At 40.3% G+C, this 72,089-nt stretch overlaps 1 protein-coding gene across 2 annotated transcripts; it reads left to right on the forward strand.

Annotated features, from left to right (window-relative positions):
* The first annotated feature begins 5,848 nt into the window (after positions 1–5,848).
* On the forward strand, positions 5,849–44,848 carry NLRP14 (NLR family pyrin domain containing 14). 2 transcript variants are annotated; one of them, XM_058688098.1, is made up of 11 exons: positions 5,849–6,159; positions 6,931–7,002; positions 10,707–12,300; positions 15,923–16,093; positions 18,524–18,691; positions 28,648–28,818; positions 29,212–29,382; positions 31,171–31,341; positions 33,249–33,419; positions 42,993–43,163; positions 44,332–44,848. In XM_058688098.1, exons 1-11 carry the CDS (start codon positions 5,868–5,870, stop codon positions 44,465–44,467), a joined length of 3,288 nt encoding a protein of 1,095 aa, XP_058544081.1. In that variant the 5' UTR covers positions 5,849–5,867; the 3' UTR covers positions 44,468–44,848. The 2 variants fall into 2 exon arrangements, with proteins under 2 accessions (XP_058544081.1, XP_058544080.1); XM_058688097.1 differs by lacking the exons at positions 28,648–28,818; positions 29,212–29,382 and having other exon boundaries at positions 44,332–44,847.
* Positions 44,849–72,089: the final 27,241 nt, after the last annotated feature.

Genomic DNA, 72,089 nt, shown 5'->3' on the forward strand with positions numbered 1-72,089 from the left:
GCAGCTTAGTGAGTCATCCATGCAGACCCATAGGAAGCCAAGGAAAAGAACTTACCAGAATCCAAACACCTCGAGGGCATGTCCCTGATCACCAACACCTCCCTAACTGAAGAGGTAGTGTTAGATCTACTTTTATAGGTAGTTACCTCCTTACCCCAGCCCATGTAAAAAGTATGGTTTTAACACCTATGCGTGCAACCATAAACAGTATAGTGTTTTTTTTTTTTTTTTAAGTTTTGATTTTCTATAAATGGAATTACATGGTACTTAATCTTTCTGGGACTGGCTTCATTCACTGATGATATTTGTGAGATTCATCCTAGTGACAGGGAGCTGCATATCATATGTGTTCATTGCTGTATAGGATTTCATGGTATGAATTTACCACAGTTTATTTATTGGTTCTATAGATGGGCTCCTGGATCTTTCTAGTACTTGGGAATTACAATCAATGCTGCTGTGGCTATTCTTAAATATCTCTTAGTGTTTGTGCACCCATGTTTCTGTTGGGTGTATTCTGAGGACAGTAATTATAGGCCATAGGGGATGCAGATCTCCAATTAAAAAAATATAACCATTTTATTTAGAAATAGTTTTAGATTTACAGAAAGAGTTCTTACATACTCCTCACCCAATTTCCCCTATTTTATTTTATTTTTTTAATTTTTTTTTTTTTTTTAACATTTATTTATTTTTGAGACAGAGAGAGACAGAGCATGAACGGGGGAGGGGCAGAGAGAGAGGGAGACACAGAATCAGAAGCAGGCTCCAGGCTCTGGGCCATCAGCCCAGAGCCTGATGCGGGGCTCGAACTCACGGACCGCAAGATCGTGACCTGAGCTGAAGTCGGACGCTCAACCGACTGAGCCACCCAGGCGCCCCTAATTTCCCCTATTTTAATGTCTTGTGTTACTATTGTGTATTTGAAACCACTAAGGCAATCAATGAAGACTATCAACTAAGTCACACTGAATTCAGATTTCACTACTGTTTCACAGTACTTTTTCTGTTCTTGGGTCTTTTCCAGGATATTGTATTACATATGGTCATCTTGTCTCCTTTGGTCTGTGACAGTTTCTAAGTCTCCCCCCGCCCCCCCAGTGCCCTTTTTTTTTTTTTTTTTTTTTGATAACCTTGACAGTTTTGAGAACTACCGATCAGGTATTTTGTAACATGTCATTTTGGGTTTGTCCGATGTTTGCCTCATGTGTAGACTGGGATTTGGGGTTTAGGGGAGGAATATGACAGTGGTGATGTACCATTTTCCTCACATCATTATCAGTGGTACATACTATTAACAATGACCTATGACTGATTATATTAACCTTGATCACCAGGCTGAGACAGTGTTGATCAGGTTTCCCCACTTAGCAAATCACTAAGCATAGTCCACACTCCTGGGTAGGAGGGGAATGGGGTTAAGATCTACTTCCTGGAGGAGGGAATATCTACATAAAATATTAAATTTTGAATTCTTTAAGAGATTTGTCTCTTTCCCTTCATTCATTCATTCATTCATTCATGGATAGCCATATTGACTCCTGGATATTTGCTTTCTGCTTTGGGTTATAATAATATAGTATGTTATTTTGGCCAGTGGGAGCTCTTTCCAGTTGGCTTCTATGTCCTTTTGATCTACTCCATCCTTTTTTCCTTTCTGGCACTATGAGCTCTAGGCTTCTTTTATATATTCCCAGCCCCAACCCTAGAACCTGCAGTTTCTTCAAGGAGCCCTGATTCCTTTTATTGGAGAACAGTATTAGAACCAAGATCTGAGTCTGGGTGCATAGCTACAATTTTAATAGTTCATGTCAACAGTTCTGAAGTGGTTTTACTGATTTACACTCCAACTCTATTTGCTGAATTTCCTATAAAGTTTTTGCTGTTGGGGTGCCTGGGTGGTTCAATTGGTTAAGCACGGGACTCGATTTTGGCTCAGGTCATGATCTCACAATCATGAGACTGAGCCCCGTGTCTGGCTCTGCACTTGGCGTGAAGCCTGCTTGAGATTCTCTCTCTCCCTCTCTCTCTGACCCTCTCCCGCTTGCACTCTCACTCTCTTTTTTGTTTTTTCATTTGCCATTTGTATTTGAATTCTTATGGACAAGAGGTTTTAATTTCAACATAGTTAACTATATCTCCTAATATTCATGCTGGTTTGCAATCATTTCCCTTATTGTGCCCAAGCTGGTAAGTCCCCCTTCTCCTAAGCTATAATGAATATTCTCTATTTTTCCTCCTCTGGTCTGAAGTATTAATGGCTTACTGATTTACTCTAGATTAGTTCTGTGAGGATGCTAATTAATCGTTTCTGAATGGTTTACCAGTTGTCCTAATCTGCACTGGAATGCTTCCCTTTTCAGTTATAGTATTCCTTCTATTATACATTAAAATCTTTTGAGATTGTCTTTTCCTGAGTTATCTACTCTGCTTCTGATTTGTTTATTATGGTAGCATCATAGAGAAGGACTGATTGAGTTACATCCTCAGCAGTAGAGGGTAAGGCTTTGGAAATGGTTTCAGCTGGGGGCAGTTTGCTGCCCTGACGACCTTTGGCAATGTCTGAAGACACTTTGTCACAACTATGGGAGATTGAAGGTTCTAATAACATCTAGAGTCCTGCAGTGCTGCTAAACATTATATAGTGCACCTAAGTGTCACTCAATGAAGAATTTTCTAGCCAACAATGTTAGTAGTGGTGAGATTGAGAAACTCCATTCCTTATGGCAATTCCATAAGGGCAACCAAGAAAGAAAATCAGGCCAGAGTATATGAAAAGGGTGGGAATATCCTATTTTCTAGATGAAGTGTCACTTCCCCCAGACCTTCTCATCTCTACCCTTTCTAGAAAAGAATCCCTCCTTCCTTTGTGTTCTAGAGTCCTATTAGAGCTCAGAAGATTGCCATTACATATTTAGAGGTTCCTCTTCCTGTAGCCCAGTGTTCAGCACAGGATCCAGTATCACAGAATATGGCCACACAGATTGCATTTAACCCTGAATCCCCCATGCCTAGAAAAATAGAGTGAAATTAAAAGGAAGGGGTACCTAGTAGAAGGAGAATGACCTTTGTAGTTTGATTGGCTACTTGTCAACTCTTTAACCTGGGAAAGTTTCTTAATTTCTGAATCCTTGATTCTATAAAATGTGGATAAAAACCAAACCTTCAGGACTATTTTTAAGACCAAAGAACATTTTCATAACCTATACACGATAGATCCTCAATAAATGTCATTGTTAACATGTGAGGAATGAATATTTTGAACAAACAGGCTTTAAATATAAAGAGCAAAAATTTATATCAATAAATTTGCAAATTGAAATCCTCTTAGACCATGGATTCCCATTTTAGTTCAGGACATGTTGGAATTTATGAATGCCTTCACACAAGAGGAGCAACACCAGACAGCATCTGTTTTCCAAACAAAGGAAGACCACAAAACAAGGAAAAAGAACAATTCCTTCAAGAACAGCATAAAACCTTTGGGAAGGAGGCCAAAGTGTATGGTACTTTCTGTCAGAATTGCACATATCTTGTAGGAGTATAAATCCAATAAGATTCAGAACCATCTAGATCTTGGCTCACAGAGACACCTGGAAAGGCAAGAGGAAAAAAAAGTATCAGATTGTGAAAGTTAAGGGGAAAGAGAATACCAAGAAGGTTCTTATTATATGTATGGCACCCTGTAAGTTAGGTGCACGCAGTAACTTCTAATCTTTGCAGAGGTAGGTACTGTCATTTTTCTTCTAGATATGAAAGTTGAATCCAAAAATACCTGTTGGGTTTTGTAGCAAGATGGTAATTGGTAGGAGTTATCTCAGTGGAATTCTGGTGGCAAAAGTGAGATCACAGTGGATGGAGGAGGAATGATAGGTAAAGTATAGAAGACTCTGAAGAAGCTTGAGCGTTAAGATGAAGGGGATGTGGAGTAAAGGGAACATTTGTGTAAGGCTAGACTTGGGCATGTTTAAATGTTAGTGAGAAGAGCTGAGAGGTCAGGGAGACGTTAAGACAGGAGATCACTAATGAATTAAGTCCTTTAACAATTAGAAGCTGATGAGGTTCAGATCACTGGTGGAGCCAAGAGCTTTACAAAAGGAGAAAGAGCCCCTTTGTTACAAAAAGAAAAAGATTGGCCCAGGCACAGTGAAATCTGGAAATTTCTAGGCAGGACCCTAGGGTGTGTTCTGTGCCTCATTTCCCCTCCCCTACCATAGCTTTTCTGTCTTGGAGAAATCTCATTTATCCTTTGAAGTTTCCTCAGATTTACTCCTTTTTTTTTTTTTTTTTTTTTTTTTTTTTTGCTTCTTTAAAAAAAATTATTGTTGGAAACTGTTTTGGTACCATCCTAATCTGTAAACTAGAATATTCTCTGCAGTGCAGACACACACACACACACACACACACACACAAAAGGCGAGATCCTAAAACAACTGATGGCTCCCTCATTACTGTAGGATAAAGTCCTGATTTACTATGTAATTTTGAGGCAATTCAATTTTTGCTTAAGAAGTAAAATCCCCTTCTCCATTTTCCCCTATCCTTCTTTTCCAGGCCCATTAGCAAGAATAGGGGTAGGTATTATGGAAGACGGGAAAGATCTAGGTTTTCTGAATTTCTAGGCAATTCTGTCTGTACCACTTACTAGTTCTGACTCTCTAGCCAACTGCTGAAAAGGAGATAAGGCACTTGGAGACCTGGGTTAAGCGATTACCTGCAGGTGCCTGTGCTGAATAAAAAACTGAATAAGGCTCTTAAGTGGCTGATAAATAAGAGGAAAACCGGGCTCAGAAGAGGAGGATTTGATAGTTTTTGAAGAGCTGTCCTAGTGGGAGTGAAAGCATGAAATTGCTCAGTTACCTGGAAGGTATTAGGAGAGAGACTGGGTTATAGGAGCCTGCGGTTTAAGTGTGAGTAGTCTTTGCTGATAAATGCCAGAGTGGAATATGGTCATGGGAGTTGAGGTATGGGAAATGAGTGCTCTCACTGTTTTGGGTGGGCTTTAACTTGGAACACACCCAGAGTATGTGTGGTGTTGGGGAGTGGGTGGGAACAGACCCTCATTGGCTGTGTATGGATGTGTGACCAGAGATAACATGACCAGAAGAGGGAGGTGGTGGCATATCTCAACTGTATGAGCTTCAGGAATAATGATGCATTGCTGGGGTGCAATAACAGTGTTTCAGGGGCTGAGATCTATGTCGGGTGTTGGTGGGGGAGAGAAGGGATGAGGAGAGTTGCCAGTACTTAGTAGGAGCCTGTTCTGTGCCAGGTGATATATGAACTCTACCTCATTTAATCCATACCATGCTTCTCTGAGGGTGATTCTGATCTTCTCACTTTGCAGGAGAGTAAACTGAGGCTCAGAGAGATGAATTGCCTTTATTTATTTTTTTAACATTTATTCATTTTTGAGAGACAGAGCACATAAGCAGGGGAGGGGCAGAGGGGGAGGGAGACACAGAATCGGAAGCAGGCTCCAGGCTCTGAGCTGTCAGCACAGAGCCCGACATGGGGCTCGAACTCATGAACTGGGTGAGAGATCATGACCTGAGCTGAAATCAGACGCTTAACTGACTGAGCCACCCAGGTGCCTCTATTAACAGCTCATAGGTGGTGGGACTGGGAGTAACTCTGGGAAGGTGGAAGAAACATACAGTTGTCTGTGTTAAAGGCATGTTTTTATGACAGCAAATGTGTTCCAAGAGGCACTATGTCAGTACTGAGCCTAATACACCGGGCTTCAATACATTTGTTGAATTTGTATTTTTATAGGCATTTTGTTTTTCTAATCTTTTCCATCAGTCCTGTTTATTCACATTCTTTTGTTTCCCCCACTGAAGCCTGAGTATTGATCTGTGGACAAGATGACAGATGGGTCATTGTCTTCCTTCTTTCCTGATTTTGGGCTGCTCTTGTATTTGGAGGAGCTAAACAAAGAGGAATTGAATAAATTCAAGTTACTTCTAAAGAATGAGACCATGGAATCCGGGTGCTGCCACATACCCTGGGCTGAGGTGAAGAAGGCCAAGCGAGAGGACTTGGCTAATTTGATGAACAAATATTATCCGGGGGAACAAGCCTGGGATGTGGCTCTCAAAATCTTTGGCAAGATGAACCTGAAGGATCTGTATGAGAGAGCAAGAGCAGAGATCAACTGTGAGTGATGCTGGGGACCTATCTGGGGGTGGGAGAAGGATGTGCTTCCTGAGGCCCATTGGGATGATTCTATGAAAGGGACTTGGGGATTGAACCATTGTTGGGTCATTTGAGAAACACTGAAGGGGCAGGAGCATTTTGAGTATTGTTACTCAGCCTGGCTCCTTAATTGGGGGTAATTCATCCATCTTGTACCAATTATGATGATTAAAGGAACTGAGTGATAATAATTGTCCCATCTGGTGTTCCTGTGCCTGAACTGCTGCAGATAGTCCTAGGTTGCACTAAATTTTAAGTAATTTCAAATATGATTTAAGATCTTTGCTAACATAGGAGGAATGGGCAAAATTTTGTTAAGGGGCATAAGCCAAGCCAATATTTCTGGTCATTCCTAAGTATGAAATATTATAGACGTCAAAACTTCCTTACTCGTATGCTTTACAAGGCTTTACAGCTACAAAGTGTGTATTCATTATTTTCTAGGAACCTCACCATATCCCTGCGAGGTCAGTGTAGACCAGGCTTAGGCTAGACCACTTGCCCTAACTACAGGATGGAGGGCCTCGCAAGAGGTCTCTGCTACAGTGGTGCTGACACATCACTTCTCCCCCGGCTAAGCTGGTGGAGTCGAGGCTCTGTTGGCTCTGCTTTTCTTAAGCCCAGATGTCCTAGAATTGGACCACTGAGGGCCATTCTGGCCCCTGTTATGGCTGTCAGTAAAGCTTTCCTTGTTTTTGGTGAATCTCACAATCCTGTTGGAACCTGTTGCAGGGACAGCCCATTCCCTGGGACCAGAGGATGCCAGGACACAAGAGGAACAAGATGAGCAGGAGGCAGTGCAGGGTGAGCAGATGTTTGGGTTTTTGTTTTGTTGTCAGATTTGGGAGGAGGTTGAGTGTTTGAAATGTGATGGGGGGTTATGCCCCAGGAGACAGTTGTTCACCTCTTCTTAACTTCTAGTATACTACCTGTTGATGGTTATTCAAAAAGAGTCAACAAAACTGGCTCTCTGGCTGAGGTCAGAATCTGGGCCGTGTTAATTCAGGTCCTCAGTGAGCATAGTATTTGGAAACGCCCAGTCAGAAGTTCACAGTCTGATGAAGAAAGGTATATTCGCGTCTCATTTACAAGTTAGAGAGTCCCTGAGTTTGGCAGGGACTATTCGGCTTATCACATCTACTTCCTTCCTTTAGAAACGATGCTGTAATTGAGTTCCAAGAGTGGTGACCAGCTAGTCCGTATAGCATGTAGTTTCTAGAACCAGGTCTTCTTAGTCTTCGTTCAATACCATTTCCATCCCCCCTGCTTAGCTTTAAATTCCATGTAGTTGAATTCTAGTTTGTGTAAATGGAATTACAGTAGAAAGAAACTTGATCAAGTAAGAAATCATTCTTAACCCAGCTATGCTGCTTTCTGATGGGCCACGTTATTATTCTTTTTTTTTTTTTTTTTTAATGTTTATTTGAGAGAGAGCAAGCAGGGGGACTGCAGAGAGAGGCAGAGAGAGAATCCCAAGCAGTCTCGATGCTGCCCAATGTGGGGCGCAAACCCATGAACCATGAGATCATGACCTGAGCTGAAACCAAGAATTGGATGTTTAACCAACTGAGCCACCCAGGTGCTCCTGGGCCACATTACTTCACTCAAGAAGTAATTGATACCTGCTTTATTCCAAGCACTAATAAATAAAAAATGCTTCCTGTGTTAAGTGATCTTGAAGATAACTTTTTGCTTTGAGCTTAATTTCTGATTCAGTGTAAGGAAGTTTATTCTTATGGTATTTATTACTGGCCATAAATTTAGGAAATTAGGATTCCTTCTCGTAGAAATTAACTGTTAGAAAATTTGGAAGATAGATAAAAGTACCATGAAGAAAGTAAGTCATCCTCATAGGTGCACCTGGATGGCTCAGTCAGTTCAGTGTCCAACTTTGGCTCAGGTCATGATCTCGTGGTTTGTGGGTTTGAGCCCCACATTGGGCTCGCTGCTATCAGCATAGAGCCCTCTTTGGATCCTCTGTCCCCCTCTCTCTCTGCCCATCCCCCACTCACACTTTGTCTCTCAAAAATAAATAAACATTAAAAATTAAGAACGAATCATCCTCATAATCCCAATTTTCTTTTAAGTGTTACTCTTTTTATGGTATAATATTTAGTAGAGTGTATCTGCCTTGCAATACCTACCTTCTTCTGGAGGAGATCTAAGCATAATCTCGTGGGACATGAATTGTGTTAGATGTTTGTACTGAATGCCCTGGTAGAATAAAGAAAAGAATTATTTACGTTTAAAAATAATTGTAGCTTGTGAGATGTACTGTGAATGAAAATATAGCATGTTTTGAGAAAAATGAAAGAGAACTATTCTAGCATTGGGGTTCAGAGACAGCTTCTCTGAACAGTGACATTTAAGATCTAAAGAAGGAATTGGACTTAACTAGGTAAGGGTGAAACTATGTTTTCACTTTGCTTGGACACTTGGGAATATATTTCTAATTTTAATTCCAGTATAGTTAACGCACAGTGTTATAGTAGTTTCAGGCATGCAATGTAGTAATTCAACAATTCTGTACATTACTCAAGTGCTCATCATGATAAGTGTACTCTTAATCCCCATCACTTATTTCACCCATCCCCCCACCCGCCTCTCCTCTGGTAACCATCGGTTCTCTGTAGTTGAGAATCTAGTTTTTGGTTTGTCTCTTTTTTTTTTTCCTTTGTCCATTTATTTTGTTTCTTAAATTTCACATGAGTGAGATCATGTGATGTTTGTCTTTCTCTGACTTATTCTGCTTAGCATTATACTCTCTAGCTCCATCCATGTTGTTGCAGATGGCAAGATTTCATTCTTTTTTATGGCTGAGTAATATTCCATCATATGTATATACCACTTTTTATTTATCCATTCATCTATCAGTAAACACTTAGGCTGCTTCCATTTCTTAGCTCTTTTAAGTAATACTGCAATAAACATAGGAGTGCATATATCTTTTTGAATTGGTGTTTTCATATTCTTTGAGTAAATACCCAGTAGTGGGATTACTGGATTGTATAGTAGTTCTATTTTTAACTTTGTGAGGAATCTCCATACTGTTTTCCGTAATGGCTGTACCAGTTTGCATTCCCACCAATAGTGCACAAGGGTTCCTTTTTCTCCACATCTTCTCCAACACTTGTTGTTTCTATTGTTGTTGATTTTAGCCATTCTGACAGGTGTGAGGTGATAGCTCATTATGGTTTTGATTTGTATTTCCCTGATGATGAGTGATGATGAAAATCTTGTGTCTGTTGGCTATCTGGGTGTTTTCTTTAGAGAAATGTCTATTCATGTCTTTTGCCCATTTTTAATTGGATTACTTGGGTTTTTTGGCATTGAGTTGTAGAAGTTCTTTAAAAAAATATTTACTGGGGTGCCTGGATGGCTCAGTCGGTTAAGCATCTAACTCTGATCTCACGGTTTGTGAGTTTAAGCATCATGTCAGGCTCTGTGCTGATAGTTGGAGCCTGCTGAGGATTCTGTCTCACCTTCTCTCTGCCTATCCCCTGCTTGTGCACACACACACACACACACACACACACACACACACTCTCTCTCTCTCTCTCTCTCTCTCAAAATAAATAAATAAACTTAAAAAATTTTTAAAAAGGAATCTCTACACCCAACATGGGGGTTGAGCTTACAACCCCAAGACCAAGAGTCGCATGTTCTACCAACTGAGCCAGCCAAGCACCCCGGGTTGTAGAAGTTGTTTATATATTTTGAGTACTAACCCTTTATCAGATGTATCATTTGCAAATATCTTCTCTCATTCAGTAGGTTGTCTTTTAGTTTTGTTGATTGTTTCCTTTGCTGTGCAGAATATTTTTATTTTGCTGTGCAGCAAACCAATGGTTTGCTTTTGTTTCCTTTACCTGAGGAGACACATCTAGAAAAGGGAATATTTTTCTTTTCTTTAAATATTCTTCAGGCTATGTTTCAATGTTCATTATTCTTCATAGTTTACTAAAAGGCAGATTATTTCGATCTATAGATTCAGATATGTCTTCAGGTCTTCCCTGGCTATCACTGTTAATTGACCTGTGTTCTTTTTTCATCTGGATGATGACTGTGCTCTCCGCATAAGGCATCTTTTTTTTCCCTCTATAGAGGAAGAGTACAAAGAAAACATATTTCTCTTTTTTTGTTTTAAGTAGGCTCCATGCCCAATGTGTGGCTTGAATTCACAACCCCAGGATCAAGAGCTGGAAGCTCTACTGACTGAGGCAGCCAGATGCCCCAAAGAGAACACATTTTTAGAGCAAATCTAATTTTTACTTTCCACCATAAATTCATTCTTGTTTTGTCAGTTTCTTATGCATGTTTTAAATCTATAGGAACATGTTTTAGTTTTACTTATATTCTTACCTAAACCAGCTGCACTTTGATTTGAGTGCACATTATTGCTTGTTCTTGACTTCAAGTCCAGTGTCTTGACACTGCAATTGACAGAATTCACTTTGATCATGTGTATCTGTGTTTTTTTTTTTCCTGCTCCATTCTCACTAACTTAGGTGATGGAACAGAATACAGAACCCAAATAACAGAAAAATATTGTATCACGTGGGATAAGAAGTGTTTATTTGGAGAACCTGAAGATTTACATCCTGGAGTTGCTCAGAAAGATCAAGAACTGTTGGAACATCTGTTTGACGTGGATATGAAAACCGGTGAGCAGCCACAGACAGTGGTGCTCCAGGGGCCTGCTGGAGTTGGGAAAACAACCTTGGTGAGAAAAGCAGTGGTAGATTGGGCCCAGGGAAATCTCTACCAGCAGAGGTTTAGCTATGTTTTTTATCTCAATGCAAGAGAAATCAACCAGTTGAGAGAACGAAGTTTTGTTCAAATGATATCAAAGGACTGGCCCAGCACAGAAGGCCCCATTGAAAGGATCATGTCCCAGCCCAGCAGTCTCCTTTTTATTATTGATAGTTTTGATGAGCTGAACTTCGCCTTTGAGGAACCTGAGTCTGTGCTGTGTGAGGACTGGACCCAGGTACACCCAGTGTCCTTCCTTCTCAGTAGTCTGCTGAGGAAAGTGATGCTCCCTGAGTCATCCTTATTGGTGACAACAAGACTCACAGCTTGTAAGAAACTGAAGCCTCTGTTGAAGAATCCACATTCTGTAGAGCTGCTGGGTATGTCTAAGGGTGCAAGAGAGGAGTATATTTACCAATGTTTTGAAGACCGGAAGAGAGCTTTGCAAGTATTCAATTCACTAAGAAGCAATGAGATGGCTTTTAGCATGTGTAAAGTGCCCCTAGTGTGCTGGCTTCTTTGTACCTGTCTGGAGCAGCAAATGGAGAAGGGTGGTGACGTCACGTTAACCTGCAAAACAACAACAGCGCTGTTTATCTGCTATATCTCTAGCTTGTTCCCACCAGTAGATGGAAACAGTCCTAGTCTACCCAGCCAAACCCAACTGAGCAGCCTGTGCCACTTGGCTGCCAAAGGAGTGTGGACCATGACATCTGTATTTTACAGGGAGAATCTCAGAAAGCATGGCTTATCTAAATCGGATGTGTCAATTTTCCTGGACCTCAATATTCTTCAAAAGGACATGGAGTATGAAAATTGCTACATGTTCACCCACCTGCACGTTCAGGAGTTTCTTGCAGCTATGTTCTATATGTTGCAAGACAGCTGGGGAACCAAGAACAGTTCCTTTCAGTCTTTCGAAGACTTGAAGCTGTTGCTTGAAAGCAACAGTTATAAAGACCCCCATCTGACACAGATGAAATGCTTTTTGTTTGGCCTTTTGAATGAAGATCGAGTAAAACAACTGGAGAAAACTTTTAACTGTAAAATGTCACTAGAGATAAAATGGCAGATACTTCAGTGGCTGGAGATGATGGGGAACAGTGAAGATTTTCCAGCACAGGTGGAATTTCTGGAGTTGTTTTTCTATCTGTATGAGACTCAAGATGAAGCTTATATAAGCCAGGCAATGAGCTATTTCCAAAAGATTGTCATTAATATTTGTGGGAAAATCCATTTGCTTGTATCTTCATTCTGCCTTAAGCACTGCCAATGTTTACGGACCATGAAACTGTCGATAACCATGGTATTTGAGAAGATGTTAAACTCCAGCCCCCTAGCTGAAATTTGGTAAGCATGGAAGTTCCCTGTCAGGGAGTGAGGGAAATAGATTTCATTGGTGAGAGGGGGGGAATTGTTGAGCTGAGGTGCCAGAGCCAGGATAACCCTTCAGGCTTGTCCTACCTTGAGGCAAGGAGGGGAAGCACTGAAACCCCTTATTGACCAGTCGTGGCTACTGGTGAGGAAAGGACAAAAATATGCCTGAAGTGGCTCTCTTGGCCTGAGGGCAGTATCAAGAAAGGGGCTTGGCTGAGAGCTATCACCTGTCAACACCCTTAACTAGAAATAATCTTCAGGTCACATCCTAGCACAAAGTTGCATCCAGTATGGTACACGTTTAACTTTTAAAAAGAATGCCCTCCAGAAGAACAAGGGAATGGGAATTTCTTGCTGAAGCTCGTTTATATAGGGCATCTATCTATTCCTCTATAAGCTGCTGACCTAGCTCACCTTCCCTGTAGCCTAGACTTAGGTCAGTCTTTGCTTTGTAGTTCATGAAAGGTCTCAGCCCTTTAACACCTAACTGGAGAGAGTACGATGTGGGTAAGAAATAGTAGGGGCTGAATGAGTATTTTGAAATAATGAGTCTTCAGAGTTTTATGCCTATTATTTTATCCTCTTCTCTTCCTTGAATTGCCTTTTCTGACTCCATCTATGCCTGGGGGAAGAATTCAACTATGGGATTAGCTCCAGATTTAACTGAACTTGAGGGCAATGTATGTGGTACATAGTTGTCTAGTGCATGGGAAATTTAATCTCTTACCCAGTTCAATGCTGGTCAAAAGCATATCTCAGTTTATTTTTCAGATTACAAAACTTTGATTCAGAGAAGTTTGCCTGGATAGTAAGTGCACAATTGTTGGTTCAACACACATCAGATAATAGCTAGCATCTGCTTGACCATATGCTAACAGTCTTCTAAGTCCCAGCTCATTTAGGCTCTCAACAATCCTAGTAAAAGCCTACTAGTAAAAACCCTGAGGTATCAAAAGATATTAATTTGACTGAGGTCCTACATAGGATTGTGAGTCCTTGGTTTTCCAGCTTAACCCACACTGCCTTGTTGCCATTAGGTACAATCACAGAACCATCTCCCTTATAAGGACATACATTTCATTTCTCCTTAGCTGTGAGAAAATTCTAGGCTCGGATGCCATGACCTTTACTGTTCTCGGGGTGTTCTAAGTAATCTCATTCAGTCTGTCTTCTCAATTCTGACTTAGTGGTTCTGTTTAAAGATGTGATTGAACCCAGGGTGTTAGAATGTATTTTATGCCCAAGAGTAAACTTTAAGAAGACATTCTGGCCATTATATTGCTAGTCCTCAGGCTACCTTCCCTTCATCTGTGTTCTAGTGTTATATAATACTAGAGTTGGCCTTGTTGCTAAAATAAGAGTCTGAGAAACCCAGTGTTCTAAGAGGCACATTATAGGTGGGTCAGTGTCTTCCACAACAAAACAATGTTGTAAATTTAATAGCATCGCTATCTGTCTTGTTCACCATTATATCCCATAACATTTCTTTTTTTTTAATATATATATATATATATATATATATATTTTTTTTTTTTTTTTTGGACACAGAGCATGCACATGAGTGGGGGAGGGGCAGAAAGAGAGAGGGAGAGAGAGAATCCCCAGCAGGCTCTGCACTGTCAGCGCAGAACCTGAATCGGGGCCCAAACTCACAAACTGTGAGATTATGAACTGATCTGAAATCAAGTGTCATACACTTAACCTACTAAGCCACCCACACACCCCTTCCACAGCATTTCTACGTAGTAGGCACTTAAATGTTTTTTTTTTTTTTAATTTTTTTTTTCAACGTTTTTTATTTATTTTTGGGACAGAGAGAGACAGAGCATGAACGGGGGAGGGGCAGAGAGAGAGGGAGACACAGAATCGGAAACAGGCTCCAGGCTCCGAGCCATCAGCCCAGAGCCTGACGCGGGGCTCGAACTCACGGACCGCGAGATCGTGACCTGGCTGAAGTCGGACGCTTAACCGACTGCGCCACCCAGGCACCCCGGCACTTAAATGTTTGAATGAATGATGTATTGCCTAGTTTTCTCAAATTTAAGACCTCAGGTGATAACAGAGGCCAGCACTCTGCAATGTTATTCAATCCAATTTTTAAGTAAGGTATGGGGAAACCAGTATTTATTGGGTAGTGAAGGAGATCAGGATATGCCATCCCAAAATATGCCACTTTTCCATTAGAAGTATTCTGAGCTGAAAGCATTTGAGTTCCTGAAACTCCTTACCTGCCTACAGGCAGAGCCTCTAAAAAGAACTCCACTGTCATGAATCCCCTCCCTGCAAGCAATTTCTCTAATTTCTTCTTGGAGGCAAGTTGGCACCACACCCAGGTGGATGTTGTCACAAACTATCCTGTCTCTTCTCTGTTCTCTTAAGGGTCCATTTATCTTTCCAACAAGTCCTTTGTTTTTCCACAAGTGCCTTTTCTCCCTCTGCCTTTCCCCCACTAAATTAGCTATATAAACCCAAATAATGCCTACATCTCTGAGTTACTCATCACTGAATTCCTCCCATGTAGGTCCACAATGCATATGCTAATACAATTTGTATGCTTTTCTCTTGTTAATCTGTCTTTTGCCCGTCCAATTTAGAGGGCCCCAGGGAGAACCTAGGAGGCCACAGGGAAAAAGATGCTTTTTTTTCCCCTCTCCTATAGCAACTATTTGTATAAGGCAACATGCTAGACTTTTATGTATTTTAATATAAATAAACAGCTATCGATTGTTAACATTTACAATGGGAAACTTTTGTTAAGCATTTTGTATAGATTCTTACTGAATCTTCACAGTAATCCTAAGAAATAGATACTACTATCTTCATTGTTTAAGATGAAGAAACTGAGGCTCGCCTAGGCTAGTGATGTTGCCAGATCAGCCAGTTTAGTGAAAGGCAGAGTTGGGACTCAGGACTGTTTTGTTGTAGAGCTTTTGCTTATAATTATAAGGATGTCCTCTGCTTTATTCCTTACTAACCTTTGTTTATAATGAGTTTGTCAATAGTATGCCTATTAGTTAAATTATACAACAGTTACAAATTTACAGAGTGCCTTTGTGTATGTACTAAATTTGACTATTAAATCCTCACAGTCCTGTGAAGGGAGATAAAATTTCCATTTCATACATGAAGAGAGCTCAGAGCTCCTAGAACTGATGTGACTTACCTAAAGTGATGTAGCTAGTCAACGGGAGAACTGGAGCTCAAAACCCGGGCTTCTTAGTCTCCACCCTGTCCCCAGATGTCTCCCTATTACTCCTATTCTTACTCTTTGTAGTCTTATTTTTCTTCTTGATACTGGCTCTTTGGGTATTTGAAGACCTCCGGATTGTCCTTCCTAAGTCTCTTCCTCCAAAGTGAAGTCTCTAGTGTAGTTTTGTGTGTTGAAGAAATATGTTGAGGGGGTGAGAGAGTTACTTGGCAAACAAAGCCTTTGGGGTGCCAAGAGGAAGATTTTCGGGTGGACTGTGCCCACAACAGACCTGCACTGATGTACTCACCATTTTCGGGGTATACTTCCTTTCACCCAACACCATCTTCTGACAGGTGCCCTGGTTGAAACAGATAAATCCATCTTTTCTTTTTCTCAATTATCTAGGCGAAGGGATGGTGGTCATATTACTCATTGCTGGCAAGATCTCTGTTCAGTGCTTCATACAAATGAACACTTGAGAGAATTGGACCTGTGTCATAGCAACCTCAATGAATTAGCCATGAAGACTTTTTATCAGGAACTGAGGCATCCAAGCTGTAAACTACAAAAGCTATTGTAAGTTTGGCATCAGAAAATCTAATGGAGTTATTCCACCTTCTTTCTTTGTCCCATTGGCTACTACTTATTAGGGGATCCAATAGTAAACAAATATTTAAAATCCACGGTGTAAACTACTTTAAGAACACCACCAGTGGAAACCTCTGGGGATGTGGAAGCATACCTAACTTGTTCTGGGAGTGTAGCAGCTATTGACATGTGTTTTTTGAGGCCCAATAAGGAATTTTGTACGTGAGGAAGGACACAGAGCTAAGGCATTCTAGGCAGCTCAACAGCATTTTCAAAGATAGGTTCTGGAGTACACTATTTTTATTTTTAATTTCTTTCTATTGAGGAATAATTTACATTTAATAAAAGGCACAGATAGTAAGTGTCTAGTCAAGCTTGATGATTGCATATACCTATGTAACCAATACCCAAAACAAGCTAGAGAATAATTCCATCACCGCTGGAAGTTTCCTTCTACCCCCTTCTATTAGTTTTCTTACCCTATCCAGTCTCAAAGGCAACCACTTTCTAAATTTATAACTATAGATTAGCTTTGTCTGTTCTTGTAAATAGTTTTGATTGCTTCATGTAGTATATACGTGTTGTGTCTGTATTCTTTTGCTCAACGAAATGTTTTAAAAATTTACCTATGTAGTTGTATGTTTTAGTAGCCTGTTTCTTTTTATTGCTGATGGGAGTATTCCATTGTTTGACCTACTGCAGCTCATTCATTCTCTTTTGAATAGACTCCTGTGTTGTTTCCGGTTTTTGGCTATAATGAATAAGGCTGCTATGACTATTCTTGTACGAATTTTGCATGTGTGTGATATATGTTCTCATCTCTTGGGCTAATATTTAGGAATGGAACTGCCAGTTTACACATGGATGTTTAACCTGTTAATAAATTGCCAGCCAGCTCTTTAGAGTGATTGTGCCATTTTGTAGTCCTACTGACAATGTATGAAAGTTCCGCCTGCTCCTCATCCTGGCCAACATTTGCTACTTGTCTTTATTATATCCTAATTTGATTCTACAGACCCTATCATTTTTTTACATTTGCTGGTTTACATGGCTTTCTCCCTTTTGTCTACTGGCTCTACTAAGAGCTGGAACTGATGCTATTTAGTACTGTATTCAATGCCCATCCATGTGCTCAAGGCCTAATTAGTGCTCAGTAATATGTATTGAATACTGAACAAACGATTAGCACTGGAGATTGATGTTCTTTTTTTAGGGGAGGGGGACAGGCTTCTCCCTAAATATTTCCCTTGGAATCTCCATGTTTTCAGTGAGATCTGACCTTAGATTTAAAGTACCATATTTGGTCTGGTTTTGCACCATAGATGGGGTAGTCAACTGCATAGATGTCATGATTAGGGGGTTCCTGGAAATCCTTTTCATTCACCCCCAGGCATCTCCCCTACATTTTCCTTTTACTGAAAGTCACCAATCTAAAGCCCTGAAATTGCTACTGCCTTCTCTGGGGTTAAATGGCTCCCTCTTTTACAGTGCAAGGTCCCTTAGGGGGTGACACCATGAAAGTAGCTGTTAGTCTTTCTCACCTCAATGTGGTCTTACTTCCTCAAGTCCTTTTTCCTTAACACATGAAATCGTACTTCCAATTTATATTTAGTGAGTGCATTAGGCACTTTTACTGGATGATGATGGTTAATGCTGTAAACAGGTAAAAGTTTTATTTTCCTGTGCTTGGCTAGAAGGGGAGTGAGGGTGAAGGTTAGGTGGTGGATGAAAGGGAGGAGAGGTGATGTTACACAGGGATGTTTTGAACAGTTAGTAGCAGTGTAAGCATATTAGGCATTTGGGACTACCAGAGGCACTTACAGAAGAATCAGATATAGCTAACAGTGACTGAATAGCAGATAATAGCTAGGAAGAAAAAGGGGCATACTTAACTTCCTCCCATATTTAGCTTTGGGCTGTCTCTGTACACTTAAAGTCCACAAGATGACAGCGTCTTTTGCAGTGATATGTTTTGTTAATGTTGCACATCAAACAGTTGATATTAATTATGAACTCACCTGGGGTTATTTAAAGGATTCAATGTGAATTAATGCTGTAATGAAGTATTTGGAATATCCCCCATTATTTCTGGTAGTCATTCCTAGGATTAAGGGTTCAAAACCTCCTCTTCTGCTTTTCGTGATGTTATTACCTTCTTTTCCTTCAAGGTCAAAAAAAAGTTGAGGATATCAGTTGTCAGGATGTAATGGCTATCTAAGTAGTAACCCAATTATTTTTCTAAGCAACATCCTGAAACTCAGATTTCTGAGAAATTGTGAAATCTGAGAAATCCACAGTAAAATAAGAAACGGCAGGAATATTTAGTTATCTAAGAGTTGGTTTTGAAAAGAAAGTGAGTGCTATAACCAGGATATGAATAATTTTGTAATCCCCCCCCTGCCTATTTTTATTCTGAAGGATGAGATTTCTTTCTTTCCCTGATGGTTGTCGGGATATTGCTAGTTCCTTGACTCAGAACCAGAATCTGATGCATCTTGACCTGAAAGGGAGTGATGTAGGGGACAATGGAGTAAAGTCCTTGTGTGAAGCCTTGAAAAACCCAGAGTGTAAACTACAGAATCTGAGGTAAGTTGTCAGGTTTTTTTTGTTATAACTGAGACTTTTGTCTGTCCAAACAGACTTTACAGCCTGGATTTACTATTCATAGGGCCAGCTTAAATCTATTTTCATGATATAGAATGGCAGGAATCCCCAGATTCAGGGTAATTTTCTCCTGACAGGACTTTTAATTGCTTCCATCCCCCCACTAAAGACCCCTCGTTGTATGGTTCCATGTCAACATTTCCTAAATTAAAAAAAAAAAACAGACCCAGAATTTAAAATTATTTATATTTAAGTGCAGCCATATGTGTATTTATTGTATCTTTGAACGCTTACAGAAAAGAATGTACTAATGCTAACTGGGGCCAGTGTTAAGCAAGCTCAGTTTTACTTAAGTTTTGATAACAAATCACCCTCCCCTTATAATTGCAACTCGGTGACCAGTACAGAAAGCCGAGGAGGAAGAGCACAGTGACTGTCAACTGTCAAGGTGTTTGTTCATTCTCACACACTGTGGATCCTAGTGCTGGGTCTGATTTTCTCTGAAAGTGAGAGGGTTGGCAATCCTACTAGGTCCCTACATTTGTGTGACTGGTTACAAGGGAGATATTATTTTCCAGTGAAGGGTTTTTAATTCAGTTTTTGACAAAATAAAACCAAACCAAAGCAAAATAAAAAATCATTGCAATAAATTTTACCTTAGAAGTTTTTATCCCTGGACTCATTTGAGGGTTGGGGTGGGGTGGGGGAGTAAGGCAGAACCTTGATGCATGAAAGGCCAGGATAGGTCTGTATTTGTTAGAAGCAAATTATAATCTATATGTAGAAATCACAAGTAAAATGTGGAACAAGACCTTCTTTTTGACCATAGGCAGGTGAACTGTATTAACATTGGGAATTCTTAAGTCTCCCCAGTTTTTGTAGGATGAAATTTACTTATAGCATATCCAGAAAGTTGTTGGATGCTTCTTGAACATGGGTTGAGTTCAATTGTCGGCAGGCCAGGTTGGGGGGTATTAGTATTACCATCTGTGAAGTAGTTTTAGGACATGGTGAGGAATTTTCAGTAACCTGCAGCTTCTAGTATGGAACCCAAGTGAGAAGTAGGTCATTGGTTCTTCTGTCTACAAGTGAAACATGTTAGTAGCAAAAAACTGTTAAATGGAAGGAAAGATGTTTTCTTACAGTGGGAGCCATGGGTCCAAGACAAAAATGCCTTGGCACTTGACAGAGCAGCAGGACTGGGGTAAGATCTTTTTCATCAGCTGAGATTTGAACAATGTTTTCCACTGATAGGCCTTAAGGTAGACCCAGTTACTAGGCTTTCAAATAGGAAACCATCTGTCTGTGTCAACCAGTGGGGCTCCTTATATCAGTAAATAAAATTTTTTGGTGGCAGAAGTCACCAGAGCTTTGTAATAATTGAGCACTGCCTTACGTAGGATTGGATGCTCTCCCATTGTGAGTAACTCCTGGAAGTAATCGATAGTCTTATAGACTTCGTATTAACGCTCTGGAGAAAGTTTCAATTTTACGTTTACTTTAGACCTCATGTCCTAACAGCTGTGGACAGTTGACTGGCCACGGTAGTCTGGTTTAAGCATAGTTCATGCTGAGCTTAACATTGTCAAATTGCATTTTGCTGTTTTACTATTCCCACTGATTCTAGTTGATGTGAGCAGCTAAAGCATTGATAAATCAGTAGACCTCTGCCAGGCTGCCTCACAGAAGATCCCCAATTACTGTAGGAACTTTGCAAATATAAAGTATTTAAGAAAACTTTAAATTGCTGAGAGACTCCTATCAGCCCTTATACGTGAGCGTACTGGAACGGTACATACAATCACTAATTTCATGTGAAGATTTCACTCTACTGTGTACTAAAGGTTCCCCTCCAGAAGGGGGAGAAGTATCTACTCTACTTGTCCTGATAATTTTTTCCACCTTGTGGGCCTGATGATAGGGTAGTTCTTAAAGTATGTTGAGCAAATAAGGGGAAAAACAAAAACCTTGGGCAAACTAATAATGCCTCATTGTGCCCAGAATCCTTTCTTATTTTGCCTGTGCTCTGCAATTGGGGGTTAATAGCAAGGTGAGGGAGCAGTTGATTCCACCAAACAGCCACGTGAAGAGTACCGAAACAGTATTAACGTAAAACTCCCTACATCTTCAAAGATTTTGAATTAGAGAATATTCCAGAAGGGTACTGTCTAAAATAGTTGCAAGAACAAACTGATTAGTTGATCAAGATAAGAGGAAGATGGGGCACCCAGGTGGCTCAGTCAGTTAAGCGTGTGACTCTTGACTTCAGCTCAGGTCAAGTTTGTGAGTATGAGCCCCACATCGGGATTGGGATTCTGTCTCCCGCTCTCTGTCCCTCCCCTGCTCGTTCTCTCTCTCTCAAATTAAAAAACAACAACAACAAAAAACTTTAAAACAAAACAGATAAGAGGAAGGTGCCTGGGAATAACAACCACAGCCTTGACTGTATTATTAACTAGAATAAAATAGTTTATAAGATGTAGATAGCATATGGACCAGTGGAAAATTTTTGCTTTTCCAGGAGTTTAGAATCGTTCTAGTGTGTTATAATTGTTGACAACCATAAAGAGTTCAAAAGTATAATGGGTCCTTGTAAATATGAAAAGACTTTGGAAAAGTGAGAGTGTATATACTTTGAAATCAGAATTTCTGCCACCTGCACAGATGACCCAGCAGGCAGAGACTTGAGTTGGAACCTGAACTACTATTCCTGTTTTCTCTATTACAAAAATGTCTGTTTTAGTCATTAACTTTCATAAACCCTGATACATATATCCACAGCTTCATAATCATACCAAACAAGTGTGTTTTTTTTTTTAAGTTAATTTTTGAGAGAGAGAGAGCATGCTGAAGGGGCAGAGAAAGAATCACAAGCAGGCTCTGTACCATCAGCACAGAGCCTGATGCAGGGCTCAAAGTCATGAACCATGAGATCATGACCTGGCCAAAATGGAGAGTTGGATGTTTAACTGAATGAGCTACCTGGGCACCCCCCAAACAGGGTTTTAAATGAAATGTAATTTAAAGATTTAAGCCTTTAGTTCAAACATAAATAGGAATATAAGACAACAATTGATTTTGCCATCTTAATTTGAATGATATGAAGAATAAACTGTAACAAATTGGTAAGAAAGTAATTTATGTTCTTGTTTTGAAGTTTAGCATTTTTAGAAATTTTTAGATAAATAACTAATTTTTAAAATATTCTATTAATCTAAGTTTCCAAAATCAATAAATTTGGAAACTATATTTAAGTCAACATTAAAGATAGTATAACCACTGCTAAGAATATTGCAACACAGTACACCTCAAAAGTTGATTCAAAAAGCATAATATTTGCAATATTGTCTGATTCCAAGATTTGTAAGATTCCAGTTTATAAATATGTTGGTCATTTATGCAACTCATTTTAATTATGTACTGAGATGTATATTTATATGCTTTTAAATATTAATATAAATAATACTTAACCTACAGGGGAAATGTGAGAGATTTAGAAAGTTCTTTAAGATTTTGTTGTTGTTGTTAGGGGCGCCTGGGTGGCTTATTTGCTTAAGTGTCCGACTCTTGATTTCAGCTCAGGTCATGTACTCATGGTCCATGGGTTCGAGCCCCATATCCGGGCTCTGTACTGACATATCCGGGCTCTGTACTGAAGCAGAGCCTGCTTCGGATTCTGTCTATCCTCTCTGTCCCACTCCTGTTTGTGCTATCTCAAAATAAATAAATTAACTTAAAAAAAATAGTAAATAATAAAGATTTTTTTGTTAAAGAAATACAAAGCCATATCTGATCTTAAAATCTATGTTTGCATTTTTATTTCTCACTGTGGTAAATTCAGGAATGAGTCCCAAAACCATCTTTTAAGTTTCAAGTTACAGAACAAATTAACTTAATCTAATGATTTAGCTTGATTTGTAATAGGTCCATGAAGCCTATCTTGTTCATCCAAAGACCTTCTCCTGCAGTGAACAATTTCTAAAATCATATCTCTTTAGAAACAACTCTTCTGCTGTTTCTCAATTTCTCATGCCTGTCAGAAAAATAAGGGTGCTTGGGTGGCTCAATTGGTTAAGCATCCAAATCTTGATTTTTGGCTCAGGTCAGGTTTTTGGTTAGTGAGATGAAGCCCTGTGTGGGGCTCCATGCTTTCAGCGCAGAGATTGGGATATTGTCTTCTCCCTCTCTCTCTGCCCCTCCCCCGCTCAGACAGGGAGCTTGTGCTCATGCCTGCTCGCTCTTAAAATAAATACAGTGTAAAAAAAAAAAAAAAAAAAAAAAAAAGAAAGAAAAAAAAAAAGAAAAATAATCTCGCATTCAAATAAAAAGTTAGAAAATTCTCGGGCAACCTAGAGACCACATAGCAGACATTTTCACAAAAGAACATTCACACAGCTGTTCTGAGGTCCTGGAGTGTTCATCCTCCAGGGCAGCAGACCCTTCTAACTGAGGAAGGGCCACTTTCTCTTGAGCAATGCCTCTTGAGTGGCAATTTTCTAATCCTGTGCTGCCAGAAGCATAAAAGAGCTTATTCCACTGAGCCTCAGCTCCTAGAGAAAACTGGCATCATGCATCAGATAAAGTCCTACCCTGACTGTGTCTCACACCAGGAGATGCTTATTCTTGACACATGGATTCCTTCTGAGTGAGCTGCATCAAGGACCACCTAATGGACCTGTACCCAGTCACAGCTAGCTGGTCAGAGCCACAGACTGCAATCAATGAGAACAAATTTATAATTTGCTTGCTTTTTAAAATTTATATCCAAGCTGGTTAACATATATTGTAATAATGATTTTAGGAGTAGAATTTAGTGATTCATCACTTACATGTAACATCCAGTGCTCATTACAAGTGCCCTCCTTAATGCCATCTCCCATTTAGCCCATCCCCCACCCAGCACCCCTCCAGCAACCCTCATTTTCTTTGTGCTTAAGAGTCTCTGCTTCCCTTCCCCTGTGTTCATCTGTTTCTTAAATCCTACATATAAGTGAAATCATATAATATTTGTCTTTTTCTGACTTATTTTGCTTAGCATAATGCACTCTAGTTCCATCCACGTTGTTGCATATGGCAAGATTTCATTCTTTTTGATCACCAAGTAATACTCCATTGTATATACATACCACATCTTATTTATCCATTCAGTCAGTGGATATTTGGGCTCTTTCCATATTTTGGCTATTGTTGGTAGTACTTCTATAAACATTGGGGTGCGGGTGCCCCTGTGAGTCAACATTTTTGTATCCTTTGGATAAATACCTAGTAGTGCTATTACTGGGTCATAGGGTAGTTCTATTTTTAATTTTTTGAGGAACCTCCATGCTGTTTTCCAGAGTGGCTGCACCAGTTTACATTCCCACCAGCAGTGCAAAAGAGTTTCTCTGCATCCTCACCAACATCTATTGTTGCCTGAGTTGTTAATGTTAGCCATTCTGACTGGTATGAGGTAGTAACTCATTGTGGTTTTGATTTGTATTTCCCTGATGATGAGTGATGTTAAGCATGTTTTTATGTGTCTGTTAGCTATCTAGATGTCTTCTTTGGAAAAGTGTCTATTCATGTCTTTTGTCCATTTCTTCACTGGATTATTTGTTTTTTGGGTGTGGAGTTTGATAAGTTCTTTATAGATTTTGGATACTAACCCTTTATCTGATATGGCATTTGCAAATATCTTCTCCCATTCTGTTGGTTGCCTTTTAGTTTTGCTGATGGTTTCCTTTGCTGTGCAGAAACTTTTTATCTTGATGAGGTCACAATAGTTCGTTTTTGCTTTTGTTTACCTTGCTTCCAGAGACACATCAAGTAATAAGTTGCTGCAGCTGAAGTCAAAGAGGTTATTGCCTGTTTTCTCCTCTAGGATTTTGATGGCTTCCTATCTTATGTTTAGGTCTTTCATCCATTTTGAGTTTATTTTTGTGTATGGTGTAAGAAAGTGGCTCAGGTTCATTCTTCTGCATGTTGCTGTCCAGTTTTCCCGGTACCAATGGCTGAAGAGACTTTTTTTTCCATTGGATATTCTTTCCTGCTTTGTCAAAACTTAGCTGGCCATACATTTGTGGGTCCATTTCTGGATTCTCTGTTCTGTTCCTTTGATATAAGTATCTGTTTTTGTGCCAGTGCCATACTGCCTTGATGATTACAGATTTGTAACAAATATTAAAAATTATAACTTGCTTGGAAATTTTCAGTCAAGGGCCTCCTTGTAGGGGCACTATAGAGAGAGAGAGAGTTGGGGTCAGTTCCCCACCAGAACCCAAATGCAAGTTAATGTGTCTCCTCTGTTTCACTGGCCCATATGTAGGGTTAGCTTAGAGCCACCGTCATCAGCTCAGCTTTTGATTGAATTACTGGTGATTGATGTTTTGTATTAACATAGCTGAGACAAGACCTTCAAACTCTCAGAAAACAAGAGACCAGAGTTACATTTTTTTATTTCCTTATGCACGTGAGAGGAGAGGAGAGCCTTGATGATCTTTCTGATTTGACACAATCTGTTCCATATTTGTAACATTTAGAAATTCAGAAGTAGCAATTTGAGTATTACAGGAGTGACACATTATTAAATAAGACACTTGGTCAAAATTATAGACTTACTAGAACTTAAGGGTTGTTTTCACAAGACACAGTAGCAATTTCTAAAGTCCACATGTCTTCTTATAAGACTTTTTTTTACAATAAAATATTTTCAGACTTGTAATACCATCTGCTTTTCTTTGTAGCTATAAGGGAAAGAGGGAACATTTTCTTATGAGGCTGAGATTTCATTTGTCAGGAATTAGGAAGTCCATAGCTGAAATTCTGTTAGCACTAAGGGAAAAGAAGAAAGCTTGAGAAGCTCAAACTTGTAATATGGGAAGGATAAGAGCGAAACAGATCATGAACAAAAGAACGTGAGCCATGTAATATTTACATCCCCAGCTGAAAACCTTTTTTTAGTGTTTACCGTTTCTGTTCTTTGCTTCCTGGATGCATTACATGGTGTTTCATTTTTGATCTATGTGTATGTGTGTCTGGAAATTTGCAAGTAGGATATTGCCTGTTTTTATTGGATTATTATCACCCTTCAGGGTTTTTCCCTCCAAATGTGTGTTTGAATTACCAAATTTAAAAGGATTAAAGCATTTAAAATACCCTTATGTAAGGCATTGCATTTAATGTACCTCTGTCATACAATTTCCAGCATGTTAATTTAATCAGGATTATGGGGGCTACACATTTTACATTTTGAACTCTTTCAGAACTTTTCTGACTTTTTGTCATGGCAATGCACATGAATACAACAATTATTCAAATTTAATTTTATATACTTTTTATCAATGTATATGTGTATTTTTTGTTAAACTTTCATTTCTTACTGTATAAAATCTTACTTTTCATTCATTGCATTATTGGCCGTATAATTTTAAATTACCATTTTCATGAAATGTATATGAATGATATATTTTAGGACTTCATTTATATCCCTCAATTGCCCTCACAGATGATTAACTTCTTGTTTATTTATAAAGTTTATTTATTTTGAGAGAGAGAGAGCAGGATAGGGGCAGAGAAAGAAAGAGAATCCCAAGCATGTTCCACACTGTCAGTGCACAGCCTGATGTGGGGTGGAACTCACAAACCATGAGATCATGATCTGAGCTGAAATCAGACACTTAACCAACTGAGCCACCCTGCAATCCTGATGATTGACCTCTTACCTGGGTCTGAGGGCTCTATTTTCCTTCTTAGCACTTTGACTTTGGTACATTGCTCTGCAGCATTTGGTGTTCTAAAGTCTGAGGATAACCTGACCCTTGAACCCCTCACCTTCCTGCCCACCTTCCTGGTTCATACGTGTTAGTTTTCTCTCATTGGTGTTGTCCAGGTAGTTTTCCTTACTTTGGCATGAAAGTACCTTTTGATCTGCTAGCAACCTTTTTTTTCTGCCCAGAAATTCTTTCTTTCAATTGGATTTTTAAAAATGGGTTTGTTTCTCTTGCTCTCTTTCTTCAAGAGCATCTCATAGTCATTGGTTGTAGCTCCTTTCCTATATAACTCTTACTTACTTTTTGTCACTTTAATTTTTTTTCATCCTTCCTCCTTGAGGAGTTTCTCACATATTTTCACTGCTTTTGTTCTTTATTGCTTCAAATATGGATTCCAGTTTTCTCCTGTTTTTAAACTCATTGGACTCTTTATCTTAAACCCGCTCCCTTTCTCAGTGTTACCTCTTCTTAGGATGTGCTCTTGTTCAGAGAATGTGCACCTTATACATTTAAGATGTAAAGCAAGCTTTTCTAAACATTTTCTTCCGTTTCCCCATTTTCTGTTTTTCATACATGTACATATTTTCTGTCCTTTAGTTAAACTTTAACATTTTATCCACAGGCCCCATAATATTGGAATCTTCCTCTGCTAGAAGAGCTGGAACCCAGTGTATGACGCTTCCCTTGTTTCTCTAACTGCCTGCTTGGCTGTTGCTGTAATACCCTTTTGTATCATCCTGTTCAGCCATAACAAATACCACAGACTGGGTGGTTTAAACAAAGGAAATTTATTTGTCACAGTTTTGGAGCCTGGAAGTTGAAGATCAGGGTGCCGGCAGGGTATGTTTCTGATGAGGCTTCGCTCCTAGGCTTGTAGACAGCCACCTTCTCCTGGTGCCTTCATGTGCCTCTTTCATGTGTGTGCAGTCCTGGTACCTCTTCCCTTCTTACAAGGGCACTGGTCCTTTCGGATTCAGGGTCCCCTCTTAAGACCTCATATAACCTTAATTACTTCCTTAAAGGCCTTGTCCCCAAATATAGTCACATTGCAGACATGAGCTTCAACATCTGAATTTTGGGGAACACAGTTCAGTCCATAACACCTTTTCAGGGCAAGTTGAGGTTTCCAGCCTTAGGTGATCCACTGAGGTCTAATTCTGGATTGAGGAGGGAGCTTCTCTTGTTCTTACCTATATACACCCTTATTCTGATGAAGACAAACAATTCCTGAGGGACTGGATTAAGTGCTTGATTCAAAGGAGTAACTAGAGTGACTCCCAAGTTCCCGGAACACTGGTGTCACCTTCCTCGTCTTACAAAGAGCTGGTACCAGGCCCAGCCTTCTCCAAGCACAAGCTGTCTCTAAATAGGAGTCTCTACAAATATGGTCTCTTCATTTACTTCTTCCTTTCTTCTTTGGGTTCCCTTCTTCTTTTGCTTTATTTTTAGAGACTGTTTTATTTCTGATTTACTTTTTATATAAAAAAAATTTTTTTTAATCTTTATTTATTTTTGAGAGACAGAGTGAGAGTGGGGGCAGGACAGAGAGAGACACTGAATCTGAAGCAGGCTCCAGGCTCTAAGCTGTCAGCACGGAACCTGACTCAGGACTTGAACTCATGAACTGTGAGATCATGACCTGAGCCGAAGTCAGAGTCTTAACCAACTGAGCCACCCAGGCGCCCCTATTTCTGATTTACTCCTAGTTTTTACTCTTAAGGACTGGGTTCCTCAGAAAACATGGATTGACTCCCATGAATAGGTGAGTTCTTGGTAGACAGCTGTGGGAATCACAGCTTTTCATCCTGACTTCCTGCCCCATGTTTTTCAGAAGTCAGAGTGCAAGGACTCTACACCCTTCAGTCCACCTTCTTCCATGTTGTAGTTGGAGGAAGTTCCTCCTAGAGAAAAAAAAAAAAAGTATCATATAAAAATACTTCTTTAGGACTTCCATACATATTTTCATAGGGAATTGGGGAGATGGGGATGGAAAAGACAAGCTTTCTGATCTCCCCTTCCTAGCTCCCTATCAGATCCTTGTGCTTTAGCTAAATAACTCATTGCAAGTAGGGAAGCTGGTTTTCAGAAGGGGTCACAAAGTCTGGGAGCCCACACCATCTGGCTGGGTGAGTGGTGGTCATAACTCTTCTCTGAGAAGGGTCATCTCTGGTTTCCTGTGTTGTTTTTCAGCTTGGAATCCTGCGATCTAACTACAGTTTGTTGTCTAAATATCTCTAAGGCTCTCCTTAGAAGCCGGAGCCTGGTATTTCTGAATCTGTCGACCAATCACCTATTAGATGACGGAGTCAAGCTGTTGTGTGAGGCCTTAGGACATCCCAAGTGTCACCTAGAGAGACTGTCGTGAGTCTTGCTGGTTTGTTTTCCCTGCAGTCCTTTTGGGCAGTCTTGTGTGACTTAGTTAAGAGCTGTATGGGCAAACTGTTTGGGTCTGGACACCACTTGGCTCATTTGTCAATCCTGGATGAGCTCTACATGAAGTCCTCTTTTGCTTTCTCTCTCATTAGACTTTTAAATGCTGCTTTTCTTCATGAATGCTTATTTTTATTACTATTTTCCTCCTCCTCTCCCTTGTATGTAGCTGCAAGGGCATTTGTAATTTTAGTAGGTTTGAAAGGTTGATTCTATAGTAGAGATATAAGGACTGTAAGTATCAGCTAGTGTCCCTGAGAAGAGGATGAGAAACATGAACTTTGGGATTTGACTGATCCCTTCCCAACTGTGTTTCTCCTTCAGCTTAGAAAGCTGTGGCCTCACAGTAGCTGGTTGTGAGGATCTTTCTTTGGCTCTCATCAGCAACAAAAGGTTGACACATTTGTGCTTGGCAGACAACATCTTGGGAGATGATGGAGTAAAGCTTGTGAGTGATGCCTTGAAACATCCACAGTGCAATCTCCAGAGCCTTGTGTAAGTGAGCACTAGTTTTCATCCTGCTGATGTATACATTTTGAAATATATTTTAAAAGGGACAGTGTTATAAATATAATCTGTCCCTTGCATTTTCCCTACTGTTATCAATAATGATAATGCAGATGATTAGGATGATGGTATTAATGATTGCCATTTGTTGTGTCCTTACTCTGTGCTGGGCCCTGTGCTAAATTTGTTTAATCTGCACAAATGTACCTGTTGGTGTCAAATTGGCCACTGAGTTCTCAGCCCCAGGTGAGAAATGTGAGGCTTAGAAAGATTATATAGCCTGCCTCATGCTCATGAGAACATGGTGGATTCAGGACTAAAGGCTGCCTGTCCAACTCCATATTCTGGGTCTAGAACAGGTAAATGTATATGAACACCACTAAACAGGAATGTGGCATCCCATGGTAGGGCTGGATCACAGTGTGATTATTCTGTTCATTGCCCTTAGATGAATTCCCAGATGTGGAATTGATGAGCCAAAATTTTTATTTTGTCAGACGTGGTTACATTTTCTCCAATAGATTGTTCATAATTCCTTGGCAGTCTAGAAGCCTGCATTTTAACATCCTCATCGAGTATCTACTGCTTGTTTTTTTTATCAGTATTGATTAGATAATTGAAAGTAACTTTAAAAATGATTTGATGTTGAGGGGCGCCTGGCTGCCTCAGCTGTAGAGCATGTGACTCTTGATCTTGGGGTCATGAGTTCAAGCCCCACCTTGGGCATGGAGCCTTCTTAAAAAAATAATAAAATAAATAAAAATAACTTAATGTTGAGCATCTTTTCAAATGTTTTTGGCCTTTAATATTCTAGGAATTACCTCTTCATAGGCTCCATTTTCCTCGGTATGTTTTCTGTTATATATGGTATGGTTATTAATATCACATACATTATAGCCATTATTTTTTCTGTTTTGCAAATAATTTACCTAGCATGTTTCTGTATGTTTTCTCGTGGCCATTTTTAGAATACAGAAGTTTAAAATTCTTGTGAAGTGACATTGTCTTCCTCCTCATGACTTTTAGAAGTTTTGTCATAATTGGAAATACCTTTATTTAAAAAACCCTACTTATGTCCATTCTTTATGGTTTAATTTTTAACATGTAAGTGTTAAATTATTCCTACTTTGTTATAAGGCTTAAAATTTATTTTCTCCCATATGTCAGGTCTGCTTTCCCAAATGACTTATAGTATAATAGATCTTTTCCCTACTGATTGGAAATGCCACTTTTATTAGGTAAAAAAGTACTTTATTATGATTACTCCCATTCTATTCTATATGCCTACTCCTCTCCATATAGCTACTTTTGCAATTAGGTACTGTATTTATGCACAGTGTGAAGAGGTTAACATTTCATTTATAGTAAAGAAGAATTCTGGGGGCGTCTGGGTGGCTCAGTCAGTTGGGCATCTGAGTCGGTTTCAGCTCAGGTCATGATCTCATAGTTCATGAGGTTGAGCCCTGTATCGGGCTCTGCACTGACAGCACGGAGCCTGCTTGAGATTCTCTCTCTCTCTCTCTCTTTAAAAATAAATTTTAAAATCTAGCATTTGAAAGGAAAAATTCTGAAGAACATGGATATCTCAAGTGAATATTCTGAAGGATATTCTGAAGAATATCCCAAGTGAGACAGGCAAAGAGGTAATGAGGGAGAGGGTATTTGATCTGAGATGAGTGTTGGCAAGTAGGTGAGGGAGCACAGGATGAAACCTTTGCAAAATCTCTGGGCAGTAAAGCAGTGATTCCATGTGTCCTCACACTGTCCTTCCTATAGGCTGAGGCGTTGCCACTTCACCTCACTGAGCGGTCAACATCTCTCCTCTTCTCTCCTACGCAACAAGAGCCTGACACATCTGGATCTGGGGTCCAACTGGCTACAAGATGATGGAGTAAAGCTTCTGTGCGATGTCTTTCGGCATCCCAGCTGTAACCTTCAGGACCTGGGGTAGGTTTTCTGTGACCTGACCTTCCATGCTTTAACAGATGAATGAAGAAGGGCTGAGCTGAGTATCTGTCAGAGAAAAGAATACACAGCTGATTCTCTCTGTCTCCTCCTGCTGGAGACAAGCTGAGGAAGTATGTTCATCAGATTTTTCTTAAATAGTTACTACAGTAATTGTAATCAACCTGTTGTACCTCACTGAGTCTACTGTGTGTCCTCTGCTCTACATCCCTGAAGCAGAAACTGTGCTCCACTAGTTTTTCTTTCTTCAATTCATGTTTATAATTAGGTCAACTTTTAAACTGGGAAGAGAATTTTTAAAAATATCCAATAATCCAGTCATTCTGTTGTTGTTGTTTATTTAAATGTTTTTATTTATTTTGAAAGCAAGAGAGTGAGAGCAGGGGAGGGGCGGGGGGGGGGGGAGGGAGGGGGAATCTCAAGCAGGCTCCACACTGTCAGCACAGAGCGCGACATGAGGCTCAATCCCATGACCCTAGGATCATGACCTGAGCTGAAATCAAGAGTCAGACACTCAACTGACTGAGCCACCCTGGTGCCCCATATCTCTACCTTCTTTAGGAAAATATATATGATCTAATTCTCTGAAGTTTCCTTGACTATTATTCAACTAGAAGGCAAAATTTTACTTCATGGAAATTATGTTTAAACCCAATACCTTTTATTTCAGCCACAATTTCTATAATTTCTAAGTGACCTACATACACAAGATGTTTGGTTAGTCCACTTTCTCTCCTTAGCTTTGCTATAAACAGACAAATTTGTGCTTTCGTAGCTACCTTCATAGCTTCTATGCAGGCCATGCCAGTTCTCTCCACCAAAATTTACAACAAATATAAAATACATTCTGAGGGCATTAAAGATTATTACTAAGGTGATGCTCTTGCCTCTGGTAACTTACAAAATGCTGATGGCAGGGAAATGAATATACAGCCAATCATAATATATCCCATTTGTCATAAAGATATGACAGGGATGCCTGGGTGGCTCAGTCAGTTAAGCATCTTGACTCTTGATCTTGGCTCAGGTCATGATCTCATGGTTTGTGAGTTCAAGCCCTGTGTCAGGCTACACACGGTCAGTGCAGAGCCTGCTTGGGATTCTCTCTCTCTCCCTCTCTCTGTCCTTCCTCTGCTAGCTTGCTCTCTCTCTCAAAATAAATACATTGAAAAAAAAAAAAAAAAGATATGACAAAAGTCCCAAGGAGCAAGGAGTGGGACAGAGGGGATTGAGTTACCTTAGCCTTGAAAGACGAAGAGGATTTTGTTGTGTGCAGATATCCTTGGCAGAAGGTAGGAAGAGCGAAAAGAAGGGGAATGAAGATAGGTGTGGTAAATTTGGAAAAAAGCAAAATAAAAAACAGAAACACAGAGGTGTATGGTTGGCAAATAGGTTAGGGACAAAGTATGGAAAGAGAATGTTTGAGGCCAGGTTGTGAATGCTCTTGAATGCCCTACAAAAGACTGAAAGACATATCTTTTTATATGTAGGCTGCTTCCTCTTAGAATGTAACACCTTAACATTTTTTTTAAAGTATTTTTATTTCAAAATTCTATTGGAAACTGAAAGCACAGAAATCTTTGGGTTCCTTGGGTAAACTTATATCCATTTTTTAGTATTGATAGAAATGTGTTTATACCCTTGATTTGGGAAGCTTGGTGGATAACAGCCTGTTTGTGGGAGAAAGCAGTTTTACCCAATGGGTTTTTTTTTCTCATTAAGAAACCCCATTGGTTTCTACTGATAATGTTAGATGTTCCTATGTGCATCTTGGATTGTGGATAGAAAAGAGTCAGGAAAAGGGTTTAGATACCTGGGCTTCTCTCCTAGGAATAAACTAATTAAGCCTCACAACTGAAGGTCTCACTTGTCTCTTATATTTCTTGCAGATTGATGGGCTGTGCACTCACTAGTATGTGTTGTCTGGATTTGGCTTCTGCTATTCTGAACAACCCACACCTGCAGAGCCTGGACCTTGGGAACAATGACCTGCAGGATGATGGAGTCAAAATTCTGTACGAAGCTTTGAGACATCCAAACTGCAATATTCAGAGGCTTGGGTGAGTTCAGTTTTCCATCAGGAAAGTGATTCCTATTTGGTAGCTAATGTGGCCAGAAGAAATTTAGTACATGAGAGAGGATGAAAAATAAATGGGGCTCAAAGGTAAGTTACTCTCAGAAATGAGAATCTGAATTTCAAATATATGCATCAGTGTGTATTATGTGTTGTTAGTATTAAAGCTATAGTTCACATTTCTTTCTGTTCCCTTTAGTGCCTTAGATGGGGTATGTATGAAGTAAAAGGTCCTTGCTTTAAGGTCTTTCATGTTCTGTCATCCTTCAGATATTCTGTCTTTGAATTAATTTTTCTTATTAAATTGAAGATTTTGCTAATTGTCTTCTCCCAAAAAATGCTATCTAGGCTCTTAAGGAGCCTGCAATCTAATAAGGTCTTATCCTATGTTCTGAGTACTTTTTATGTTTAGTCATGTATTGTTTAGGTGTTTTTTTTCTTTTTGAATCTTGAACTGATATTGGCTAGTACATTCTTACATAGCATGAATTATTGACCTTTGGGTCAAGAATTTTGCTCTATGTGTGGGAAACCCAAATACTATGATATGTTTCCCTGACTCTTCCAAGAAAGTGCTATTTTACCTATGTTATCATTAACTATTCATATATTTTTATGACAACAATGATGATATTTTAATGATTGGATCTGAAATTTAATTTTATCCTGCTTATAACCTAATAAGTTAGCCTATCACTGTTTCATGGATGCTGGCAGGAAACCCAGAGTCCCATTGGAGACAGAGGACTTTATTACTCCTAGCATAGCAGCATATGCACTAGTGTATGTGTGTCAGTTTTCTTTGTCCCCCAAGTCCCACAGGGTGGATATGGATAGCCCAGATGGACACCTGCACATGGAGTGGGTTGCATCCCATGGAGCTTGGGGGACTCACCACTTTATAGCAAGCACTAAGCAAGCCTGCTCTTTGCCCCAGAGGAAGACATCCCTCAAGACTGCTCACTGCACACACCCCCTAGGAAGTGGCCATGTAGAGTTGTCAGGGTCTTAAATTTTTGTCAATAAATAGGAGAGCAAAAGACTCACAGAAGAATGTCTCCCAGAAATATCTGCCCCCTTTTTCTGCACAATACAGTCTTGGTTAATTTTCACATGGATATGCCACACTCACTAATCTCACCAACAGAGGCTGAGGCCAAATCTGCTCAATTTGTCTCCTACGCCATTTAATTAAGGCCACCATAATTAGGACTCCAAGCATGGGAGGAGGTCAGATTGCAGTATTGATTTCAGCTGTGTCCTCAGCATCCTGGACTGGCCAACTGAATGAGACCAAGGGAGGACCAAGAAGTCTTGTTATTCATTATAACTCGTGAAAGGGAGTTTAGGTTGACCTGCTGATCTTGGTATCATTGGCAATAAATACAGGGAACAAAATCTGGCCAAAAGTAGTCCCATCCCCAATAAAGAGATATTCAGTGGTCCACACCTTCACACATAAAAAACATATAACCTGAAGGAACACAATTCACTTCAATTTGGGATGTTTTCTATTGATCTGGGTCACCATTACAGTGGTTTGGTTATGTGTCACTGAGTAGTTACAGTGTTAGACATAAATCGCATAACTCAAGGCTGCACTGGCATCAAGAGAAGCTAATGAATTTGTAACAGACTGAAACAAGGTTTGTACCGGTTGTGTTCGTACACCCGTGACGGAGGTCCAGATCTGGGGGGCTGCCGCTGATGACATCAGGTGCAGCAGAACAGTTAGGACCTGCCGTATCCACGTGGAATTTTCTGTTTCCGCGGCATGTGGACAGACTGGGCAGTGGGTCACTTTGCCAGCCATAGCTGCTACTTCAGCAGACCACATAATTTTTCCAGGCAGCTGTGTTGGGTCTAGGGAAGGAAAAGAAATAATGAATTGTTCTTCCCACTCCCAGAATCTCACAGGTTCTGAGATGTTACTTCCCCAGGTATTGTTGTGGCTGTTCTTCCCCACAGTCCTGAAATCATTGTGTCCCATCTTAGTGCCTGTAACTTTGCTTTTTCTCCAATCATCCCCTGCTCGTACCCAGGCTTTCAGTCCAGAGGGACCTGGCAGGAGAAAAATAAAGCACTTTTTATAATATTTCTATAAACCCATTCTATTCTACATCTTTGCTTGTAGGGGGACTTCTCAAGCAGTATACTCAACCAAATGGTCATTATCCTCATGATCCAAAGGTGACTCCAGGTGTCTGAAGCCAAATTAAGTTTGAACCCCACAGGTCCTTTGTGGCTGGCCTGTCACCTGGAGGGTACACCAGTTAGGCTGGCCTGGAGTTGCTGTTATGGAAAGAAAAGTATCATGAAATTTCAAAGGTTTTATATGACTTTCTGTCCCTTTCATCGTAATCATTACTCAGGAAGTGGCCAGACAGAGATGAACCATTTCAGGGGATAGCCATATTTAGTGACCAAATGCCCCACTATACTATGTTGACCAGGAGGTGGTGAGGGAGGTAGGGTCACAGATCTTTGTAATTTCGAAAGATCATTCCAGAGCTCAGTAATACCAGATGCCTGTGGATGGTAGGGACCATGGAATGTTCATTGAATACTTTGACTATTGGCTCATTGTTTCTTCAAAATGAGAGATCTAAGTACTATTATCCTTGACTTTTTGTATATCTGGAATGTCTCAGTTTTCTATGACGTTGAGTGGCAGCTTGGTTGTGTTCATATTTTGGTCATCCTTCCTCTGAGAGTTTTACAGAAAGTCCACTGCCTGCTAGCATTGAATCTAGTTAGAGAAAAGTCTGAAGCCAATGGATTCTTCCCTTTTAGTGTCCTTACTGGTTAAACATACTTTTTTTTTTTTTTTTTTTTTTTGCTTGAATGTCTGTAGAATTGCTCTTTAGGAACAATAATTTGTCCTGTGTAGAATTTTCCTCATTAATATTTTCCTGAGGAAATGGTCTGCCATTTCAACATGTAGATTGTATTTTTTTATAGGGTTTCCTGTGTTTTAATTTCTGCTTATCTAATTTGTTTTCAGGGTCACTAATTACACTTAGGTTGGATCTCTTTTGTCTGTCTTTATGATTTTTTTCTAATCTTTTAAAACTCATTTTCCTTTCACTTTTCTCTAACCCATAATTTTAAGTTCATTTTCAGCAGTGATGACCCCCTTTCTGCTTCTTCCATTGTCATCTACAGTCCATAATTTTTATTTTTCTCTTCTGATATTTTAAAGATCTGCCTGTATTCATATGTTTTGTTTCTTAAATTTCACATATGAGTGAAATCATATGGTATCTGTCTTTCTCTGACTGACTTATTTTGCTTGGCATATTCTGTAGCTCCATCCACGTTGTTGCAAATGGCAAGATTTCATTCTTTTTTATGGCTGAGTAATATTCCATTGTGTGTTTACACCATATCTTCTTTATCCATTCATCAGTCAGTGGACATCTGGGCTCTTTCCATACTTTGGCTATTGTAGATAATGCTGCTATAAACATCAGGGTGCATATATTTCTTTGAATCCGTATATTTGTGTCCTTTGAGTAAATACCTAGTACGTAGTAAAATTGCTGGATCATTGGGAAAAAAAAGAAAACCATAAAACAGATTCTTAACTATAGAAAACAAACTGGGGGTTGCTGGAGGGGAGGTAGGTGGGGGGGTAGATTAAATGGGTAATGGTATTAAGGAGGACACTTGTGATGAACACTGGGTGTTGTATGTAAGTGATGAATCGCTAAATTCTACACCTGAAACAAATATTACACTGTATGTTAACTAACTGGAATTTGAACAAAAACTTGGGGGAAGAAAAGGAATGTTTATACACAGAAAAAAAAAGATCTACCAAGTCATATTTTAAACATTTTCACTATGAAATATAAAATACATAGAAATAAGTGAATAAAACTATTTAAAAGTTAGGGATTGCCTGGGTGGCTCAGTTGGTTAAGCATCAACTTGATACCAACTTTCATGGTTTGATGAATTCAAGCCCCTCATCAGGCTTTGTGCTGACAGCACTGAGCATGCTTGAGATTCTTCCTCTCTCTCTGCCCCTCCCCTGCATTTATTTATTTTTTACTTAATTTGTTATTTATTTTTGAGAAAATAAGTTAAAAAATAAATGCATGAATGAATGAATAAATAAATAAATGTCAAATGTGTGTAATCTCACCTGGGTCAGAAATTGAATTTTCCCAGGAAATTAAATTCCCCTACTCCTCCTTTATAAATCTCTTCCCTCCTCCCTAAGAAGTAAAACTGTTATCCTGAATTTTGTGGTCCTCATTTATTTGTAGAGTGTGAGTGTATATAGTCCTAAGCAATGTATTGTTAAATTTTGCTAGGTTTTGAACCTTATATATAATCATACTCAGTATATTCTTTTGTATTATTATTTTTTTTGCTCATTGTTAGGAATTTGTCATCCAGTCATTTCATGTAGTTGTAGTTAGTTCATTTTTACCACAGTAAAGTATTCTAGTGAATGACGATATCACAAACTATGTAACCATTCTATTGTAGATGGACGTTTTTCATTTATTTTATGACTAATGCTGCTGATGAATATTTTACTACATGAATTGAGGCACACATGTATATATTTAGGAAAAATAGCGATTTATTACATCATTGGGAATGGGTCTTCAAATTTATTAGATACTGTCAAAAAAATTGTGCTGGGGTGCCTGGGTGGCTCAGTCGGTTAAGCGTCTGACTCTGAGTTTCGGTTCAGGTCATGATCTCACATTTCATGAGTTTGAGCTCTGCATTGGGCTCTGCACTCCAATGCAGAGCCTGCCTGGGATTCTCTTCCTCTCCCTTTGCCCTTCCCCAGCTCTCTATCTCTCTCTCAAAATAAATAAATAAACTTAAAAAAAAAAAAAAAAAAAAAAAAAAGATTGTACTAATTGATTCTGCCCCTAGTAGTGTGTGATAGTTCCTGTTCTCTATTCTTGCCAATTTTGTCTGACTTAATTTTTTTTTTTTTTTCAACATTTTTTATTTATTTTTGGGACAGAGAGAGACAGAGCATGAACGGGGGAGGGGCAGAGAGAGAGGGAGACACAGAATCGGAAACAGGCTCCAGGCTCCGAGCCATCGGCCCAGAGCCTGATGCGGGGCTCGAACTCACGGACCGCGAGATCGTGACCTGGCTGAAGTTGGACGCTTAACCGACTGCGCCACCCAGGCGCCCCTGTCTGACTTAATTTTTAAAGTTTTAGTGAATCAGGTGTGTGTTTTGGCATCTCTTTGTGGTTTTAATTTAGAATTGTCTGGTTAAAGAGAGGTTCAACACCTTTTGAGATGATTAATAGCCATTCGGATTTCCTATTTTGTAAAGTTGCTTTTTCACTTATTTTGTTCATTTTTCCATTGGGTGAGCCATTTTCCCCTTTTTGATTTGTGGGGTTTTTTTTTTCCTCCAATATATTCTGGTTATTAGCCATTGTGACTTAGATATGTGACAATAACTTGGGCTTTTCTTTTCACTCTTTATGATGTATTTTATAGAACCAAAGAACTTAATTGTAACATCAGATTATTCCTTTATTAGTCCTTTTTGTAATTTGTTAGGAAAATTTTTCCCAACTCTGGGATTATGAAGACATTCTACTATTACTTTCTAAATGTAAAAGGCAGCTTATGAAGCATTTGAGACTTTAATATAAAAATATGGTTAGTAGGGTGCCTGGGTGGCTCAGTTGAGCATCTGATGCTTGATTTTGGCTCAGGTCATAATCTCATGGTGGTGAGACTGAGCTCTGTGCTGGGAGTGGAATCTGCTTGAGATATTCATTCTCTCTCTCTCTCTCTCTCTCTCTCTCTCTCTCTCCTCCCATTGGACCCTCCCCAAATTGTGTGCATGCACGTTCTCTCCACCCTCCCCCCCCCCCAAATATATGGTTTGAGGTCAATCCAATTTAATATATTTCCTATGTGGATACTCCTCCTTTCCAGCAAAACTTATTGACTGTTTTTCTTTCCCCACTGTCTGGCAGGGCCATCTTTGTTATAAATCAAGTCTTCATTGGTGCATGGGTCTATTACTGGGTTCTTCCTTGGTGTTTCCAAACAAAATTTTAAATATCAGCTTATCAAGTTAACACACACATGCATGTGCATCTCCCTATATTCCCATGCCTACCCATATGTTGGCATTTTGATTAGAATTGCATTGAATCTATCAATTATGATAGATCTCCTTAGCTTAGCTCTATCAATAAAGCTTAGTAAATTTTCCTGTGGTAGCCCTTTATTTTGCTGTTTGACTTTATTCCTAAGTACTTGCTATATTGTAATACTATTGTAAATGGGTATTCTTGTTATTTTTCATTTTGTTTATTCCTTATACATAGAAACACAGTTGGGTTTTGTGTGTTAACTTCACACCCAGTAGCTTGGCACATCCTCTGGTTGATTAGAATTGCTTTATCACTTGGATTTTCTAGGTACACAGTCCTCTCTCTTGGGAATGATAGTTGTCTTTTCCTTTTCTGTTTCTTTCTTTTTTCTTTTTATTGCCTTAGTAACTTATAAGATGTGCGATAGAATGTTAATATGTCTTGAGATAGTGGGCTTCCCTATGTTATTTTCATTGTCAAAAGCAAAATTGGTCATGATATGTCTTATATACATAGTGCACTTTATTTTCTTGATATGTAAATATTTTAATATCCTTGTTTATAATGGAGATTAGGTTATAATCTTCTTGTATAATCCCTATTAAGTTTTGGCATCCACATTACAGTATTTTAATAAAATGAGTTCAGGAGTGATCCTTCTTTGTTTCCTGGGGAGATGTGTGTAAGATTAGAATTATTTCTTCCTTGAACTTTGTAGAAATTTCTGGTGAAGCTGTATGATCTGGAATTTGCTTTGTGTGAAGATTTGACTTCTGATTCATTTTTAAGATAATTATACATTTATGTATGTTTTATTGAGTAATTTTTGGTAAGATTACTCCTATGATTTTATCCATTTCATCTAAATTTTAAAATTTATTGGCAAGTGTCTAATTTATTATCTGCTCAGCTTCTAATCATCTCCAGTGATTTAGACATCTGTTAATGTCTCCTTTCTTTTCCTGATATTGGCAATTTGAGCTTTTTCTCATTTTACTTTTTAAAGAACACAACAATGATCTAATTTTTTATCTTCTACTTTTGTTGAGTTTATTTGATTGTTCTTAAATTTTTTTCTTTTTTTAAGTTTATTCATTTATTTTTGTGAGAGCATGCAAGCAGGGGAGGTGCAGAGAGAGAATCTCAGGCAGGCTCCGTGCTGCTAGCACAAAGCCCAGTGCTGGGCTTGGACTTAGGAAACCATGAGGTCATGACCTGAGCTGAAACCAAGAGTTGGACACTTAACCAACTGAGCCACCCAAGTGCCCCCTTGTCTTCTTTTTAATACCATTCTTAAATACTTGAGTTGAATGTGTAGCTCATAAATATTTCCTCCTTTTCCAACACTTGATTTTTCCTTGAAATCATTGCATTAACTTCATTCTATAATATATGCAGCATTTGTTATTTTTGAGTCTAAAATAAATTTAAGTTCCTTATGCTTTTTTCTTCATGGATTATTTTAAACTGTGTTCCTTAATTTTCTTTTTTTTTTTTTATTTTTTATTTATTTTGAGAGAGACAGAGTGAGTGGGTAAGGGGCAGAGAGAGAGGGAGAGAGAAAATCCCAAGCAGGTTCTGCACTGCCAGCACAAAGCCCAACATGGGGCTAGAACTCATGAAACATGAGCTCATGACCTGAGCCAAAACCAAGAGTTGGATGCTTAACCAACTTAGCCACCCAGGCACCCCAGTATTTCTTAATTTTGAAACATATAAGAGGAGTTTCTTATCTTTTTATATTTAATCTCTAGCATTATGGTCTGAGAACATACTGTGTGTGATTGCATTTCTTTGAAATTTGTTGACATTTGCCCTAGTATATAGTCAGTTTTTATATGTCTACCATGGTGTGCTTAAAAAGATGAAGAATTGTTGGCTGCAGTATTGTATATGACTTTCATTAAGGTCATTAATTCTGTTCAAATCTATATTTTTAGTGATTTTTTTCCAGATACTTCAATCACTTGCTGTGAAAAGTATGTTAAAATCTCCATTATAATTGTAGATTTGTGTCTTTCACTTTGTAGTTCTGTTAGTTTTAGTTTTCTCTCTATATATTTTTAAGATTTAAAAATTTTTTTCTTTAGAGAGAGTGTGTGAGTGGGGGAGAGAGGCGGACGGAGGGAGGGAGGGAGGGAAGGAGAGAGAGAGAAAGAGAGAGAGAGAGAGAGAGAGAGAGAGAGAGAGAGAGAATCTTAAGGAGGTTCCATGCTCAGCACGGAGCCTGATGCAGGGCTCAGTCCCATGACCCTGAGATCATGACCTGAGCCGAAATCAAGAGTCAGATGCTCAACCAACTGAGCCACCCAGGCACCCCTCTAGATTTTGAGACTATTAGTAAGGACTAAAAACAGGATGATTGTTTCCTGATTAATTCTTGATAACCTTTGTCTCCTAGTGTTTTTACCCTACAGTGTATTTTGTATTAGGTTTATTTACTTTGTGCCATAAATAATGGGACTGTTGCTCCATCACATTAATGCCAGTTTCATGTGGGCAGTAACTTAAAATTTTTTTAAGTTTGTTTATTTTGAGAGATAGAGTACAAGTTGGGGAGGGAAAAAGGGAGGGGAAGAGAGAGAATCCCAAGCAGGCTCTGTACCCAGGGCTGAGCGCGACCCGGGGCTCAGTCTCCTGACCGTGAGATCATGACTTGAACTGAAATCAAGAGTTGGACACTTAACCAACTGAGCCACCTAGGCGCCCCTAAATGTTTCTATATGCTCAGCACCTATGTAGGCACTCAATTGTGGAATGGCTAGGTAAACATAGGTGAAAATTACAATTGGTTGGGAGCATCATCAGGTGTAGAAAGTTAAGTTTATACTACTTCAGTTCATGGTATTATCATTGGTTTATGCAAGGGCCCTCTACTGACTTTGGTTGGTTAGTTGGTTAATTTATCTTTTAATCATTCTTCCCCTATATAGGCAGCTGGCCTAGTGTGTTTGAAATATGCCATGGAGTTGTGAGTATCCTTGTAAAAGATGTAATGTTGACTTTTGGTGTATGCACTTTGATTTGCATAAAGGCATGGTGTTAGAGACCTTATTATATACCTTGCTTTTAAAATAGTCAATACCATATTTCAAAAGTTCACTTATGTGTCTATATTTTTAATGATGATCAAAGATTCAACTGCTTTGGCTTTCCTTGGTGTGCTTACCTGTTTTGTTTATTCCCTGGACTATAATTTTGAACTTGTAATTTATGATTTAGGAAGAGATAAATTCAGTCAATAAATATCTAGTAATGATGATTATTATAAGTACTTACATTCTTTGAATCTTCCCTAATTGTGCTTGCCTTTTTGTTTGTTTGTTTTTTGTTTCTTGTTTTTTGGTTTTTTTTAAGCTCCTGGAGCCCTCCTGCACTCTCAGCTCACAGATCTCTTACATGCTTGCTCTCTGTCCCAGGGTTAAATGAATTTTATCATTAGTCTATCTTCCCTGCAGGTTGGAATATTGTGGTTTGACCTCCCTGTGTTGTCAGGATCTCTCCTGTACTCTTAGAAGCAACCAAAACCTGATAAAAATAAACCTGACACAGAACACTTTAGGGTATGAAGGAATTATGAAGTTATGTGAAGTCCTGAGATCTCCTGAATGTAAACTGAAAGTTCTGGGGTAAGTCTTCGTTGGCTTCTCAGGGCGGAAGTTTACTGGAACAAGGGATTTGGGAAGCTACTTGTTCACTGCAGGCCTAAGAATCAACCTGATTGTGGATCTGTGCGTATTCTTGAGGCCCTTCTTTTCCTCCCATAGGACACTGAATTTTAAGAGACATACTGTAGCATACTGGTTAACAGCTGAGAACTCTAAAGCCAGACTACCTGAGTATGAAATGTAGCCCTGGAACTTACTAGATATTTGAACTTGCACTAGTCTCCAGTCTCTGTGTTTTGATTTCTTTGTCTATAAATGGGTGAAATGATATGTACTCATGGTTTATTATGAGGACTGATCGACTGAGTCAGTATAGGCAGTACAGGTGTCCCTCTGCTATCTGAAGGTAGAGTGTTCCCATGAAAGCTTTCATAAGCCAAAATGGTGTAAAGCAAAAAAGCAATTACCATTATTTATATGGAAAAAATTTTGAGCATTCCTGGGCCCCCAAAAACATCCTCTCTTTTAGGCTTTTCTGATACCTTAGGACACATCTTGTTAACACATGCACAAAATAAATGGATATGAGGCCCAGATTCTCATAGACACAGTTCAGAGCTGTAGCAGCTGGGTGCTGAGGTGCAGCGCAGGCCCTGGGGAAGGAGCTGGGCAGGGCTGCTCTTGCTGCCTGGGTTCATGCTGCCTCCATAATGGCTCACTGCATCCCAAATGCTGAACACTGTTTTCGCTTTTTAACTTTTTTGTGTGGTAAAAGCAAAATCTTTGGACTTCTTTCAGTTATCAAAAACACGTACTAATGTCGGTCTCTCAAAAAGGTGAAGTGGTACAGCCATGACCTTTGGAAAAGCAAAGGATACCTGTACTTAGAACTGTGCCTAGTATATAACACCTAACTGTTTTCTATGTTAGCGGTTGTCATCATTAGAAGTAGTATTTTGCTTGAGTAGAAAAAGGCTCTCGGAGGATCCTCTTCAATTTTAATCTTTTTTTATTTCTACTCTGTGTTCCGTTTTCCTTCCTCTGCCACACTCCCTGAGTCTATACCTCACATTCCCCTTGCCCCACTCCCCAGCCATGTTCACTTCTGTCTCTAACAGTTTTTCTCTGAGAAATGAACTCTTCAGTGGGAAAACTGAGTGTGAGAAGAGGTCTTCCCTTATTTTCTCAGGGTGTGCAAAGAGGCGTTTGATGAGGAAGCCCAGAAACTGCTGGAAGCTGTGCGAGTTAGCAATCCACAGCTCATCATTGAGCGGGATTGTAATGATCACAGTGATGAAGATGTTTCCTGGTGGCGGTGTCCCTGATTTGAAGAACCTGATGTACTTTTCAAAAGTAAAATGCCTCAGTGTGATGAGGGAATCTTAGCTTTAGATGCTTTATGCCCAGACGTACTGTGTTTGATGTCTGTTAGATGTAGGTGAGTCACTTCTCTGTGAAAGCTCTGTTCTACTTCACATGGGGGTTGAGAAGCTAAAATAAAATGAAAAACCTAAACCTCGGTGAAAGGTATGACATGTTTTTAATTGAATGCAGAGCTCAAGAATTCTGATGTGAGAAGCCTAGAAATGAAAGTGGAGGACGAGCCTAGGAAAGATTATGTTAGAGCACCTGTTTCCCTTTCTCTCCCTCCCACAGATGGCTTACTTCACAGCCTCACCATCTCCGGCTTGCTTTACTGAATGCTTCTCCATGCATGTTCTTGGGACAACTGGCGTCTAAATCACTTGGGTGTTTCTTAAAATGCGGTTTCCTAGAGCCCATATCGGACTTACTGAATCAGAATTATCTAAAGGTCCTAGGAACTGGTATTTTAAATAATTTCCCAGGCAACTTTTAGGTATGTTACTATGTGAGAATTGATGGTCTCAGTCAAAATGGGAGTCCACTTCCTCCATGAACATTTTCTGCAGCCTGTTGTAAAGATGTAAATAGATCTAAGATTATTGGGATTAGAGCTAAAAACATCTTCCTCCGTTTGACAGAAATCCGACACAGTAACATTTTCTGTGAAAGACTTTTAATTATCTATTGCTATGTGAAAAAACATCCCCAAATTTATTGGCTTAAAGGAGTGACTACTATGTTCTGTCTCATGACTTGGTAGATTAGAATTCCGAAAGGGCTCAGCTAAGCATTTCTTATGCTCCACACATCACTTGGAATCCCTTGGTGGTATTCAGCTGGTAGCCAGGTTGTACTGGGGGCTCCAAGGTGACTTCACTCACATGCCTGGTGCCTGGGCAAGGATGGCTGGAAGGTTAGGTTTGACTGGGCACCTCTTCTCTCTAGTCTTAAGGACTTTCCACATGATCTTTCCAGCAGGGAAGATGGAGTTCTCTCATGGGGCTTTAGGGCTTGAAGGGCCAAGTGGAAGCTGCCTGTTTTCTTGAAAGTTAGGCCCAGCACTGACATGAAGTCACTTCTGTCATACTCCATTGGTTGGAACAGTCCAGGCCAGCCCAGATGCAAGGGTAGTCACTTCTTGATGGGCATAGTGTCAGAGAATTTGTAGCCTTCCTTAGTCTACCACAGACTATCAATTTTTTTCCCTGTCTGTAGGAGATAAGAAAGCCTTTTAGGTGGTACAATAGCCCCTTGAGTCAATGTGGCAGAGCTGGAGGTAAGAGTGAACCATGGCAGTTAGAAGGGGGCAAGTGGCAGTCATGGGAAGATTCGCAGGTAGTGTTACTGGGGCTGGTATGTACACCTATGATGCCTAGAGGGAGGTCACTGCTGAGGCTGATTCTCAGTGTTGACAGTCATGCTGGCTAGAGAGAGCTCGCCTGGGGCCATCATAACAAACAAAAGAAAGTCTGCAGCCAACAAGTGGCACTCTCATCACAAGGCAGTCTTGGGCTGCAGTGAGCATCTTATCCTTCGTAGAAAATAAGATTTGAAAGCTTCCCAAGTAAAACTCTAACAAAGGAGTTAATAAATGCTTCTTATCAAGGTGATTTCTATCAAACTTTCAGGCAAAGGAAAATTCCTGTGTTTTTAAAACCATTTCATAGCATCATTGAGGAGGGTAACTTTACCATTTTCTTTCTTAAGCTACAAAACTTTGATAGGAGAGCCTCAAAAAGATAACACCAGAAGGAAATTCACAGTTGGATGTTACGAATACATATGCAAAGACTAAATATAAATATTTGAAAATTCCAAAAATCACCTTAAGATAAAATGAATGGGGCTCCTGACTGGCTCATTTGGTAGAGCATGTGACCCGTGATCTCCAGCTCATGAGTTTGAGCCCCACATTGGGTGTAGAGATTATTTAAAAGTAAAAGCTTTAAAAATATATATATATACTACGAATATTATGATATACAACAGAAGTGCAAGAGAGGACAAATATTAGGAGGAATGTTGTAATTTATGATATCAGTTGGTTGATGGAGAAAGACCAAATAATCACTTTAGTATATGTTGATAAGGCATTTAATAACATTCAGTCTTGTGTTGTCAGGTACTTTCATAATATGATAAAGAAATTTTACCCTGAACTATAACCGTATATTTTTTTTGGCATTTTATTTATTTTTTTCAATATATGAAATTTATTGTCAAATTGGTTTCTTTATATATATATATATATATGAAGTTTATTGTTAAATTGGTTTCCATACAACACCCAGTGCTCATCCCAAAAGGTGCCCTCCTCAATACGCATCACCCACCCTCCCCTCCCTCCCACCCCCCATCAACCCTCAGTTTGTTCTCAGTTTTTAACAGTCTCTTATGCTTTGGCTCTCTCCCACTCTAACCTCTTTTTTTTTTTTTTTTTCCTTCCCCTCCCCCATGGGTTTCTGTTAAGTTTCTCAGGATCCACATGAGAGTGAAAACATATGGTATCTGTCTTTCTCTGTATGGCTTATTTCACTTAGCATCACACTCTCCAGTTCCATCCACGTTGCTACAAAGGGCCATATTTCATTCTTTCTCATTGCCCTGTAGTACTCCATTGTGTATATAAACCACGATTTCTTTATCCATTCATCAGTTGATGGACATTTAGGCTCTTTCCATAATTTGGCTATTGTTGAGAGTGCTGCTATAAACATTGGGGTACAAGTGCCCCTATGCATCAGTACTCTTGTATCCCTTGGGTAAATTCCTAGCAGTGCTATTGCTGGGTCATAGGGTAGGTCTATTTTTAATTTTCTGAGGAACCTCCACACTGTTTTCCAGAATGGCTGCACCAATTTGCATTCCCACCAACAGTGCAAGAGGGTTCCCGTTTCTCCACATCCTCTCCAGCATCTATAGTCTCCTGATTTGTTCATTTTGGCCACTCTGACTGGCGTGAGGTGATATCTGAGTGTGGTTTTGATTTGTATTTCCCTGATGAGGAGCGACGTTGAGCATCTTTTCATGTGCCTGTTGGCCATCCGGATGTCTTCTTTAGAGAAGTGTCTATTCATGTTTTCTGCCCATTTCTTCACTGGGTTATTTGTTTTTCGGGTGTGGAGTTTGGTGAGCTCTTTATAGATTTTGGATACTAGCCCTTTGTCCGATATGTCATTTGCAAATATCTTTTCCCATTCCGTTGGTTGCCTTTTAGTTTTGTTGGTTGTTTCCTTTGCTGTGCAGAAGCTTTTTATCTTCATAAGATCCCAGTAATTCATTTTTGCTTTTAATTCCCTTGCCTTTGGGGATGTGTCGAGTAAGCGATTGCTACGGCTGAGGTCAGAGAGGTCTTTTCCTGCTTTCTCCTCTAGGGTTTTGATGGTTTCCTGTCTCACATTCAGGTCCTTTATCCATTTTGAGTTTATTTTTGTGAATGGTGTGAGAAAGTGGTCTAGTTTCAACCTTCTGCATGTTGCTGTCCAGTTCTCCCAGCACCATTTGTTAAAGAGACTGTCTTTTTTCCATTGGATGTTCTTTCCTGCTTTGTCAAAGATGAGTTGGCCATACGTTTGTGGGTCTAGTTCTGGGGTTTCTATTCTATTCCATTGGTCTATGTGTCTGTTTTTGTGCCAATACCATGCTGTCTTGATGATGACAGCTTTGTAGTAGAGGCTAAAGTCTGGGATTGTGATGCCTCCTGCTTTGGTCTTCTTCTTCAAAATTAATTTGGCTACTCGGGGCCTTTTGTGGTTCCATATGAATTTCAGAATTGCTTGTTCTAGTTTTGAGAAAAATGCTGGTGCAATTTTGATTGGGATTGCATTGAATGTGTAGATAGCTTTGGGTAGTATTGACATTTTGACAATATTTATTCTTCCAACCCATGTGCACGGAATGTCTTTCCATTTCTTTATATCTTCTTCAATTACCTTCATAAGCTTTCTATAGTTTTCAGCATACAGATCTTTTACATCTTTGGTTAGATTTATTCCTAGGTATTTTATGCTTCTTGGTACAGTTGTGAATGGGATCAGTTTCTTTATTTGTCTTTCTGTTGCTTCATTGTTAGTGTATAAGAATGCAACTGATTTCTGTACATTGATTTTGTATCCTGCAACTTTGCTGAATTCATGTATCAGTTCTAGCAGACTTTTGGTGGAGTCTATCGGATTTTCCATGTATAGTATCATGTCATCTGCAAAAAGTGAAAGCTTGACTTCATCTTTGCCAATATTGATGCCTTTGATTTCCTTTTGTTGTCTGATTGCTGATGCTAACACTTCCAACACTATGTTAAACAACAGCGGTGAGAGTGGGCATCCCTGTCGTGTTCCTGATCTCAGGGAAAAAGCTCTCAGTTTTTCCCCGTTGAGGATGATGTTAGCTGTGGGCTTTTCATAAATGGCTCTTATGATGTTTAAGTATGTTCCTTCTATCCCGACTTTCTCAAGGGTTTTTATTAAGAAAGGGTGCTGAATTTTGTCAAAGGCCTTTTCTACATCGATTGACAGGATCATATGGTTCTTATCTTTTCTTTTATTAATGTGGTGTATCACATTGATTGATTTGTGAATGTTGAACCAGCCCTGCATCGATTGACAGGATCATATGGTTCTTATCTTTTCTTTTATTAATGTGGTGTATCACATTGATTGATTTGTGAATGTTGAACCAGTCCTACATCCCAGGAATGAGTCCCACTTGGTCATGGTGAATAATGCTTGTTATATGCTGTTGAATTCGATTTGCTAGTATCTTATTGAGAATTTTTGCATCCATATTCATCATGGATATTGGCCTGTAGTTCTCTTTTTTTACTGGGTCTCTGTCTGGTTTAGGAATCAAAGTAATACTGGCTTCATAGAATGAGTCTGGAAGTTTTCCTTCCCTTTCTATTTCTTGGAATAGCTTGAGAAGGACAGGTATTATCTCTGCTTTAAACGTCTGGTAGAACTCCCCTGGGAAGCCATCTGGCCCTGGACTCTTATTTGTTGGGAGATTTTTGATAACCGATTCAATTTCTTCGCTGGTTATGGGTCTGTTCAAGCTTTCTATTTCCTCCTGATTGAGTTTTGGAAGAGTGTGGGTGTTTAGGAATTTGTCCATTTCTTCCAGGTTGTCCAATTTGTTGGCATATAATTTTTCATAGTATTCCCTGATAATTGTTTGTATCTCTGAGGGATTGGTTGTAATAATTCCATTTTCATTCATGATTTTATCTATTTGGGTCATCTCCCTTTTCTTTTTGAGAAGCCTGGCTAGAGGTTTGTCAATTTTGTTTATTTTTTCAAAAAACCAACTCTTGGTTTCGTTGATCTGCTCTACCGTTTTTTTAGATTCTATATTGTTTATTTCTGCTCTGATCTTTATTATTTCTCTTCTTCTGCTGGGTTTAGGCTGCCTTTGCTGTTCTGCTTCTAGTTCCTTTAGGTGTGCTGTTAGATTTTGTAGTTGGGATTTTTCTTGTTTCTTGAGATAGGCCTGGATTGCAATGTATTTTCCTCTCAGGACTGCCTTCGCTGCGTCCCAAAGCATTTGGATTGTTGTATTTTCATTTTCGTTTGTTTCCATATATTTTTTAATTTCTTCTCTAATTGCCTGGTTGACCCACTCATTCGTTAGTAGGGTGTTCTTTAACCTCCATGCTTTTGGAGGTTTTCCAGACATTTTCCTGTGGTTGATTTCAAGCTTCATAGTATTGTGGTCTGAAAGTATGCATGGTATAATTTCAATTCTTGTAAACTTATGAAGGGCTGTTTTGTGACCCAGTATATGATCTATCTTGGAGAATGTTCCATGTGCACTCGAGAAGAAAGTATATTCTGTTGCTTTGGGATGCAGAGTTCTAAATATATCTGTCAAGTCCATCTGATCCAATGTACCATTCAGGGCCCTTGTTTCTTTATGGACCATGTGTCTAGATGATCTATCCATTTCTGTAAGTGGAGTGTTAAAGTCCCCTGCAATTACCACATTCTTATCAATAAGGTTGCTTATGTTTATGAGTAATTATTTTATATATTTGGGGGCTCCCGTATTCGGCGCATAGACATTTATAACTGTTAGCTCTTCCTGAGGGATAGACCCTGTAATTATTATATAATGCCCTTCTTCATCTCTTGTTACAGCCTTTAATTTAAAGTCTAGTTTGTCTGATATAAGTATGGCTACTCCAGCTTTCTTTTGGCTTCCAGTAGCATGATAAATAGCTCTCCATCCCCTCACTGTCAATCTAAAGGTGTCCTCAGATCTAAAATGAGTCTCTTGTAGACAGCAAATAGATGGGTCTTGTTTTTTTATCCATTCTGATACACTATGTCTTTTGGTTGGCGCATTTAGTCCATTTACATTCATTGTTATTATAGAAAGATACGGGTTTAGAGTCATTGTGATGTCTGTATGTTTTATGCTTGTAGTGATGTCTCTGGTACTTTGTCTCACAGGATCCCCCTTAGGATCTCTTGTAGGGCTGGTTTCGTGGTGACAAATTCCTTCAGTTTTTGTTTGTTTGGGAAGACCTTTATCTCTCCTTCTATTCTAAATGACAGACTTGCTGGATAAAGGATTCTCGGCTGCATATTTTTTCTGTTCATCACACTGAAGATCTCCTGCCATGCCTTTGTTGGCCTGCCAAGTTTCAAAAGAGAGATCAGTCACAAGTCTTAATGGTCTCCCTTTATATGTTAGGGCATGTTTATCCCTTGCTGCTTTCAGAATTTTCTCTTTATCCTTGTATTTTGCCAGTTTCACTATGATATGTCATGCAGAAGATCGATTCAAGTTACGTCTGAAGGGAGTTCTCCGTGCCTCTTGAATTTCAATGCCTTTTTCCTTCCCCAGTTCAGGGAAGTTCTCAGCTATTAATTCTTCAAGTACCCCTTCAGCACCTTTCCCTCTCTCTTCCTCCTCTGGAATACCAATTATGCATATATTATTTCTTTTTAGTGTATCACTTAGTTCTCTAATTTTCCCCTCATACTCCTGGATTTTTTTATCTCTCTTTTTCTCAGCTTCCTCTTTTTCCATAATTTTATCTTCTAGTTCACCTATTCTCTCCTCTGCCTCTTCAGTCCGAGCCGTGGACGTTTCCATTTTATTTTGCATCTCGTTTAAAGCGTTTTTCAGCTCTCGTGACTGTTCCTTAGTCCCTTGATCTCTGCAGTAAGAGATTCTCTGCTGTCCTCTATACTGTTTTCAAGCCCAGCGATTAATTTTACGACTATTATTCTAAATTCACTTTCTGTTATATTATTTAAATCCTTTTTGATCAGTTCATTAGCTGTTTTTATTTCCTGGAGATTCTTTTGAGGGGAATTCTTCCGTTTGGTCATTTTGGATAGTCCCTGGAGTGGTGGGGACCTGCAGGACACTTCCCCTGTGCTGTGGTGTATAACTGGAGTTGGTGTGCGGGGCCGCAGTCAGACCCGATGTCTGCCCCCAGCCCACTGCTGGGGCCACAGTCAGACTGGTGTGTGCCTTCTCTTTCCCTCTCCTAGGGGCGGGATTCACTGTGGGGTGGCATGGCCCATGTGGGCTACTTGCACACTGCCAGGCTTGTGGTCCTGGGCATCTGGCGTATTAGCTGGGGTGGTTAGGCAAGGTGCATGGGGCATGAGGGGCAGCCTTAGCTCGCTTCTCCTTAGGTGATCCGCTTCAGGAGGGGCCCTGTGGCAGCGGGAGGGAGTCAGACCCGCTGCCGGAGGAGTGGTTCCGCAGAAGCACAGCGTTGGGTGTTTGCATGGAGCAAGCAAGTTCCCTGTCAGGAACTGGTTCCCTTTGGGATTTTGGCTGGGGGATGGGCGAGGGAGATGGCGCTGGCGAGCGCCTTTGTTCCCAGCCAAACTGAGCTCTGTTGTCCGGGGGCTCAGCAACTCTCCCTCCCTTTGTCCTCCAGCCTTCCCACTTTCTGAGCAGAGCTGTTAACTTATGACCTCCCAGATGCTAAATCCCGCTTGCTGTCGGAACACACTCCATCCGGCCCCTCCGCTTTTGCAAGCCAGACTCGGGGCTCTGCTTGGCCGGCGGGCCGCCCCTCTGCCCCGGCTCTCTCCCACCAGTCCGTGGAGCGCGCACCGCCTCGCCGCCCTTCCTACCCTCTTCCGTGGGCCTCTCGTCTGCACTTGGCTCCGGAGACTCCGTTCTGCTAATCCTCTGGCGGTTTTCTGGGTTATTTAGGCAGGTGTAGGTGGAATCTAAGCGATCAGCAGGACGTGCGGTGAGCCCAGCATCCTCCTATGCCGCCATCTTCCCTGTTCCGCACCAGCAGTTTGGCATTTTAAAAAGATCACTCTTCATTCCATTCTCACACTGTAGGAGGGAAGCAGGGAGACCACTCAGGAATCTCTTTTAGGTGAGAAAGTGTAACCATATATTAGAAGCACTGTCATAACTAAATTTTGGAAACACAGATTGTGTGTCACTGCTATCAGATAACCCGTCAGTCAGGATTAGGGTGATGGGAGTGAAGCACTTACTTGGAGGGTGGAGGGGACTAGGATGGGTGTAGTACAAGTGCAGGGTCAGACACAGTCTCTAATTTTTTGGTATTTGGTTATCATGGGTATTTTGTGTTAATTTTGATTTACCGAATATTCCACTAATTTTTTTTTTTTTTTTTTGAGAGAGGGCTCGAGTGAGGGGCAGAGAGAGAGAGAGAAGTGAGGCTCACTTGGGGCTTGTGTTTTTACCTGAAGTGGGTTTGAGCTGACCTAAAACAGGGATGTGGGACTTGAACTCACGAACTGTGAGACCATGACCTGAGCGAAAGTCAGATACTTAACAACTGAGTCACCCAGGCGCCTTTCCACTAAAATGTTTACCTTGATTGAATTTTTCCGTATCTCCTTAAATTTTGTGTATCACCCAAGTCACTGCCCTCATCCTAAATTGAGCCCTGGAGAAGGAAGGGCTTGAAATTTCAAATAGTATAGTTAAGGAGTCAAAAAGGATAGTCCAAGAATCAAATAGGGTGACCAAAACAAACTTTAGCTTTGTTGGTTCTTTATTTTTTATACTTTAACATTTTTGTATTTTTTTTTTAAGTTTATTTACTATGAGAAAACACATGCACACAAGCGGGGGAGGGGCAGAGAGGAGTTGGGATCCCAAGCAGGCTGCAAGCTGTTAGCACAGAGACTGACACAGGGCTCCACCTCATGAACTGTGAGATCATGGCCTGAGCCCAAATCAAGAGTCAGATGCTTAACCCACTGAGCTGCCTGGCAGAGTCACTTCTAGGCTGAGCATCTGGCTTGGGTTTTACTGATCTTTTATACATAATGTGCTTCCGGGTTGGGCGGGACTAGCATAGTCAAACTACTGGCTGCCGGCTGATACAAGAGGCAAGCAAGATTGCAGAAGCTAAAAGCATGGCAAGGGAGTATCCAACCTTGGACATCTGGCTGGCCCTTTCTATCTGCATTTACCAGCTTTCCTTCTCAATAGAAGTGTGATTATAATTTCTAGACTTAAGGGTTTTTAAAGTTATCTTTTTGTTATTTTTAACCTAATTGAGTTATGATCAGTGTGTTGTTTGAAAATATTTTTTTGAAATTAGGCTATAAAATCTATTTTAACTATTCTATAATCAGTTTTCTATGTGTGCTTGAAAAGAATGTACACCTTCCCATAACTGAGTGCCTGTACACACACACACACACACACACACACACACATCACACACACACACATATATATATACACACACACACACACACACACACACACACACACATATACATCCATTAATCTTTTCATTTTGCAGTTCAAATCTTCCTATACTAATCTTTGCTGTTTAATCTATCAATTATTAAGAATATTTTCTTCTAGAGGCCTCTGGGTAGTTCCGTCAGTTGAGCGTCTGACTCTTGATTTCGGCTCGGGTCATGATCCCAGTGTCATGGGATCAAGCCCTGTGTTGGGCACCATGCTGAGGATGGAGTCTGCTTACCCTCTGCCCCTCTCCCCTGATGGTGTGCTCGCTTGTTCTCTCAAATTAAAAAATTTAAAAAATATATTTTTTCCTAATATTAGAAGAATGAGTATTCTAATATGATGGAATTTTCTCCCCTCCCCCCCCCACCATAGCTTAAACTTTTTGCTTTAGATATTTTGCAGCCGTTTTTATGGGGTAAACGTGATAGAACTATGTCACAGGGAGATTTGAACTCCCCTATTGTCAGCTTAGCAACCAATGAAAAAAGAGTTCTTGTATTCCACTGCTTTGGTTTAAAAAGTCTTCCAAAGACTAATTGGTCCAGCATGTATCCAGTGATGCACTAAAATATCATTTTCAAGAATTTAAAATCATGGTTCTTACTTAAATGCAGAATGAGTACTTGTCCAAAGATTCATCAGTGCGGTAGTAAGAGAACCAGTGAGGTGTTGATTTAAAAAGCATTTAAGGGGGGCGCATGGGTGGCTCAGTCGGTTAAGCGGCCGACTTCGGCTCAGGTCATGATCTCGCAGTCCCTGAGTTCAAGCCCCGCGTCAGGCTCTGTGCTGACAGCTCAGAGCCTGGAGCCTGTTTCAGATTCTGTGTCTCCCTCTCTCTGACCCTCCCCTGTTCATGCTCTGTCTCTGTCTCAAAAATAAGTAAACGTAAAAAATAAATAAATAAATAAATAAATAAATAAAAATAAATAAAAAGCATTTAAGGAACAAAGATTTATATATCCACCAGAAATAGCATTTTTCAACGTTTTTTATTTATTTTTGGGACAGAGAGAGACAGAGCATGAACGGGGGAGGGGCAGAGAGAGAGGGAGACACAGAATCGGAAACAGGCTCCAGGCTCCGAGCCATCAGCCCAGAGCCTGACGCGGGGCTCGAACTCACGGACCGCGAGATCGTGATCTGGCTGAAGTCGGACGCTTAACCGACTGCGCCACCCAGGCGCCCCAGAAATAGCATTTTTAAAAAAAGTTAGAATAACATTTCAAGGGAAATATAAAACTGGTTAATGTCCAACAAGGTAATAAATAACCTTTGGGGTTATCTTTTCAATCTTACAGCAATCATTTGCATTGCTAGCTGACAAGAATTATTTGCATTGCTGTCAGGTTTCTACATAGAATCTGTACCCTTAGTTGTGAATCTCTTCATCAAATAGCTAATTGAGAGTCAAAGAAATGAGGCATATTAAAACATTTAAGAGTTTGAGGGGAAATTAATTTGAACTGTGCAGCACCAGACTGGAAGTGGCAAGAAGGGCTCCAGAAGACAGCCAGGAGAAAGTCTTTTAATGGGAGAAATGTGAGAGCAATACAAAGAAATTATTTGGGTACAGTGGAAGTATTACATTCCTTATTTGGAAAAGCCTTGGTTAGGCTATTTGAGGTTGGTTGTCCTTAGGTTTCCATTTAACCTTGAGGCTGTTACAGGCTTATATTTTGATTTGCTTGGATAGGTGTCATGACACCACAATGTCAGTTGTATTCAATCATAAAGTTAACATAATTATGAAGCAGGTTCAGAATTCCAAACTCCATGACCTTTCACTCTGTGATTAATTGGGCTTCTTACACAGCACACAAAGCAATGCACAAAACAAGTTCTAGAGCAAACAAGATAGACCAGAGGGTAGGAAGTTAACCAAATGCAAAGCCAGTGCATACTTATGTCCTCAGCCCCATGGAAGTCAGCTCTCAGCACTTACTGCTTATTATGTTCAAGCAATGAAGGATCTCTGTTCTCTTCAGAGATAAGTCAGGGAGAACCTTCAGCAGCTGCTGCCTTTTTGAAATGACCAGACATGAGGAGGTCAGTGTTTGGAGAGTCTGACAGTTTGCTGCAAAAATCCTACCTTTTTAAAGGTGTTTAGTCAGTCTTGGGCCCCTGCAAACTTCCTCTGTTTCTGCTGGTTATAAGTTCTGAATGTGTCATCAGCCGGTGCTGGTCTTGGCAATATCTGGTCTCAACTGAAATGCCCTAACTGCTTGGGTCATTGCTTGACACAGGCCATTGCTTGATAAGAGAGATGCCATCTTGCTCTCCCTAACCTGCTGCTAACATATTAGAACCACCTCAGTCTAATGGCACTGATGTGAGAAACAAAGGCAGAAGGAAATAGCAGATAAAATTAAATTTCCTTACAACCTGCAGCCCATTGACAAATACTTGAGGCCGGCAGAGTATAACATTTCTCCAGGAACTCCCTACTGTCTTAATGTTAATGCTCTGCTAGAGGGAATAAACAACCTTAGATTGACAATAGCTAGGCCTTCAGTATCCTGGGACTCTTCTTTAGCATAAGAAAATCCCTTTAGAAATTTCCCCTTCACTTTACCTCCCCCAACTCCCATATATAATCAGTCACTCCTTACAACCCTAGTGCAACTTTTTTCTGTCCATGGGTCCTGTCTCAGTGCTTTCATAAAATCACCTTTTTGCACCAAAGATGTCTCAAGAATTCTTTCTTGGCCATTGGCTCTGGACCCCTACCACCACGCCAAAACTCTCTTAGCCACCTTGTTTAATGTAACAGAAATACACAGTCCTAGAAAATCAGATAATTCCCAGCCTGGTAGACCATGCCTAGCACTGCAATGAAAGGATACCCAGTAATCCCTTTTGCCTACTTTAAGATTTTGGATAATTTTTCTTTATAAATTTTTTTATTATGTTTATTTTGAGAGAGCGAGCGAGAGAGACAGAGTGCCAGTGGAGGAGGGACTGAGAGGGAGACACAGAATCTGAAGCAAGGCAGCAAGGCTTCAGGCTCTGAGCTGTCAGCACAGAGTCCTACGCAGGGCAAACCCCTGAGTGTGAGATCATGACCTGAGTCGAAGTCGAACGCTCAACTGACTGAGCCACCCAGGTGCCCCTTGGATAAGTTTTCTTAATGCTCACCTCTAATAACAGTGGATCTCATGGTCCATGAGTTCGAGCCCCATGTTGAGCTCTGTGCTGACAGCTCAGAGCCTGGAGCCTGCTTTGGATTCTTTGTCTCCCTCTCTGCCCTCCCCTGCTCATGCTCTGTCTCTCTCCCTCAAAAATAAATGAACATTAAAAAAAAAAAAATAGTGGATCTCAACTGTGATGATTTGGCTACCAACGAGTGATTTTTGGTGGTTTTAACTGAGGGTTGCCACTGATATCAAGTGGTTTTCCAAATGTCAAGTGATCCTGGGATCAAAAGATTTTAGTCCTGTTACTACCAGTTGCAAGCTCTGTAATGTTGGCGGATACTTACTATTTTCATACTTTGAGTTATCTGTAAAATGGAGGCTAAAAATATTGGTCTAATGACTTTGAATATTAGCCTACGAGAGAATGAACTTTAAGGTGAGGGAAGTAGGAGAAGGCAGGACAACTGTCTTTACCCAACTGTGCTGTGATTTATGATAAATACATTCTTGTCTTCAAGTTTCCTGGCTCACAGCTCCCAAAACACTTGGAATTTCCTAAACCAGAAGAGCAATGGGAACATCTTTTGTTATAATATTTGGTCTTTTGTCCTCAGTTCCTGAAATTGCCTCAGAGCCAAAAGGTGAAACAGGTATCTTTTATCCAACTACAAGAATTTATGTTAATAAGGTAATCTCTGGAAATCTCCTGAGGATGATGGGCTGGTTGCCAGGGGAAACAATCAGGATTTGAGGGTTGGAGTTTTCAGTAATAGCTCAACTGCATGGGGGAGTGTTGGAGGTTGAATCACCAATAGCGAAATAGCCAGTGATTCCATCAGTCATGCCTATGTAATGGAGTGTCCATAAAAACCCAAGAGAATGTTTGAAGAACTTCCAGGATGGTGAACCCAAATGTGTCAATCTCCTAGTCCCCAAACTTCATGGGACCAGAAGCTCCAGCTCTTAGGGACCTTGCTCCCTAAGACTCCATTGGGCTGTTCATATACCACTTGTATTGTAATAGACCAGTAATGGTAAGTGTGATGTCTAAATGGGGTGTCTCTTGTTTGAATGGAGGCCCCCAAATGTGGGATGACAATCTATAGAAGCTGGTGGCGCAGGAGGTGAAAGAATTAACCTGAGGCAGAACAAAGATTTACTCAATACACCGCAAGGGATAGGTGGGCAGGGACAGCAAAGGAAAAGCCCCCTGCAAGAAGGCAGTGGGTGGGGGCTGTTTTTAAAGGGGGGAGATGAGATATGGAGATGTATGGAATCTTCCCTTTTTTTGGTAGCTGCCTAGTTTTAAGTAGACCATTGGTTTAATTAGGGCCTTTGGATATTTTTGAGGTTGGTTGCCTGATGAGACTGTCTGTATTCAGCCAGGTGGTCTCTTTGGGCCCTTTCCGCACACCATCACTCTAGCCTGTTTGCCTAAAAGTGACCTATATGATAAGTATACTGGTTTCCTGAGTCTATGAGCCACTCTAGCGAGTTAATCGAACCCAAGGAGGGGCCTTGGTATTACCAAAGATCTGTCACAGCCACTTGCTTGGGAAAGAATGGGTGAGCCCTGGCATGCTGCCATGGCCAACTCCTCCCTTCCAGGGAATCCCAAGGGGGCTGCACAAATGGAAAGCAGAGCTTATGGCTGGGTGTGCCAACACTGTTGCCAAACAAATTCTGATAAGAGTCATAAGAGAAGCCAATAACTCAAGAGACAGGAGAGCTTTATTTGGGGTGACAGCAGATGGGAGCTCAAGCCGTTAAAACTGACCTCTCCAACAGCAAGATGGACACTTAGAGCTTTGTTGAGAGAGATTTGGGTGGGGGGTTATGTGCAAGAGAACGGGCAGAGGACATGTGATCACAAGTGGGGGTCGGTATATGTTCAGCCCATGATCATGGGCAGGGAAGGGTTATGTTTTTTCAGGTATTCGGTTACTCTCCAGGCTCTTCTGGTCTGGCTGTTGGCATGTTCCAGTTATCATCCATGCCTCAGGAAAATGCAATAAGAAATAACCATTGGAGGTCTATAGTTGAGCAAGAGGGGTCATTGACAGACTGATTTATCTATAGCCAGTCTGATGCACAGGTTAACAACCTGGACTTTCAGTTAGCATCTGATGTGGGGGTAGTCTTGTGGGACTCCATCCTTAACTGATGGGATCTGATGCTCTCTCTAGGTAGTGTCTGTATTGAGTGAATTTGTAGTATATCCAGTCAGTGTCTGAGGAGAATTATTTGGTGGTGTGGGGAAAAACACATGGTACCTTATGAAGTGGAGAACAAAGGCAAAAGAAGAAAAAGTTCCTTACAACTTACAACCCATTGACAAGTTCTTGAGACAGGCAGAGTGATCCTCCTTTAGGAATTCAACCTCCTCGCTGTTAATACCCTTAGCTTAACATTATCCTGACCCCTCCTGGATCCTGTAAATCTACTTTAACATGTAAAAATTCCTTTGGAGGGGCACCTGGTTGGGTTAGTCTGGTAGGCATTGACTCTTGATTTCCACTCAGGTCATGCATGATCTTAAGGTTTGTGGGTTCTGGCCCCAAGTTGGGCTGCACTAACAGTGAGGAGCCTGCTTGGTATGCCCTGTCCTCTGCCCCTCCCTTGCTCACACTGTCTCTCAAAAATAAAAAATTCCTTTGGAAACTTGTTTTATCTCTACCCCCCAAGGTATATGTTAGCAATCATCCTTCAAGCATATAGTTCACTGATACACTTGTGAAGGGTCTCATGTCTAAGGTTTTACTAGATAGGAATAAATGACCTTTTCCTAATAATAGCACCTCAAGTTCCTGGAAACCTTGCTTCCAAATTCCTTAGAGACTTGTGCTATCCCTTGAAGTTATATAGGTATATAATCAGTTATCCATCACAACCCCTGTGCAGCTGTTTCTGCCCACAGGTCCTGTCTTTGTGCTTTAATGGGACCACCTTTTTTGTACTGAAGCCCTCTCAAGAATTCTTTTTTGACTGTTCACTCCCAAAACCCAACATTTTCATATCACCTTATGTTGTCAATACACTTCTTTAAGAGTGAAAGAGAAAAATTATAAGAAAACCAGGTTAAAAATATTTCTTCTTTCTAGTCTTAGTACGGTTTATTTTAGGTCATCATTTCCTGTTTTGTCTCCTGGCTTGTGTTCTCCTCTGTCCTCTGCACCACTCTCAAAGTAGTTCTCTTTAAAAGCAAAACAGAAAACTATATTCAAGTCTTTTCCCTCTTCTTCCGCCTCTGATAGTTTACATTCGGCTTTATCTCTTGACCTCCAAACACAGTGTAAACCATTGACAATTAACATTACTTTCAAACGTAATACTGTGTTCAGCTTATCATTTTGTCTCTTTTTTTTGCACATAATGTTCTAATTTTTTCCTCTTCACTCTTCAGTTTTCACTCCTTTATTTTTTGATCATAGATACTCTCCCAGAAGGTAAGCTACCTTTAAGAGCAGATTAAAGGGTGGAAATTAGCAGATTCCTTTATAGAAATAGAAGGAAGAAAGACTATGAATTCACATATTGTTAATAATTTTTGTCTTTCAGATGTAATTAGTTGTTTAAACATCCCTCTTTCCTATTTGTCTTCACCTCAGAATCTCCAGCACCCAGTACAGTGCCTGCATGATAGTGGGTGCCCAATAAATATTTGTTGAATGAATGAATAAGTGAATTATGTGAGAGTTGGGCCAAATTCTCCTTATTTAAAAGGCAGCATAATTTGGTTCCTCTTTCCTCTCACTAAAGAACCTAGTGATTTCTTCTCAATTCTTTGTCCCAAGTTTTTCACCACTGGTCCTTTGCATTGGTGATCCTGTCTGTCCACTGTGCTCTTCCACTCTTCAACGCACCTAATTCTGGACCGTCCTTTACACTGAAGCTTATTATTTTTTTTTTTTAATTTAAATCCAAGTTAGTTAACGTAGTGTAATAATGATTTCAGGGATATTTAGTGATTCATCATTTACATATAACATCCAGTGCTCATCCCAGCAAGTGCCCTCCTTAATACGCATCACCCATTTAGCCCATACCCCCACCCATCACCCTGTCATCAACCCTGTTTGTTCTCTGTATTTAAGAGTCTCTTATGGTTTGTCGCCCTCTTTATCTTATTTTTGCTTCTCTTCCCCTATGTTCATCTGTTTTCTTAAATTCCACATATGAGTGAAAACATAGGATATTTGTCTTTCTCTGACTGACTTATTTCACTTAGCATAATACCCTATAGTTCAATCCACGTTGTTGCAAATGGCAAGATTTCATTCTTTCTAATCTCTGAGTAATGTTCCTTTGTATATATACACACACCACATCTTCTTTATCCATTCATCAGTCGATGGACATTTGGGCTCTTTCCATACTTTGGCTATTGTTGATAGTGCTGCTATAAACATTGGGAAGCATGTGTCCCTTTGAAACAGCATACCTGTATCCCTTGGATAAATACCAAGTAGTGAAGTTGCTGGGTTGTAGGGTAGTTCTATTTTTAATTTTTTGAGGAACCTCCATACTGTTTTTCATTTACACTGCAGTTTAAATATCACTTGTCAGAAAGGTTGAGCACTATAATTGGAAGTACCACTGCTTGCCCCCCTTTTCTAACAAAGCACTGATGTTTCTTTATTTCCTAAGACTTCACAAAGATTTCCTTATTGTCTGTTTTTATCAACACAGTGTAATTTCAGCGAGGGCAGGACCACAGCTCTTTACTGTTCTATTTCCAGCCCACAGCGCGGTGTCTTGGCAGTGTGGGCTATGAATGAATGAAAGCAAAAATATCCCACTCCTCCTGAGGACATCTGTATTACTATCCAACTTACTAGCAACCCCGTGAAGTTGGTGATACTGTTCTCCTGGGAAAAACCGCAGACTCTCACAGCTTGGGAACGCCCTGCTCTTAGGAAACCCCTGAATTTGCATTCTCCCCATTGCGTGGTAGTCCCTGGATTCCAACCCTGGTGGAGAGGAGAGTGCTTCGTTTCCAGTTGGCTTTTGTGAATTATTAAGTTTGGCGAATCTGCCCTCAGGTCCTGGGAGGAAGCCCGGAAGGGAGACGGAGTCGGAAGATTTGTGTGGGGTGTCCGCGGTTGTGGCTAGGTAGGAGGGGGGAAGGCGAGCTCAGCAGGTTGGGGAGGCCAGGGTAGGGTGCACAGGTGCGCGGGTGGGGGGGGGGGGGGTAGGGGGTGTGGGCGCTGCGGTGCTGGCAAGCCTAAGCTTTTGACCCGTCGGGTCGCGGGCCGTTCTGAGCAGGCTTGCGGGGAGTGGGAGTCGCGGGTCGGGTAGTCCGCTCCCGAAGCTTGTGTCCCTGAGCCAAGGACCCTCAGATTTCGGCTTGGGGCGCCGTTAGCGTCGTGGACGTGCTTGGTAAGGAGGCGACCCCAACCCTGGTCTACATAGGCAGAGAAACAGGACCCTGGACAGCGCTCAGAGGCCTAAGTGGCTTGCGTTACGTTTTTAGTTCCCAGATCTTTTCGGCTTAGGCAATTTGACCACTCATAATAAAGCTGAGTTCTCAATATGTGAAGCCACTTTCCTAAAGTTGGGCAGAAACGGATTTCCCAAAATTGGATACCTGCTATCACTCACCAAATGAATTCAACTCAATTCTGACACTATCCACCTGGAGATAGTCTCAGACCCCACAGGTTGAAAGCTCAGTCCTGCATCACTGCCCCACACCCCTGCTCTTTAAGATACCAGTCACAAGTCCGGATTGTACCTGTGCTTCTGACTCACCAGCTATGAAGCAGGGTTCCCAGGACCCCCTCTTGAGGTTTGACTAATTTGCTAGAGTGTCTCAAAACTGAGGAAAACATTTTACTTATTAGATTACCAGTTTGTTACAAAATCTTCCTGAGTTCAGGAACAACCAGATGGAAGATAAGCTAAGGGCAAGGTATGGGGAAAGGATGCATTGCTTCCACACTCTCCCTGAGCAAGAGTGCCACTCCCCCAGCACTTCCTCCTGTTCACCAGCCTGGGAGCTCTCCAAACCCACTGCTTTTGGTTTTTTGTGGAGGCTTCATTACATGTGTGATTGAGTTCCATCACCTTAGCCAATGAATTAATCAAACTCCAGTCCCTCTCCCCTCCAGAGAGGTTGGGGTTGGGGTAGGGCTGGAAATTCCAGCCCTCTAATCCTTTGGTTGGTTCCCTTGGCAACCAGACTCCATCCTAAAATCCTTTCAAAAGTTATCTCATTAACATGATAAACTTAGGTGTGGTTGAAAGGGGCTTGTTATGAATTAACAAGACACTCTCTTCACCTTTATGGTCCTGAAGCTATTTCAAGAATCTGTGATAAAAGACTAAATATTAAAAGATGGTCCTATTGCTCTTGGTCCTCGGGAAATGCCAAGGGTTTTAGGAGCATGAGCAGGAAACTATGGACCAAGACAAAAATACATAATAAACCACAACATCACAACTACTGAACTGTATACCTAAAAATGGTTAAGATGGCAGATTTTATGTTAGGTGTATTTTACCACAATAAAAAAATTTAAAATTTAAGAAAGGCAGTGCCCAAGCTGCAGAGTGGCCAGGAAGCTCCCTCTTCACTGTCAAGGAGCTTGTGGCATAGTATAGAGTTACGAGATCACTCCATGTGTCTGGATGGTTGGACCAAAATTCAGTTCCTGAAAATACTGGAAAGGAATTTAGGGTTTCAGGCCATAGGTATTGGTGCTGTTTCCAGAGATACTCCCCTGACCTTCCTCTTAGGAAGGATGGGGCTCTCATTCAGTTGATTCTATTTCTGCCCTGAGGAAATGGGGACCTTCATGGCAGTTCCTTTGTATTCCAACTCTTCCTCATCAAGGCATAGCCCTTTGCATAGTTGATTATTATTATTGGAGGAAGGTGATTATTCTTTTTCTCAAAATGTCATCTATATTCCCTGACAGTGGATAGATTTCTTTTTTTCATCTTGGAGCTTCTCTACCCACATCTAGCGTTCCCATCTAGGGTTCCCTGGTCCAGTTACTCTCATGGAGGATACTGTAGCCAGTGAGATACTCCATAGGGAATCCCCTTGCATTCCCTTGCCTGGCTCTCCTTTCTTTAATGTACCCTTCCTGTAAAGATGGCTTTTAGGCAAACAGGCCTGAGCAATGGACTGTAGAAAGGGCCCACAATGACCTCCCGGCTGAATACAGACAGGCCCATCAGGCAACCCACCTCAAAAATATCCATAGGCCCTAACTGACCAATGGGCTATTTACAACTAGGCACAGTTACCAAAAAGGAGAATTCCATACATTGACATACCTCCCCTCACCTTCCCCCTTTAAAAACCATCCCCACCCACTGCCTCCTTGCAGATAGCCTCTCCCCTCCTGTCCTGCCCACCTATCCCTTGCAGTGTGTTCCACACCCCCTGCCTCAGGCAGATAGCCTCTTCTCTATTGTTCTGCCTGATGTTCCCCTGCTTTGTATTGTGTAAACTTAGGTTTCCTTTGCTCTGCCTCAGGTGAATTCTTCCACCTACCAGGCCACAGGCTTCCACCTGATTGTTGCCCCACATTTGGGGGCCCCCTATCTGATCAAGAGACACCTCATTTAAACACTACACTTCTCTGTCCACTAGTATTCACATCTTCGTTAACTATTCAGATCTACTACCGTTTGCTGCCAGTAGTTGTAAAAGGAGTGAAAAATAGTATTAGCATTCTTTTTCACGTATACATGGGGGACAGATGTAAACACATAAAATACTCATCTATTTAATATAATGTTGCAGTTTCAGGAATTTTAATTATTAAAATATTTAATTTTTCAGGCATCTGGTCTAACTGAGCTAAGAAAAAATATCATCTCTTGCTTTGAGCCTCTTTTGACGTGTTAATGTAGTTTTGAATTTCCCTCATTATAGAACCATTTATTTATTGATTTTCACTCCATTTATTCCCAACGTTTTCCACCTTTGGAAGGGATGTTAGGTTCACACACTGTGCGGCTCTAGATTGCAGACAGCAATATTAGTCTAGCAAGTACCTCCTCCTCAGTCCACTCCCATTTATTTAGAGTAAGGTTACATAGGTACAGAATTATTGGGTATTTTTTACCATTAGACATAGCTGCATACAGTGCTAATCATGGTTTTCCCAGATAGGGTAAAGGTATACCCCATTAGATCCTTAGGAATTCTGACATAAGGTTTAAAATTTAGTTACAGGGTCACCTGGGTGGCTCAGTCGGTTAAGTGTCCAGACTCTTGATCTCAGGTCATGATCTTGCAGTTGGTGAAATTGAGCCCTGCATTGGGCTCTGTGCTGACAGTGTGGGACTTGCTTGGCAATCAATCAATCAATCAATCAATCAATCTCTCTCTCTTTCCCCCCCTCCCTCTCACTCTGCCTCTTTCTCTCTCTCAAAAATAATAAATAAAATATTTTTAAAAATAAAATATAATTTCTTAGGAATCATCCTTGCTTCTGGAACTTAACAGCTGAAGACCTGCTCATGCACCCATTAAGTAAGAGAAAGAAAGTTGAGGTGATAAGAAGAAGAAAGAAAAAATTACAGTAATTAGTCATCTTCCCCTGGGAAGATGCATGGTCATTCTACCATCCTCTTCCAATCCTCATGCCCAGATCCACCACACACAAACACACACACACACACACACACACACACACACACACACGAGTATTTAGTGAGGACAGTTCCTTAGCCCTCCTTATGTTGAGTGTGAGCACATACTCATGAGCCCTTCATGCCTTTATCTCCCTGTTTCAGATGACCAATGTTTTAATTGCCCATTCCAATTCTCTGTCAAACTATTACTGAGGAAGATACCCCTCTACTCATTGTTGGATATTATAGGCTGTAAGTATGCTCCTAGGTCTGAAGAACTATGACTTGGTGATCCAAATTGGTACAATATCTTCTGTTATGGTTTTTTTTATATTACTCTGAACATTTGCATCTACCACTGGATAAGCAAAGTCTACTTCAAAGACAGTATCTAGTCTTATTAAGACCCTTGGCTACCAGTATCAGTTTCATTTGCCAGTTATGTGCCCCCAGGGAATCTGCCATATATCATCTGTAGTCTCTTTTGTTGGCAGACAGAACGGTTGTTCATGGCATTTTGTGCTCCAGAGGTGCAAGAGGAATATGTCTAGATACAGGCTTTATCTGCATTGCTGGAGTCTGCCAATGTCCACTCATTTCATACACACAGGTAGCCTCCTCAAACAAGTACAGGGCTATCTGCTGGTGAATTCCAATCACCTTGTGAACCCGTAAGTTGGTTCTTCTGATTGGCATCAACACATTCTACTTGTAATGCATCTCTCAAATTCTCATAGTGATTTCAATAGGGCCATACCTCCTAGGGACATCTCTTTCTTTACCACAAAAACAAAAACAAAAACAAAAAACAAAAAAAAAACCCTTTTATTTATTAAATAATATCTATGTGCAATGTGGAGCTCAAAATCATGACCCCAAGATCAAGAGTCACATGCTCTACTGACTGAGCCAGCTAGGTACCCCAGGGGCATCTCTTTAATTAGCCAGTCTTCCACTGCTCTTCTGCCTGACCATATGGCCAGGCCATTGGACGCCACCCCCGAGTCAGTAAAAGCTCAAACCTAGGGGCTTTTATCATTGTTCAGTTCTTCAGTCACTGCTAAGAAAACCGCATGTGATTCAGTCTCCCAAGTAGATTTATTTTTACCTTCCTCCAACACAGTTTTTAGCCTTTCAAATAAGATGCTGTCTGTTCACCTTGGAATTGCTGTCCATTAACCAAGCAGCTTTTTGTTGGTCAATCGGGAAACTGTTTATAGGGCACTATCTGTAGAATAAAATCTGGGAGCTCCTCATGTGTTCCCAAAGTCAGTCCAAGGGGAAAAGTCTAGTTGCTTGCTTGTGAATCCACTGGGTAACTTTCTGCATTCTTCTGGTAGCATATTCCTGTAAAAACCATCTCCATTTTATTATGGAACACTTCTGGGCACTGCTCTCCCCATTGGCATGTTTCTCTGACCAAACCCAAGATATCACTGATATTTCAGGTTTTAAGGTCATTATTTTTTATTTAAACATTTTTAATTATGGTTAAATACATATGACATGAAGTTTAGCATCATAACCATTTTTAAGTGTACAGTTTAGTAGTAGTAAGTATATTTACATTGTTGTGCAAAACCAATCCCTGGAACTTTTCCATCTTGCAAAATGGAAGTTCTATATCAATTACACAACAGCTCATTTCTCCTCCCTCCAACTCCTAGCAGCCTCTGCTCTACTTTATCTTCCTATGAACTTGACCACTCTAGATACCCCATACAAGTGGAACCATCATTCAGTATTTGTCTTTTTGTTACTGGCATGTTTCACTTGGCATAATGTCCTCAAGGTTTATCCATGTTGTAGCAGGTGTCAGGATTTCTTTCCTTTTTCAGGCTAATGTTAAATTGTATGTAAATGCTACATTTTGTTTATCCATTCATCTGTGCATTCATCTGAAGCAACTTGAGTTGTTTCCATCTCTTGGCTATTGTGAATAATGTTGCTGTGAACATGGGTTTATAAATATCTGAGACCCTGTTTTCAAGTCTTTGGATATATACCCAAATATATGTATACACCCAGAGATTGCTGGATCATATGGTAATTCTACTTTCATTTTTTGGAAGAAACACCATACTGTTTCCCATAGTGGCAGCACCATTTTACATTCCTACCAGCAGTATACAAGCATTTCAGTTTTTCTGCATCCTTGCCAACATCTGTTATTTTGTGGGGTTTTGTTTGTTTTGGTTCTTTGATAGTAACCATCCTAATGGGTGTGAGGTGATGTGATTATATATAACCTTCAGTCATAGAGGCAATTCAATTAATGTCCAATAGCAAGCTAGTAACTGCCTCTCAGATGGAAATTCTCTATCCCAAAATCTCAGTAGTCATTACTGTGGGGCATTCATAGGCTTTTGCCATAACCCCGGTTTACACACCACACAGGTCTCTCATACAGAGAATTGTCCCACACCAGCACTCCAGTTTTTATTTTACACTGTGTGGGTTTGGGCAGTCTTATTTGTCCTCATTTAGCATGTCTAACTAATATTCCTTGAAGGGTGGATTGGTATGCCTTGTATTTTACAATGCTAGGTAGGGGAAATATTCCCCTACCAGACACAATATCCATCCATTTAATACATTCAGCTGAAAGAGACACAGAGACCCAATCACTTTCTGTAAAAATTCCAGTTTTCACCCAAACTTCCATTTCAACTCTATCAACCCTTAACATTTCTTTATTCTTTCATTCTGATTACAGCTCCTGTTAGGGATGCATCAGTGGGTTTTGATACCCCAGTGCATGAGGTTCCCTTGTCTATGAGTCCCAGAAACTACTCCACTCCTGACCATTTATCCACTCATAAGACTTTGTGCTCCCAGCACGTGTCCAGCTCAGGGACCTAGGCCATTTGTCAATCTTTATCTTAATTGATCTGGATGACCGTTAATTCAGGAGATTCCAATTCAGTTTCTCATTGTAATCTTTACTTTCAGGCTTTTAAAAAGCTTCTAAACTGGGGGTAAATAGAGCAGATTTATTTGAGGCTCTTTGATGTTGAAGGACTAGCAGGAGATCCCATTGGTCTACACAGCCTTGGATAGTGCTGCATTAAGACTTTTGTTAACCTTATCAATGTCCATTCTATTTATGTCACTTCTTAATAACCATGGGGCAAGTCCCCTAACTTTTTCTGCCTTTCTCCATTTTATTGCTAGTATTTTTTTTTAGCACCTACAAGACCCATGAGGGGAAGCTGAGATTACAAATTCTATGAGGCTTTTCAGACTGCCCCTCTATTTTGTAACATGAGATGCCTATGCAAAAGGGCCCCCTAACCACAACATTTACCATGACCTGGGTAACCAGCATATTCAGTGGGTGAGTATCTTGATTATCCTAAAGCCAGTCCCACATGGCTTACATGTGAAGCATATCAGATGCTTCACGTGGGGTGTTCCACTTAGCATTTATGGGGGGAGCTGAACTGTCCTGCTTCTCAGACTTTACAATATTAACCAATCCACCAGGCTGGCTGTTTTCTTGAGAATAACTTGGTATGTTTCACCATTATGTATAGCCGTCTGTGATTGTTCAGTAGTGAGCTGTGGGTCCTGTATCAGTCCAAACATGTGCTTCCGCTCTGTAGCATTCAAAACCAAAGATACCATCCTAAATTAGTCACTCTGTGAACTAGGAAGTCCCATGCAGCACAAAGGACTTGTCCAAACACTGTGCTAAGAGACTCGATGTAAGTCTAGCCTAGTTTCCACCTGTGTTGGGACATGTCTTTAAAGGTGACGCCAGCCCCCATGCTGAGTCTTTGTCTAAGAAAGCACAATGTTCTCACACTGCAAAATGTATATTGTCCCAACCCACATTTCCAAACCATTTTCAGTAATTTTCCACAACCCTCTCTGTAATTTTTCCATTCCCCCATAGCCTGTTAGTCCCACATTTTTTACTTCTCCATCACCCTTTTTGTTCCCTCTCTTCTCCCTTTAAAAACGTCTCCTTTGAGTTGGAGCTGAGCTCAGTTTATACAGTTTAAGTTATACTTAAGTCTGTCTTGTCATCTTTAACAATTGTCTGGTGCTGTTTCTGACCCTTCTATGATGTCCCTACTCAGACCTGAATCGGAGCCACCAAAGGACCCTGGGACAGGACAACTGGACTGACTTAGCAAGCATCGAGACATTTTATCTCCAGTCTGCTTGCTTGTTTAGGTATCTGGTGAGTCTCGACTCCTGATCCAGTGCTCTGGAAGCACAGTGAAGAAATATTTTGATTGTTAAGATTCTGGGTATACCCTTGAGGTTGAGATAAAGCTCCAGGACTCTTTGTAACATACCATTAGTTAAGGGTACGGGAACTTGCCAGTTCACTGAGCACCCTTCCCCTCCAACACCTGCAGACTTTATGCTTTGCAGCTATGGCCCTAATACTGTTTACTTTCTTTCTCCCTGACAAAACTTTCCCAAAGACAGTATTGAATTGTAGTGGCCTCTTTGGGCTCCTGGGACATCACCAAAGTAGTTTGAGAGGAGCCCTGGAACAAAAGGAAACAAAAATTTCAGACACACGATGGTCTCTTACTTTGTCTGGAAAGAAAGATTTAAAAAACATTTCCAGCCTCTCACTCTTTCCTGGTGTGTGTGTGTGTGTGTGTGTGTGTGTGTGTGTGTGTGTGTGTGTGTGTATGTGTATGTGTATGTGTATGTGTATGTGTGTAGAGGGGACCTCAAAGTTCTAACCCTGTAATCACAGGTTCCTTAGGCTACCAGTTCCCATCCTGAAACTATCTAGGACCCCCAGTAGGAGTAACCTTACTAGCATAAATTCAGGTGTGGTCAAAAGGGGCTTTGATGAATAACAAAAGAAAATCTATCCTTCAGGAAATCCCAAAGGTTTTAGGAGCTCTGTGCCAGGAAGTGGGGACAAAAACCAAATGTATATGTACATGTATGTAAATGGGTATATATATTGTTCCTCAGGTGGTGATAATTTGTATGAAGGTAGTAGAGGTGCAGAAGTAGTTAAGTGAGTGCAGTCTGGATGCATTTTGGGACTGGGGACTGATTGGATAGGGGGGCAGTGCTGGGAGAACTGGAGGAAACAAGAATCACCCCCACCCCAACAAGCCCCTATCCATGAACAGGAAAATGAAAAAATAAATTGTAGTATAGTCATATAGTGAATACTAGAAAATCAAAAAGAGCAGACCACTGGTGCATGTAATACATGGATGAATCACAGAAATAACATAGTGAGTGAAATAAGCCAGATACATAACAGTTTATTTTACATGACTCCATTTATATAAAGTTTAAGGGAAGGCAAAACTAAGTTATGGTTGATATAAGTCACCATAAGTTATGGTTACCTCTGGGAGGAAGGTATTGTTTTGAAAGGGACACGAGGGAACTATTTGGGGTGACGGAAATGCTATAGATCTTGATATGGGTCATGGTTACATGGATATGTGCATATGTAAAAATCAGGCAGTAAATTTAAGATTCTATAAATAAACTTACAAGTTAGCCCTAAATAAAAACATTTAGGTAAACATTTAAAGAATAGAAATAGAAGGCAAAGCTTCTATATTAGTAGAGGAAAAAGAGGAATAAAGAATTCATTTGGTACAAGAGAATGCAAGAAGGATGGGAAAAAAAGGCAAGAAGGGCATTGTTACCATCACACAGTAAGCTGACAGAAAGAGATATGAAAAACACTGAGCTATGTAAGTATTAGACAAAACAGATTAAAATAAAAATGTTACGGATTATGAGGATCAATTACATAATAAAGGCAGTTATCAGAAATACATAGCAATTCTCAATTTTTATATATATCCAACAATATAATCTTAAGTTACATGAAGCAAAAATGTGCATAAAAATAAAGAGAAATGGACAAATCCACAATTATGGGAAAGGTAAAAACCATTCTTGGTGATTGACAATTCTATCAAATAAAAATAGGATAAGGTAGATTTAAACAGCACAATATAAAGAAAGAATTCTACCCCACTATTTAGAGAATATAGACTTTCTTCTCAGGCATATATAGAACATTACACAGACAGGCAGACACACACACACACACACACACACACGCACTCACTGACAGCAGGTCACAAAACAATTCTCAACAAAAACAAAAGAATGGAAATCATACAAAACA

Source organism: Neofelis nebulosa, chromosome 10 (genome assembly GCF_028018385.1).
Source record: "Neofelis nebulosa isolate mNeoNeb1 chromosome 10, mNeoNeb1.pri, whole genome shotgun sequence".
Lineage (NCBI taxonomy): Eukaryota > Metazoa > Chordata > Mammalia > Carnivora > Felidae > Neofelis > Neofelis nebulosa.

Coding starts and splice junctions, on each gene's coding strand:
- NLRP14 (XM_058688098.1), top strand. CDS start 5,868: ATGACAGATGGGTCATTGTCTTCCTTCTTTCCTGATTTTGGGCTGCTC. Junction 28,819..29,211: donor TGTCACCTAGAGAGACTGTC/GTGAGTCTTGCT, acceptor TTTCTCCTTCAG/CTTAGAAAGCTGTGGCCTCA. Junction 33,420..42,992: donor TGCAATATTCAGAGGCTTGG/GTGAGTTCAGTT, acceptor TCTTCCCTGCAG/GTTGGAATATTGTGGTTTGA.